Source organism: Dipodomys merriami, unplaced genomic scaffold (assembly GCF_024711535.1).
Source record: "Dipodomys merriami isolate MVZ:Mamm:240054 unplaced genomic scaffold, mDipMer1.0.p SCAF_3, whole genome shotgun sequence".
NCBI lineage: Eukaryota > Metazoa > Chordata > Mammalia > Rodentia > Heteromyidae > Dipodomys > Dipodomys merriami.
The window spans coordinates 92238838-92309550 of NW_027204492.1; the positions used below are offsets into that span (position 1 = coordinate 92238838).

General features: G+C 45.3%; 3 protein-coding genes across 6 annotated transcripts in view; 1 reads left to right on the plus strand and 2 right to left on the minus strand.

Annotated features, from left to right (window-relative positions):
* The first annotated feature begins 14115 nt into the window (after nucleotides 1-14115).
* On the plus strand, nucleotides 14116-18626 carry LOC138839906 (melanoma-associated antigen 8-like). Its single transcript, XM_070039385.1, has 2 exons — nucleotides 14116-14605; nucleotides 18517-18626. Exons 1-2 carry the CDS (start codon nucleotides 14116-14118, stop codon nucleotides 18624-18626), a joined length of 600 nt encoding a protein of 199 aa, XP_069895486.1.
* Nucleotides 18627-21540: 2914 nt separating this feature from the next.
* LOC138839652 (melanoma-associated antigen 10-like) lies at nucleotides 21541-51529 on the minus strand. Of its 3 annotated transcripts, XM_070039216.1 has the most exons (4): nucleotides 51451-51529; nucleotides 50046-50136; nucleotides 23521-23611; nucleotides 21541-22610 (listed from the first exon to the last, which is right to left on the minus strand). In XM_070039216.1, the coding sequence occupies exon 4, from the start codon at nucleotides 22545-22547 to the stop codon at nucleotides 21624-21626; it is 924 nt and encodes a 307-aa protein (XP_069895317.1). In that variant the 5' UTR covers nucleotides 22548-22610; nucleotides 23521-23611; nucleotides 50046-50136; nucleotides 51451-51529; the 3' UTR covers nucleotides 21541-21623. The 3 variants fall into 3 exon arrangements, with proteins under 3 accessions (XP_069895317.1, XP_069895319.1, XP_069895320.1); XM_070039218.1 differs by lacking the exons at nucleotides 50046-50136; nucleotides 51451-51529 and adding an exon at nucleotides 30866-30948; XM_070039219.1 differs by lacking the exons at nucleotides 50046-50136; nucleotides 51451-51529 and having other exon boundaries at nucleotides 23511-23531.
* A 16476-nt stretch (nucleotides 51530-68005) lies between these two features.
* The window catches only part of LOC138839653 (melanoma-associated antigen 10-like), a 3532-nt gene continuing 824 nt past the window's right edge, over nucleotides 68006-70713 (minus strand). The window contains exons 2-3 of one of the 2 annotated variants that reach the window (XM_070039220.1): nucleotides 69960-70050; nucleotides 68006-69066 (exon numbers count right to left, since the gene is read on the minus strand). In XM_070039220.1, coding sequence (XP_069895321.1) covers nucleotides 68089-69003 — 915 coding nt within the window. In that variant the 5' untranslated portion in view covers nucleotides 69004-69066; nucleotides 69960-70050 and the 3' untranslated portion in view covers nucleotides 68006-68088. The remainder of the gene's footprint in view (nucleotides 69067-69959; nucleotides 70051-70713) is intronic. The other variant, XM_070039221.1, reaches the window with a different exon arrangement.

A 70713-nucleotide genomic window follows, 5' to 3' on the forward strand; every position in this document is an offset into this window, starting at 1 on the left:
CTCCAAATTTTCCCCACATTTGATGACCTCACAAAAGCCACCGACATACTTTGGTTACAAGGAATCTTTGCTTATTTTATACCTCAACAAATTACCTTCTATCCTTTGGCTTTATATTTCCTCCTGTATCACTCTAGATGTTCTGTTCCCTCTTATTTGTCATTCCAACAATACTCTTCATTATCCTTCTCACCAATGGACTACTAGTGACTCCCCCTCCAGATTGGTCCTGGGGAGAATGGGTTTCTCTTACCTGTCTTAGGTGTCTTTACCTCCTAGCAAGCTTCCTTATCTCTGGGTCATCTGCACTTTCTTGCCCCTAAAGCTCCCCACCCTTTGGATTTTGTTCCTTAACTGCATTGTACCACCCTGGCCTTTTTAACACTTCTCCTACTTCTCCAGTCCTACACCTCATCCCTAACCTAGCACCAACAATCCATGGTCAGGTTGGCCACCTCGACCTGGGGAAGTGCTGAGCTTAATCACACCACATGTTCACCCCCACCCCTCCCATGGACCTTGCATTTTGCCTTTTCACCTCTTCTACTCTAATCCCTTCAGACTCATTCCACCCTCTCTACCTTGATGTAAGGCATGTAAATGGGGTGGACACTACTCCCAGCCCTCCTGCCTGTTGGCATATGGATGCGTCCCCCAAGATCAAAAGGATTATGGAAGCCTCTTGTGGGACTAACTCGGATATTGGGCCTGTGGGGATTTTGCATCCCGAGGAGCTTGGACAAGTGCTCCCACAGCAAAACAGGGGAGTCTCTTCACTGGTGGACCCTTGAGGGACACCTTGGGACTTAACCATATCATCCCATGAGACATAGGGAGAAAAGGACCTTGGAGTCAGCAGTTGGACAAATTGAACATACCCCCCTATTTCACTCGCCCCCTAAACCCTACAGGTAAAAATTGTTCTTCCACCAGTCTCACCTCAAGCAGAGTTTAAGCCTTGGAAACCTCAGCCCAAGCTCCCCAGCTCCAAACCATTCCAAGATCCTCCACACCCCAACCCCCACCTCTCTACTTCTACTTTTAGCGCTAGCAAACTTCAGTCACACATTATTAAACCAGACTAATCCAGACCTGGGAAAGGATTCTGGGATAAGCCTACACTCCAGTCAACTATCCTGTGTTGGAGTGGGCCTCTCCAAAGTCACCTTCACCAATACCACCACAAAAAATACCTGTACCTCAGGACTCCCAGTCCAAGTGGTGGTGAAGCCCACTTGGGAAACTACAGCCAAACTACAGTATTTTATCCCTCCTGGTCCTGGGTCCCAATGGCTCATACTTGATCTATCCTCATGGGGTTTATACATGTTACCCAGGGGGCACAGGGTGACATGGCCATTTTAACCCTTCATCTACATATTCTGTCAGGCCATGAAGTAAATTGTTATCTCACCCAACACTAAACTAAAGAGAGAAGTTCCTCTTCCTGTCCTTTTAGGTATAGCCCTGGCTGGTACCACAGCCCTGGTTAGTGCAGCCACAGACAACAACACACCCAACAGACCCAACAGTCACCAACGTCTGCCCAAATAAAAGAGGACCTCTCCTTAGTCAACAAAATCTTGATGCCCTATAAGAACAGCTAGACTCACTAGTGGAAATGGTCTTCGTAAACCAGTGAGGGCTAGGTTTAATAAGGGCCACAAAAGAAAGCATATGTGCATTCCTGGGGGAAGAATGCTGCTTTTATGCTAGCCAATCTGGCAGAATTTGTCAAAATAAGCAATTCTTCAAAAATATAAAGACCCAGAATGGAATATCCCATCCCTTGCCCTCCCCATGTAGGGATTTGTGGCCATCCTGGAGCCAGTAATGATTTTATTGGTGGTATGGGTGGGATACTGTATTGTTCAGAGTTTTTCTGACTTTCTCCAGGAGTATGTACAACACTCACTTCACATCCCAATGGATAGCTGAGTTCTTCCTGTCAGCAGTACATCAGCCCCTTAACAGAGGAGACACATGGCCCCTGGAAACCCACACCCTCAACAAAGGAAAGGTCTAACCAACATTTACCCTACATTTACCCAAACGATCACAAACAAGGCCATACTAAAGCTACCAACACAACTATGTTTATCATAGCATTATTCTCCATAGCTAAGATGGAACCAACCCAGATGCCCCTCAGTAGATGAATGGATCAAGAAAATGTGGTATATAAACACAATGGAATTCTATGCTTCCATCAGAAAGAATGACATTGCCCCATCTGTTAGGGAATGGAAAGACTTGGAAAAAATTATATTAAGTGAAATAAGCCAGGCCCAAAGAAACATAGATCCCATGGTTTTCCTTATTTGCAAACTAGTATATATCTGAGGCAAGCAGAAAAGGTCAAATAAGCTGATGTTAGGTGAAATGAACCCCAAGATAAGGATTCAAATGTTTTTTTCTTTCTTGCGATTGTTTCTAACCTATGTATAAGATGATTATTTTTTGTTGCTTTGTATGTTCCTCTCACATGTTAAACGCCTGCTTTCACTGTATTTAATGTTGGTATAATTTGTGGAGGGGAAAGGAAAAACCAAATCGTTTAAATAGAGATACAGATGGACCCATTGCAGCAATGAAATGTACAAATCATTTTGTTGAAAAACGAAGTTTACAACTTTTGCCAAGGGTGGGGTTTGGGGTTGGGGGTGGAGCAAAACAGCGATGGTAAGGGGAAATATAGGAGGAGGCAACAATGCTTGATAAGAAATGTACTCATTATCTTGCCCATGTAATTGTTACCCCTCTGTATGGTATTTTCACAATTTAAAAAATCAGCTAAATATAAAGAAAGAAAATGTGGTTGATATATACATACACACACTCACACACACACACACACATACACACACACACACACACACACACACACACACAATGGAATTATACACCTCCATCAGAAAGAATTACATCGTCACATTTGTTAGGAAATGGAAAGTCTTGGAAAAAATTATATTAAGTGGAGTAAGCCAGGCCCAAAGAAACATAAGTCTCATGGTTTTCCTTATTTGCAATAACTAGTACATGTCTAGGAGAAGTAGGAAAGGTCAAAAGGTATGTATATATGATCATATAAGATGATGCTAAGCAAAATGAACCACAAGATAGGGACACAAATATTTTTTCTTTCTTGCTATTGTTTCTAAGGTATCTATAATGTACTATGTGATGTTTTTGTTGTTTCGTTGTATGTTCCTCCATCACGGTATAACCTTGTTTATATTGTATTTGATTCCAGTGTCCTGTATATTGTATATACACTTCTCTAATTTGGGAGGTGAAGGGAAAAAACAAAATGCTTAAATAGGGATACAGGTTGACCCATTGGAACAATGAGATGTACAAGACATTATGTTGAAAACAAACTTTAAAACTTCGGCGGCGGGGAGGGGGTGGTGGTGGTAGTTGTGGAGTTGGGAGGGAAGGGATGGTAGGAGAAAAACAAAGGAGGAGCAACAATTCTTGATAGGAAATGTACTCATTACTTTGCTCATGTACCTATAAGCCCTCAGTACAGTATTTTAAAAATAAAAAACCTACAGAAATATGCCCTAATAGAAGACCAAAGCCTAAAATGAAACCCTCATGTCAGCAGGAAGTGACCAGAAAGGACAACCACTGACTTCTTTCCCAGGCCTCCTTTCCCAGCCAAATCTTTATATCTATCCAAGGACCAGATATTAAGGATTTGCTTCTCCTCTCTTTGCCCAACCTTTGTATTTATCTATAGATGAAATATGAAGGGTTGACCCCCACTCTGTTATCCCAGGGGTATATGGTTGCAGCTAGGCAAGGAGGTGCTTGACTGCAAGAGGGTCATTCCCATCTAGGGCTGGCCAAAAGTTCCCATCACCCCAGGCTGAGCATTTCATTGTGAGACCAGCCAATGACCCACCCTAGCCCTAAGTGACTACAGCCTGACTTTTGTTTCTTTGTTTCCTTGTTAAGACCAACTTACCTCCTCACACAACGTCCATTCCCATGGGAAGGTTAGAGTCCTTGCTGGTTGATGGAGTCTGGCCTGCTCCTTTCTCCTCCATTTTCCTAACAAACAAAGTAATAAGAAATCGCTTCAGTAATATCACATAAGAAGTATTTTTCTCCTTAATTCTTATACTTCCTCATGAACTGCAATGTTTGGGAAAAACGGAAAAAAATTAAAAAACAACCCTCTCTCCCTCCTTCCCTCCCACCCTCTCTTCCTCTCTCCCTCTCCTTCCCTCCTTCTCTCTCTCTTCTCTCTCTCCTCTCGCTCTCCCTCCCTCTCTCTCTTTCTTTCTCCCTCTCTCCTCTCTCCATCTCTCCTCTCTCTCTCTCTCTCTCTCTCTCTCTTTTTCTCTCTCTCTCTCTTTCTCTCTCTCTCTCTCTGCTTGCCCAATTAATTAGTGTGCTCTGGGGAATGAACAAAGATATTTAAGAAACTTAGATTAGGAAAATGACTCCTCTTGGCACAAAACTTGTTTAAGGTAGAAAATTTATCTTAGATATGGACACTGGTCTTGGTGAGAATGTGAGACAGAATTCATCCTTTGCTTTAAAGGATGCCCAAACGTTAATGATCCAGTTTAATGAGCAGACTAACCTCAAAATCTCTGACCAAATTAATAAGACAGTGTAACATCAATCATGACAAAATGGAGCCGGGTGTTAGTGACACCTGCTTTTAATCCTAACTACTCAGGAGGCTGAGATCTGAGGATTAGAGTTCCAAGACAGCCATGGGCAAGAACAGCTGTGAGATTCTTACCTCCAAGTAACAACCAGAGAACCAGAAATGGCACTGTAGCCCAAAGTAGGAGAGCACTAGCCTTATGTGCAAAAACTCAAGGACATTGCCTAGGCACTTAGATTAAGTCCTAGGACTGGCACAAATAAAATGCAAAATGGACCAGGTGTTTCATCAACAACAAAGATTTATCCTAAGGTGAATACACAACAAGTTCTCAAGAGCCCCCTAGTCGCCCAGCTGGTGATAGCATCGCCATTCCTATTGGCCTTTCACTGGCCTTAGCACACCTGGAGTTGACGCTGTTCCTCTGAATTCCTTTGTGGTTGGATTTCCAGGCACGTGAAGGGACTAAGGTGAGAGCTTAGGGTGGTAAGAGGAGCCATACTTACTTTTGCTACATGCACCCACCATAATCTAGCTGCACCCCTGTGGTGAGCCTTGCATATGTCAAGTCCAGTTAGGAAGATGCATCCTTATGCCTCAGGAAGGTCTTCCATCCACATGGCCACACTGAGTTTGGAAAATTTGCGCTGTTGTCCTTGGGCAGGTGCAGCTTATGGATCACTACCTCATTTTTCTGAGAATTTCAGTAAGGCCAGAAGAAAGGAAGATCTTGTCACTATGAAACGATCAGAGGAGCCCATTGTGACCCAAAAGAGGCCATTCACTCAAGAATAAAGGGGAGCTCACAGAGTCCAGCTCACTCTTCTTGTCAATTTTGGGGGCTTGGTGCTGTCCTGGAAAGCTACATAACAGCAGCAAGACAGCTATCTCACTGTCCCTTATGGATATTCCACAGATCAGCAGGTAATGCTCTTGTGCTGAAACAGGTGCTCAGATAACCCACCACACAAACTCCAGGTGAGGTCAGGAGCCAAGGTGGCACACACACTCATGTGTATTAAGGGCCCTCCAATCCTGGAATAGAGGACACCCCACATGGCCCATGCCCATATGTCCTCCATGTAGCCCCAGAGCCTCAGCCTTCCTTAGCCTCCTGCCTGAGGAGCTGACTCCCTTGCTACCTCAGGCTCTCAGGCAGCAGATCCACCAGGGAGACGGGAGCCTCTATGACTCTAGAGTACCAAACAGAAAGAGCCCATGTGAGAGCCTCCAAGGGGAAACTTCTCAGGTATAGGCACTTCCAGATTTCTTTTCTCCACAAGACCTCTAAATCCTCATCACAGAGCTTCTGCCCACCATACTACTTGTGATCCTCAAGGAAAGCTGTGATACGTCACAATCACACGAATCACAATCCTCCCAAGCTAGAATGGTGTGTTCATTCCCAAGGAAAGGCCATGAGTCTGGTAGGTAAGATGGTTTCATGACTGAGGAGAGGCTCCTACCATGGCCTCTTCCTCCTCCTCTCCTCCCATCCTAAACACCGTACAGTAGATGCCTGTTGCTGAGATGTCACATTATCCTGAGACGCTGCTTTTCCCTCAAATATTTCCACTCTACAGGCTCTACTTAGTAAGATTTCCAGAAGAAACCATTCCACTGATGAGGTTATCTGAGAGGCTCAACATGATGTTTGTGTGTGTGTGTGTTCTTAGGTCTTAGCACTTTCCTGTACCCATCTCCCTTCTTCCCTCCATTTAACTCCATAATATGCTCTTCAGCCTAACCTCTCTGGGCTGCCTCCTCTGAAGATTATTTGTTATTGTTTTGCTTTGTAAGTTGTTGAGTTTGAACTCTGGGCCTGGGGACTGTCCCTCAGCTCTTCAGCTCAAGGTGAGCGCTCTGCACTTGAGCCACAGGGCCATTTTCTCTTTTCTTGTGGTTAAGTGGAGATCAGAGTCTCACAGACATTCCTTCCTGGGCTGGATTTGAACTGCAATCCTCAGAATTCAGCCTCCTGAGGAGTTGAAATACAGGCATGAGCCACCCGCACCAGGCTTAGAGTTATCTTCTTGAGAGTCCACACTTTTTTTTGATTTCTTGATGATCTTCAAGAAGTCTTGCACTTGTTCCTTAATGAGATGATACTTGTACTATAATACAGAACGATGAAGGAAGATTTCTGTGGACACTTAGCTTTTGATATAGGATTTTTGTGTGCTTCCTTTAGAAACTGGGGAATGGATACATAAACAAATTAAAGAGCTTCTTTATATGCTCAGAAGTTGGAGTATCCACATTAGCAAGAAATGAGCATCAACTATCTATGAAAACTAAATGTATATACAACTTGGGATCTCCCAAGAGGTCAAAATGGATGCTTAGTGGTCATTCTAGCTTTTATCTGAAAGCTTAATGCACTTTCTTTCTCTCTCTCTCTTTTTTTTTTGTCAGTAATGTTGCTTGAACTCAGGATATGGGTGCTGCTGTCCCTGTGCCTTTTAACTCAAGGCTAGTGTTTTTCCACTTCGAATCATAGCACCACTTCTCGTTTTTTGGTGGTTAACTGGAGATAAAAGTCTCAGGGACTTCCCTGTAGGGCCTGAAATCAAATAGCAACCCTCAGATGTCAGTCTCCTGAGTAGCTAGGATCACAGACATGAGCCACGGGCACCTTGGCTTAATTCATCCTCTTTGTGTTGCTTCTTGCCTAGAATTTACTCCACAGGGAAACACTTGCTTTCATGTATTGCACCCGTACAGGTGTTCAGGTATCAATGGTCATGTGGTGCATAGTGGACTCAGAGGTGACTTTACTCCTGTATGGGATGAAATTAGAAAATGCTCAGCCTACCAAGAAGATGAGATAGTATTACAAATGGAGATGCAGAAAATGGATGGTGAGTGACAAAGGGAACTTTCTCTACTGGCCTTTCCATAATCCTTTTCAAAGGAAATGAGGTGGTTTGGGATTGAAACACATCTATCACAGAGTAGGTACCTGGGAATACATAGAATTTCAAGGCAAATCTTGTCTTCTCAGAAATCTCCAAAGAGCCAGGCATAGGTGTCTCTCATCTATATTTCTAGCCATTTAGGAGGCTGAGATCTGAGGATCATAGTTCCAAACAAGCCTAAGCAGATAACTCCAAGGCCCTTTACTCTCCCATTAACCATCAAAAAGCCAGAAAGTGGAGTTGTGGCTCTAGCCTTGAGAAAAATAAGCCAAGTGAGGGCACCAGGCATAAATTCCAGCCCCAGTACTGCATATTTTTAAACAGGAAAGAAATACTCCACACCAAGAAAGAAAAACTATTTTATCCAATAAGCTAGATTCACTAATTTGGCTGAGCACATACTTTGTAATCGTTTCTGGGAGAAAACATGAGTCCATTCACATGTCTGCTGGCCTTTCTGAGGTCAAAGGAACACAACTCTCCACTGTAGCACATGTGATGGTTCCACACATTTGAAAGCCAGCATGAATTTCCATGCTTCTTTACTCCTTTCAATGGCAAACATAGCTGCGCAATGTGAGCATGCTGGAACACCAAGATGGAAGCATCTTGTTGTGGAGATCACTCACACAACCAAATTTTACTTCAAGGGCCCCTGAAATAATCTTTAGTGCCTTAACCCTTTCAAATCCCAGGCATCATGCACATTTCCAGCTAGCCGTTATTTTCATACACAGCTTCTAAGCTTGCTAAGCTTATCTAAATGTTTTCACAGGGAAGATAATCATTCATTCACACTTGTTGTTAAAAATGTGAATATTTATTTGGCTTTTTCTGTAACTCAACTCTTGCTCTGGTATACAATATTTGAAGGTAATTATATGGGTTTCACATGGAGACGCACTGTGTAAGTATGTGTGTCAGTGCTCGCTTCAGCAGCACAGATACTAAGTATGTGCATCATTATCAAATTAAGATACATACTTGACCGTGTTCCTCTCTCTTTGCCATTAACACTTAATAGAAATAGATGTATGATGTTCCCATGACAGCCCATTCAACTTCTTCCCTGGACCCTGTGAGACGCCATCTTGTTCTGAGGTACCTAACAAAGATAGGCCTGGGCCTTATGAGAGCTTTGAGTAAACAGCTGAACCCTGACAGTTAGAGGGTCCCCAGATTAACCTATCTACCAACCCACTGTGACTCTTACACAATGGGGGATGTACTGAGGAAAGGCCTCCTTCTGTACTAAGCAACCCTGAGTGTAACAATCTTCTTCTGAAATCTGCAAGTCAGGCAAGTAGAGAGGTCAGAACTCTGTCAGTGGTGAAAGACAGACTCTGAGGGGGACAAACAAAGTGATGGACCTAGAGAGTCTGCAACTGTTCGATGTGTCTCTCTGCACTTAGCTCTGCAGCTAAGTCACTCTGACCCCTGAACCCCTTCTTGTCACTTAAGGACACTTGGATTCCAAGAGTGTGACAGAGATTCTTGGTGGGAGGTACCCTGGGCTCTGTGTGGGGCAGATGATTGCAGAGGATAAGTCAGAGGGTGCCTCCATACCATTGATTGTCCCCCAAAGAATTCATCTGCAGCACTCTCTCAGCCCTGCACCAAGGAAACTATGGCATTGAAAACACGGTCGTAACATCTGTGTGTCTGAGAACTGGAGAGGCCCCAGCTCTGGAAGTGCTCACGCCTTGGGCTCTTCTGCTGGTGGAGATAAATCCTCTCTCTGCCAGGCAGGCACCAGTGGCTCACACTGGAATCCTATCTACTCAGGAGGCTGAGTTTTGAGGATTGGGTTTTGAAACCAGCCCAGGAAAGAAAGTCTGTGACACACTCACCTCTGCACAACTACAAAAAGAACAAAGAAGGAAAAAGCCAGCAGTGAGCTATAACTTGAGTGGTAGACTGCTAGCCTTGAGCACAAAAGTCAAGAAGAGTGACCAGGCCCAGAATTTAACCCCAAGACCAAGGGATAAACTCCTCCCCCTAAATGCTGTTCCAGACAAACCCTGGTTGTATCCAAGCTGGTATCCCCAAGCCATGGTCAGTGAGGCATAATCACCTGAGTCCCCCCTCCCGCCCCCGCCACCACTGCCCTCTCTTCTACTTTATAGTTTTACTGCTGTGTGGGTTTCCAGCTCAAACCCTTCTACTTGCTAGGCAGATACTCTATCAATTCAGATACTCCAAAGTTTTTTCTGTTTTTCAACCATTTACTTACAAACTTTAATTCAGCAAAGGTCTCTGTGTGGAAAGAACAGGGAAGGCACCCCTCAGGGAGTGGACTGCGTCCCCAGAGACAAGGGAAGGAAGTGAGTGGCCCAGTTGGACAAGAGCAGGGACCAGCTCCGGACACTCACACGCATGGACGGGTCTTGCTAGTGGAGGGCAGGGCAGTCTGTACTGGGAAGGAGGGATGCCACCTCCAATGGTGGGGCTCAGGGCTCTGTCCCAGACCAGGACTGTCATGGGCTCAGTGGCCACAGCAGATGACTGCTCCAAGGGGGAATTCTATCTCTGTGCCTTGGCTTGGGTGGAAGGGGCAAGCCTGCGAGGAACAAGACTTTAGCTACAAACGTTTTCTTTAGCTGGTTTTCCAATAGGATTCAATTGTTATAGCCTGAAAAGCCGTAGACCACAACATTTTTCATTATACTTTCCACATATTCTTTTTTTTGGGGGGGGAGGGGTTTGGTCATTGGTCCTGAACTGTGGACCTGGGCATTGTCGCTCAGCTCTTCTGCTCAAGGCTAGCGCTCTACCACTTGAGTCACAAAGCAACTTCCGGCTTTTTTCTTTTTGCTTATATGGTGCTAAGGAATTGAACCCAGGGCTTCATGCATGCAAGGCAAGCGCTCTACCCCTGAACCACCTTCCCAGCCCCACTTTCCACATATTCTAGGTAATGAGGAACATTGTAGCAGGCACCATTTCATAATTTGTGAAAAGGTGTAGCTAAATTGTAAGTCAGGCTTGCCTCAAATGCTGATATTCTCAATCTCAGGCTCATGAGGAGGTGGAATATTAGACATCAGCCACTCACTGTAGCTAATCTACCACACCTTCTATAGGAGGGAAAATTTCAGGTCATAGGTATTAGTCTGAGGTTCTGTGTTTTGTTTGTCACATATGAAGCTGTATTTCAGGGCTTGAGCCCTGTCCCTGAGCTCTTTCCCTAAAAGCCAGCGCTCTACCACCAATTTGAGCCACAGTGCCACTTCTAGCTTTCTTGTGATTAATTGGACAGAAGGGTCTCAAGGACTTTCTTGCCCAGGCTGCCTTTGAACCGCAATCCTCAGATCTCAGTAGCTAGAAAAACAGGTGTGAGTGGCTGTTTGGCAGCTCAGTGTGCACTTCTTAGGAGGGATTCAGACTCTGAGAGGTTCAGGTGGGAAAGGTGTCTACCAGGTGAACAGAGGAAATCCCACTATGAAGTGTGAAGGAGTAACCTCAGTGTCAGCTGTTGCCCAACATTCCACCCCTCCCCCAGCCTCCTCTTCAGATTCCTGTGACCCTGGAGACAGTTTTGAACACTAACTTGCAGAAGAGAGGCTGTTTGTCTAAGGCACATCCAGGAGAGAGAAGTTGATCGGCAAAAGCCCTGATTCAGGTAGAAAATCATAAAATAAGTCAACAGCGTCGCTTCTTTCACACTCTCAGTCCTGAGCCCTGGGGAATATCAGGACAGTTGAGCACTCCTCCACCATGTATGCCTTCAACACTCACCGACCCAAGCAACCTTAAGTTCTCCCTCCAGATACTGTGAGAATAACAGCTTTAGTCTAGGGTCTTGGATATAAGAGGTCTTTGGATGGGGCTGGGAAGGTGGCTCAGTGGTAGAGCGCTTGCCTTGCATGCCAGAGTCCCCAGGTTCAATTCCTCAACGCCACGTAAGCAAAAAGAAAATAGCCAGAAGTGGCGCTGTGGCTCAAGTGGTAGAGCGCTAGCCTTGAGCTGAAGAGCTGAGAGACAGAGCCCAGGCCCAGAGTTCAGGCCCCATGACTGGACCCCAAAAAAAAAAAAAGAGAAAGAAAAAAAGAGGTCTTTGTATATCTGAGGGGAAGCAGAGAAGCTTCATATATTCACCCTAGTTCTCGGCCACAATCCTATGGGCCTCTGGTTAGGTGAGGAGTCTACCTTTGTTCACTCCCTGCTACCAAAATGGACACTGAGAAAACTTTTGTTTGAAGACATTGTTTCCACAATTTTTGGGGGGGGTCCAATCATTGGGCTTGTACTCTGGGCCTGGGCGCTGTCCCTCAGCTCTTCAGCTCAAGGCTAGCACTCTACCACTTGAGCCACAGTACCACTTCCGGCTTTTTTTTTGCTTATGTGGTGCTGAGGAATCGAACCCAGGGCCTCAGGCATGCAAGGCAAGTGCTCTACCACTGAGCCACCTTCCCAGCCCCTGAAGACATTGTTGCCCAAAGGGAAGGACTCTGCAGGGCCTATGTGAGTGGTTCACACAATCATGGTGGACATTCACTTCCACCATGGAGTGATAAAGGAAATGAGAACCTTGGCTGGTCAGGGTCAAGACTGTTAAGGAAAGGACCTTAGACTCCAGATTAAGGGAGACACAGAGCAAATGTGCCCCTGCGGTCAGTCCAGGGAAGCCCTGTGGTGTCTCACCAGTGTAGTGATATTATACTTGCGTTCTGGACCATACAATGATATGGGTTAGGTAGACACATAAATCCTAAATTTAACAGACTGCCAGTCCAGATGCTCACTGAGGTCTCAAAAGGAAGACTCATGAGTAACTGTGATTGGCCTAGAAAACATATGACCAACTCATACAGTGACTCTGTGAAGCCCCGGATCAGGTGATCAAACAACTGAGTCTTAACTTCTGTATCTAAGAGATGGGGTAAGACCTGTAGAGAGTCAAGGTGAGATGTAAGGCAGCACCAAGGATGGGTAACTTGCCCTTATTTTCAGACTGAGTCCTGATCTTCCTCCAACTCTCTAGGTGACTGGTATCATGAGTGGTGTGGGGCTTCTGCCTGGACTAAAGGGGAGGACTTACGTAGGAACCAAGGGAAATTGCAGGTCAGATCAGAGGTAGACTGCAACTACCATTCATCCTGAGGAGGCCCAGAACAACATGCTTAGATTCAGGATACCTCACGTTAACCTCTTAGGCTGGATTCCGGGAGAAGGTTCACGGGGCTGAAGAGTTTGTCCTCTAACCAGCAGAGCTCTGTGAGGAGACCAATAGCTCCTTTTAAGATGTAGGGAAACTACTTATATTGTAAGGCCAGGGTGTCTGCAGCAGCACTATGGGGAGGAAAGGGCATCAGGGCTCTCTCTCAGGTCTGCAAGATGCATCTGGACATCACCAGAGGGAAAAGGCCTCAACCATGTAAAATTGATTATGAATACCCTGAGAGATCCCACACAAAAGAAAAGCCCTGCATCCTGCCCCCTCTTTCAGGCTTGGGAAATCTCTTCTGGGTGTTCACATGAAGTGTTTATATGTTTCTGTCTCCCAGGAATCAGGACGCTGAGTCCTAACACTGAAGAAATTCAGTGAAAAGAACGTGGTCAGCAAGAGGGAGTGTTCAGAAGCTATGTGGAGTTAAGGTGAGGACAGGCATAAAGCCCAACTCATACACATGGACATCACTAACAGTCTTCCATTCCTTTACCAATGAGGAAAGCCCGAAAGCATAGGAGCATTCACCTCCCCTTACATCTTTGAGTTTTCTCACAGAAATAAGATTTTGGTTTGGGATTGTGGCCTTAGGTCCTGAGAGAGAAAGTTCCCAACCTGACATTTAACAAGGAGAACACTGAGGCAGTCCTCCAGCAATATGGCCACACTGCATGTGCTCACCTTTGAGTTGCCCTTGGGCCCATGTCATGTATTCTCATTGCCTGTTATTCAATCATAAGGACCTGGACACCACTTGAAAGAGTGTGCCTCACCCAGAAGCGAGTAGTGCACACATCTGCAGGGGAACTTTTTGCACTTAGAGTGAGGTCAGTAGAGGCTGTCTATTGAAGAACATTGAGGACCTTGCAGTCTAGCTCCCTCTCACTGCCCAGCCTGGAGGCCCCATGTTTTCCTTCATGCTGGAACCCAACGGAGAGAGAGGTCTGACTCACTGCCTGCTGAACATACTCTAGGAACCAGGAGGCCAAGGTCTTGGTTTGAAGAACTGCCCTCTTGTAATCTAGCAGACAATCTTCTGCCAGGTTCAGAATTTAAGATTGAGGTGCATATGATGAAATGGTACCATATGCTCCATCTATTCACCCCCCCCAACACAACTCCACACTGATCAGCACTACACACCCCACCAGTACCACAGAGACTCAGATTTACTCAGCTTCTTGTGCCTTCTAGAATTGTTCCCTCAGTGTAGGCTTCAGTCAATAGACACAAGAGGGGGACAAGAATCTATTTGGCCCTAAAGCTAGAAAGGGAAGACCAGGAGTAACACCTAAGGGAGCTGGCAAGAGGAACATTGCCAGTTGCAACTACTTCCTTCCTAGGAGTCATCATTGAGCTGCACTCCACACTCTGACTAGCTATCCCCAACGACAGCCAGGATGCCTTATACTCAGAGGACCCTTCCCTCTGAGCTTGAAAGAGGCCCTGAGGCCCAAAGCCAGGCCACAGGCCTGGTGGGTGAGCAATTCCCCCAAGACCAGCAGGAGATCTCGGCCACTTCTCTGTTGTTTGGAATTCTAGTGGAGGTGTCAGTTACTTTGCTCCTGAGTGAGGTCGTTGGGGAAGCTAATGAGGAAGATCAAGAACCCCACATTCAGGAAAGGGAAGATGTGCACCCTGACGATGATGAGATATTGCAGAATGCCCTGCAGAAAGAGGCCCTAGCATTGGTGCGATACCTGTTACGTCAGTACAATTCATGCCAGCCTGTTACTGATGTGGATATGCTGAGTCGCATCACGGGAGGTTACCGGCCTCACTTCCCTGTGATCTTAGACAAAGCTTGTATCTGTATGCAGCTACTGTTCGGTATTGACGTGAAGGAGGTGGACACTGTCTTCCACACCCACGTGCTTGTTATAGCCGCAGGTATCACCTATGATGGTGTTCTGCACGCCCAAGACGGGTCTGCTGATAATTGTCTTCTGGAAGGAAGAGGGTTTTTTTCCTTTGTTTCTTTTGTTTTTCTTTTCCTCTTGTTTGTTTATTAAACTTTGGGATTGTAAGCACCTGCACTGAAAGGGTAGGACAAAGCGTGAACAAGTGCAGCAGTGCAACTCATATTCACACTATGGTAAATGAGTTTTGCAACTTCTGGGTGGCTGTGATTCATGCCTATAATCCTAGCTACTCAGGAGGCTGAGATATGAGGATCACAATTCAAAGTCAGCCTGCACAGGAAATTGAATGAGACACTTATCTTCAATAAACTACTTAAAAGCCAGAATTGGAGCTGTGGCTCAAGTGATAGAGTGCTAGTTTTGAGCACAAAACTCAGAGATAGTGCCCTGGCCCTGAGTTCAAGTCTCCATCACACACAAGCAATGGGTTCTTGTTCTCTGGAACTAAATACAATAAATCCTGAAACTGAAAATCCAATTATAGGGAAGTTTCTTTAAAAGTGAAAGAAAATCCAGGTGCTGGGGACTCATGCCTGTTATCCTAGCTACTCATGAGGTTGAGATCTGAGGTTTGAGGTTTAAAGCCATCTCAGGTAGCAAAGTCCATGAGACTCTTATCTCCACTAAAACCAGAACTGGGGACTGGGAAGGTGGCTCAGCAGTAAAATGCTTGCCTCACATGCACGACACCCTGGTTTGATTCCTCAGCACCACATAAACAGAAAAATCTGGAAGTGGCACTGTGGTTCAAATGGTAGAGCTGAAGAGCTCAGGGAAAGTGCCCAGGCCTAGAGTTCAAGCCCCATGACTGGACCCCCCCCCCAAAAAAAAGACCTCAGGAACAATGCCCAGGCCCTGAGTTTAATCCCCAGGACTGGTACAAAAGAAAAACCATTTCAGCAGGAGCCAGAGGCACTATAGGAACAAGAACCATGATGATAGGGCATGTTATCAGCCACTAGCTATTTCTACCTATTATTTTTCTGTTGTGCTGGCCCTGGAACTTGAACTCTTCAGCTCAAGACTAGTGCTCTACCACTCGAGCCACAACGCCACTTCCAGTTTTCTGATGCTTGATTGGAGATAAGAGTCTCACAGACTTTCCTGCCTGGGCTGGCTTTGAACTGCCAAACTCAGATCTCAGCCTCTAGAGTAGCCAGGATTACAGGTGTGAGCCACCAGCACCCAGCTGTCTGAGACTTTTTCTGGAGGTTAGCATTCTACCATTTGAGCCACAGATCTACTTTGGCATTTTAGTGGCTAATTGGAGAGCAGAGTCTCCTGGACTTTCCTATCTCAGCTGGCATAATCCTCTGATCTCTGCCTTCTGAGTGGCTGGAATTACAGTCATGAGCAAGTGGCACCGAGCTAAGATTGTATTCTGGAATGCCCTTAGGTACTCACTCTCCTTGCATAGGGAAGAGTAACAAACTGAATTCATCAGGATTTAAATATTCAGTTAATAGGACATGGAGAACTCCCATTGGAGTGTGCATTCTGGGATAAATAGATAGAAAGACAGACAGTCAGATAGATAGATTGATAGATACAAAGATACATAGACAGAAGTATAGATAGACAGACAGACAGACAGACAGACAGACAGACAGACGGTTGAGAGATAGCTGCACCCCTCTGCCCTTTCTTTGATGTAAGAGCAATTGTAGACTCATAAGCAGGATCCTGTAGAGTACCAGGTCAGAGCCAATCAACTCAAACCACATCTGATAGGGCAAGAACTTGGTGAAGACCCAAGTGAACACCGGTAGGAGAAGGAAGCAGCTGGCACTTAAAAACCCTATGAGAGGGCTGGGAAGGTGGCTCAGTGGTAGAGCACTTGCCTTGCATGCTTGAGGCCCTGGGTTCGATTCCTCAGCACCACATAAGCAAAAAGAAAAAAGCCGGAAGTGGCGCTGTGGCTCAAGTGGTAGAGTGCTAGCCTTGAGCTGAAGAGCTGAGGGACAGCACCCAGGCCCAGAGTTCAGGCCCCATGACCGGACCCAAAAAAAAAAAAAAAAAAAACCTATGAGAAGGCAGGGGCAGTACCTAAAGAAACCTCAAAGCAAGTCCTGCCTAGCCTAGTAGCTGAATCCCAATGCTGGGTGAAGAAAAGAAGGTATAGCCTCCATCAGAAAGAATGACATTGCCCCATTTGTTAGGAAGTGGAAAGACTTGGAAAAAATTATATTAAGTGAAGTAAGCCAAGTCCAAAGAAACATAGGTCCCATGGTTTCCCTTATTTGCAATATCTAGTATATGTATGAGTCAAGCAGAAAAGGTCAGATAATGTGATGTTAGGAAAATGAACCCTTAGATATGTATTTAAATGGTTTTTTTTCTTTCATGCATTTGTTTCTAACACATTTATAAGATTATTTCTTTGTTGCTTTGTATGTCCCTCCCCCACAGTATAACCCCTGCTTTCACTGTATTTCATGTGGGTATAATTTATAGAGGGGAAGGGGAAAAACAAATCATTTAAATAGAGATACAGGTGGACCCATTGCAACAATGATATGTACAAGTCTTTATGTCAAAAATGAACTTTACAACTTTGGTGCGGGGTGGGGGGGCGGCGGGGAGGATTGGGAGGGCGGGGGGAGGATGGGAAGGGTTGGGAAGGGGAAACAAAGGAGGAGGCTACAATGCTTGATAAGAAATGTACTCATTATCTTGCCCATGTAATTGTAACCCCTCTGTACAGAATTTTCACGATAAAAAAGAAAAGAAAAGAAAAGAAGGCATAGTCCAAGTAGTAGAAAAGCATTTGCATAGCAAAGCCACCAGGAAAGTCCTCAACCCAGACAGAAGTGAGGAAGATCAAGGGAGCTGGGCACGGGTGTCTCCTGCCTGTTATCCTAGCTACTCTATTAAGTAAGGAGACTGGCTCATTGATTCCCCTAGATACTGGCCCTTGATTTCTCCTCATTGTTTCCCTAGGTGGTTTACTTTTATTTATTACTTCTATTAAGTTTATGTGTCCTCATTTGGTTTTCTTTGCTTATGTATAACATTTTATTAGGTTTAATTCCTCACAAAATCCTTCTGGGATTTTTGCCAATACACACGTTGTGCTAGCTGCATTAGGGGCTCCTGGTCTTTGAGACAAGAGTCTAGCAGCAGTCCTCTGGCTTTCCAATAAAGACTCCAAATTTGGCCTCTTAAGTGGTTACTTCTCTGTTTCTCATGACTGAGTTCCCTTACAACGTTTGAGAGCTTGTCTGGGAGAGACCCTTGTGCCAAGAGGGACACTTGGGTTTCTTGGAGCCACACTGGCAAATGGCCTCAGAAGTGCCAGCTGCCAGAGGACTGGAGTCTGCATAGGACAGCCGCCACTTGAGATTTCTCTCAAGGCCCAAGGGCTCTTCTACCACTCTGACAGCCGGGATCGTGGACAATAGACATGCCACTAAATCATTTTGAAGTTTAGAGTTGCTCAGGAGACCTCCAGAGTAATTGTCTGTTTCTCTCTTTTCTGTTTGTATCTATTTCTGGTATCTGGGGATTGATCCATCTGGAAAATGGAAAGGTAAGGGGCACATATGTACTCAGACCCTCTTCCTGTCCCCCTATTCTGACAAGAGTAAGAGGTACTGGTTCGGCTTGCCATAGTGGACGTCTGTGGACCAAAGCCACTCTGAGAATGTTATTGCCATGGTGATCTATGGACCAAGGGCACCTGGTGTCTGTTTGTCATGGTAGGAGGTTTTGGGGCCAGGCTGACACTTGTCTGGTATTCTGGTAGCACCATCATACTGTGGAGAGTCTTGGCTCTCAGCTTAACTCTCGCTTAACTGTGGCTCACATAGCTACCTTTGGCTTTTGTGTTTAAGTGTTGTGGATCCTTGTTTTCTGTGTCTTTGTTCTTGATCTGGATAGCTCTGGGGGAACAAATGCTCCAGTTCCTGGTGGGTCCAGTTCCTGGCCTTCTACGTCCTCTGCATGTGATGGGGGTCAAGCAGGGCATGGGGGGTCACAGGCCTGGTTAGGTCCTCTAGCATCTGGCCAAAGTTACCAGCCTCAGGCTGCATCTCCTTGATGGGAGGAAAAGTACTATAGTCAACAATTGATTAGAAGACAGTCAGTCTACCTGGTAGACTAAGATAATAGCTTCAGGTAACATCCTCCCTTCTTCCACCTGAAGGTTTAACAGGTCAATTATTGTGCTACTGTGCTTTGCTAAAAAACAAGCCTTGGAGAGATGAGGCCTAGCTAATGTGCTTTATTAGAAAAGTTTGTATAAGTACCTGGATCTTGGTCTGTAAGACTAAGAGATTTTGTGTATTTGTTTGCATTTGTTTTGGATCTGGGACACTCAGTTCTGCCTCATATCACCCAGCCACCTCAGATGATCTTGCACCAGTCTTCTGTTGAGGCACGGCTCTTTCTACCAAAGCCACATGCAGAAATCAGGATTGAGCTACACTAACAAGTTCAAAACTTGTAGGAAGAATCAAGCTAGACTGATCCAAGGGAACCTTGGAGGTCACAGTCTTTGTCTGAGGTCCTTGAAGGGGAATGATTGATCTCTCTGTGGGGTGAAGGTAAGAGAAGGTTCTGGTGTGTAAGGAGAAGAGCCCTGGAATACAGGGGGAATGGTCCTTAGTTATTTGTGTATGTGTGTGTGGGGGGGGGGGGTCCGGTCGTGGAGCCTGAACTCTGGGCCTAGGTGCTGTCCCTCAGCTCTTCAGCTCAAGGATAGCGCTCTACCACTTGAGCCACAGCGCCATTTCTGGCTTTTTTCTTTTTACTTATTTGTTGCTAAGGAATCAAACCCAGGGCCTCGTGTATGCAAGGCAAGCGCTCTACTACTGAGCCACCTTCCCAGCCCCAGGTTCTTAGTTATTTCAGCTGCGCTCAAGTGTTCACTTGTCTACCAGGGATCATCTAGTGAATGGAACACCCTTATGCTCTAACCATTTCTTCCTTCAGCTTCAAAGAACCTGAGGACTGGAGTTGATCCAGTGTCCTTAAATATGGGAATCTGACATCATTGTAGTGACCCACATGGAAGCAGAGGATAAGAAGACACAGATCATCTCCTGTGGACAAACGTCATGTGATCTATCTGAATCTCTGTTTTCACCTAGGTATGTGATCAGGTGAGAACCTCCATAACTCCCTCAGCCACTGCTGCTGGTGAAGGTGATGTGGGATTCATAAAACTCACAAAGCAGCTGCCTGGGTCTTCTTCTCAGTGTCTCTCAAGGCTCACAGCAAGGGAGGGCCTAGCCCTGTACAGGTCATCTCAGTCCCTTCCTATGCCCTCAACTTGAGCAGCAGCAGGGTGTGTCTGCGGCCTTCCTCTGTTAACTTCAAGACGTGAGTTATGCTTGTGAGTGCTGGAATGTAGTGAAGGGCAGAGGCAGTCATTTCTAATGGTATTGGATCCCAGTGCTTTCCACGAGGGGATGTTGTTCATGTCACTCTTCTGTAGGACATATCAGAGGACATGCAGCTCAGGAGAACAGGAAAGCAAAATGAACTGTCAAAGAATTCAGGAAATTTTCCCCCATTAGAAGTCACTTTTTTCTAATTTTTTTGTTTTTTTAATTTTAGTTTTTTATTTTATTGGTAGGTTGTGGGGCTTAAACTCTGGGCTTGAGTGCTGTCCCTGAGCTCTGCAGCTCAAGACTAGTGCTCTGCCACTTGAGCCACAGTGCCATTTCCTAGAAGTCACTTTTCAACATGTAATTGTGAAGAAAGTCCTAGAATGACAGATGATAGTCTGTCAAAACCCAGATCATTTTCTCTCTGCCAGCTGCTTTTCCATTTAAGTCACTTTTCTAAGTTTCTAAATGTCTTTTAACTTGGGCTTAATTAGGCTATTTTCATATATTCGTGTGTGGATGGTCTCTATAATACTCAAATTTTACCCTATCATAGAGCCATCCCTTGCCATGAGATGTCCTCCCTAAGAGAGTCCCTGGTTTACATTTGAATTGTTCTCTTTTGTGTTTCATTGGTGAGGAAGAAGGCTCTTTATATGGGAGAAAAGATGCGATATTGTTCATTCTTAATTTCGCTTCTTTCACACAAGTTCCACCGCTTTTTCTGCAATTGATAGCTCTTTGTATTTTTGTGTGTGCCAGTCCTGGGCTTGAACTCAGGGCCTGGACACTGTACCTGACCTTTTATACTTGCAGCTCTACTTTCAGCTTTTTGGTGGTTCATTGGAGACATGAACCTTCAAGAGCTCACTGCTGAGGTTGGCTTCAAACTTCCACCTCAGTTCACAGGCTCCTGAGTAGGATTACCGGCATGAGCCATTGAAGGCCCACAAAACTTTTCTTTCTGTGAAATTTTATATTGTTCTTCCCAAGGTGATGTGCCGAGGAGTTGCAGGTATATGTATAAGGCAGATAGAGTACGTTTTTTCCTAGAAAATGTCACCTTCTCATGCTCTCTCCCAGTCTATCCCTCCCAAACCCATCCAGAAGTTGTATAACTCATTCAATATAGTGTGGATATGAGTTACACTGTTGCACTTGTTCATACTTTGTCCCACCCTTTCGGTGCAGGTGCTTACCATCCCAAAGTTTAATAAACGAACAAAAGGAAAAGAAAAACAAAGAAATAAATAAAAAAAACCTCTTCCTTCCATTTCCTTAGTTCATTTCACTTCATATTTTCTTCATAAGGTTGTGGCCTAAACCCCTATACCAACTTGTGTTTTAATTAAAGATATTACCAAGAGTAGATGCTAAAATAATGGTTAGCAGAAGAAAGCAGTCTTTGCATAGTGGGCCTTATCCTTAAGATGTACTTTCCCATACAAATAGACATATCCCCAACCAAAATCAAGACAATGTATATGTTTTTTTGTGTTGTGTCACAGAGAAAATGCTTGAGGCAAGTATTCACAGGGAGCCTCTCAATATTGTAATTTATTTCACTTGACATTTCAACCACTCCCAAGTAAATCGCTGGTTCACTGGGATGTTAAGGTGGAACCAGTTTCCTAACTGAGTTCAAATGAGGAAGAGTCACTCTTTTATTAAAGAAGTGCTATCGCTGATATTTGCTCCCTCTTCTTCCTGTAAAGCTTCCTCATACAGTGTAGGTATAGAGCTTGGGTCAATCCCGCTGTACTTGGCCCAGTGTTCCAGGACTTTCCTTTGTGTGGTTTCTGCATAAGCCCTTGGGCCCCACCGGAACTCATAGGCAATGGGGTCGCTACCGGGCACCTGGTGATACTCCAGGTATTGCTCATATACAAAATCTTCCATAAGCAGCTTCCTAGGTATTCCAAAAATAACGTGTTCGCTATCAGGATACACTTCCATCTTTTCCAGCACTTGCCAGATGACTTCCTCAGTGGCACAGCCCCCTTCCGTGAAGATGATGCACAGAACAATTATCAGCAGACCCGTCTTGGGCATGCCCTGCACATGGCTCAGAACACCATCGTAGGTGATACCTGCAGCTATAACAAGCACGTGGGTGTGGAAGACAGTGTCCACCTCCTTCACGTCAATACCGAACAGTAGCTGCATACAGATACAAGCTTTGTCTAAGATCACAGGGAAGTGAGGCCGGTAAACTCCCGTGATGCGACTCAGCATATCCACATCAGTAACAGGCTGGCATGAATTGTACTGACGTAACATGTATCGCACCAATGCTAGGGCCTCTTTCTGCATGGCATTCTGCAATATCTCATCATCGTCAGGGTGCACATCTTCCCTTTCCTGATTGTGGGGTTCTTGATCTTCCTCATTATTTTCCCCAACTATATCACTCAGGAGCAAAGTTACTGACACCTCCACTAGAATTCCAAACAACAGTGAAGTGGTCGAGATCTCCTGCTGGTCTTGGGGGAATTGCTCACCCACCCGGCCTGTGGCCTGGCTTTGGGCCACAGGGCCTCTTTGTAGCTCAGAGGGAAGGGTCCTCTGAGTATAAGGCATCCTGGCTGTCGTTGGGGATAGCTAGTCAGAGGGTGGAGTGCAGCTCAATGATGACTCCTAGGCCTGTGGGAGAGAAAGCAGGGAAGCAGTTTCAGCTGGCAATGTTCCTCTTGCCAGCTCCCTTAGCAATTACTCCTGGTCTTCCCCTTCTTGCTCTAGGGCCAAATAGTTTCCTGTCCCCCTCTTGTATCGATTGACTGAAGCCTAACAGTGAGGGAACAATTCTAGAACGCACAAGATCCTGAGTGAATCTGAGTTTCTGGGGTGCTGGTGGGGTGTGTAGTACTGAGCGATGTGGAGTTGTGGAGCATATGGTACCATTTCATCATATGCACCTCAATCTAAAATTCTGAACCTGGCAGAGGGTTGTCTGCTGGTTTACATGAGGGTAACTCTGCAAACCAAGACCTTGGCCTCCTAGTCCCTGGAGTATGTGCAGCAGGAAGTGAGTCAGACCTCTCTCTCCGTTGGGCTCCAGCATTCAAGGAAAACATGGGGCCTGCAGGCAGGACATTGAGAGGGAGGTAGACTGCATGGTTCTTAATGTTCTGCAATAGACAGCCTCTACTGAACTCACTCTAGGTGCCCAAGTTCTCCTGCAGATGTGTGCACTACTCTTTGCTGGCTTGAGGAACACTCTCTCAAGTGGTGTCCAGGTCCTTATATTTGAACAACAGGCAATGAGAATACATGACATGGGCCCAAGGGCAACTGCAAAGGTGAGCACATGCAGTGTGGCCATATTGCTGGAGGACTGCCTCAGTGTTCTCCTTGTTAAATGTCAGGTTGGGAACTTTCTCTCTCAGGACCTAAGGCCACAATCCCAGAGCAAAAATCTTATTTCTCTGAGAAAACCCAAAGATGTAAGGGGAGATGAATGCTCCTATGCTTTCTGGCTTTCCTCACAGGTAAAGGAGTGGAAGACTGTTAGTGATGTCCATGTGTATGAGTTGGGCTTTATACCTGTCCTCACCTTAACTCCACATAGCTTCTGAACACTCCCTCTTGCTGATCAGGTTCTTTTCACTGAATTTCTTCAATGTAAGGACCCAGCCTCTTGATTCCTGGGAGACAGAAACATATAAACACTTCATGTGAACACCCAGAAGACATTTCCCAAGTCTGAAAAAGTGGGCAGGATGCAGGGCTTTTCTTTTTTGTGGGATCTCTCATGGTATTCATAATCAATTTTACATGGTTGAGGCCTTTTCCCTCTGGTGATGTCCAGATGCATCTTGCAGACCTGAGAGAGAGCCCTGATGCCCTTTCCTCCCCATAATGCTGCGTGGTGCCACCTTGGCCTTACAATATAAGAAGTTTCCCTATATCTTAAAAGGAGCTACTGGTCTCCTCACAGAGCTCTGCTGGGCTGAGGATAACTCTTCAGCCCAAGTTAAACTTCTCTTGGAAATGAACCTAAGAGGCTAAAGTGATTTGCCCTGAACCTAGACATACTGTTCTAGGCCTCTTTAGGGTGATCTGACCTGCAATTTCCCTTTGTTCCTACCTAATTCCTCCCCTTTAGTCCAGGCAGAAGTCCCACACCACTCATGATACCAGTCACCTCCTAGACAGTTGGAGGAAATCAGGACTCAGACTGGAAATAAGGTATAGTTACCCATCCTTGGTGCTGCCTTACACCTTACCTTGACTCTCTACAGGTCTTACCCCATCCCTTAGATACAGAAGTAAAGACTCAGTGGCGCTGTAGCTCAAGTGGTAGAGCGCTCGCCTTGAGTTGAAGAGCTGAGGGACAACGCCCAGGCCCAGAGTTCAAGCCCCATGACCAACAACAACAACAAAAAAAAAAAACAGAAGTAAAGACTCAGTTGTTTGATCACCTGATCTGGGGCTTCCACAGAGTCACTGCATGGGTTGGTCATATGTTTTTTAGGCCAATCACATTTGCTCATGAGTCTTCCTTTTGAGGCTTCAGTGAGCATCTGGACTGGCAGTGTGTTAAATTTAGGATATATGTGTCTACCTAATCCCTAACATTGTATGGTCTAGAAAGGCAAGTATAATATCACTACACTGATGAGAGAGCACAGGGGCACACTTGCTCTGTGTCTCCCTTAATCTGAAGTCTAAGGTCCTTTCCATAAGTCTTGGCACTGACCAGCCAAGGTTCTCATTTCCTTTATCACTCCATGGTGGATGTCAATGTCCTGGACCAATATATACCATGAGTGTTTGAGGCACACACATAGGCCCTGGAGAGTTCTGCCCTCTGCACACCAATGTCTTCAAGCAAAGGTTTTCTCAGTGTCCATTGTGGTAGCAGGGAGTGTAAAAAGGTAGACTCCTCACCTAACCAGAGGCCAATAGGAATGTGGCTGAGAACAAGAGTGAATATAGATTTTTGGCGGACCTGCCAAATAGTATGAGGCTGTCTCTGCTTCCCTCACATATCCAAAGACCTCTTATATCTAGGACCCTAGACTAAAGCTATTCTCACAGTACCTGGAGGGAGAACTTAAGGTTACTTGGGTCGGTGAGTGTTAAAGGCATACATGGTGGAGGAGTGCTCAACTGTCCTGATATTCCCCAGGGCTCAGGACTGAGAGTATGAAAGAATCGATGCTGTTGACTTACTTTATGATTTTCTACCTGAATAAGCGCTTTTGCGGATCAACTTCTCTCTCCTGGATTCGGCTTAGACAAACTACCTCTCCTTGGCAAGTTAGTGTTCAAAACTGTCTCCATGGCCACAAGAATCTGAAGGGGAGGCTGCGGGAGGGGTGGAATGTTGGGTAACAGCTGACATTAAGGTTACTGCTTCCCACTTAATAGTAGGATTTACTCTGCTTACCTTGTAGACAGCTCTCCAACCTGAACCTCTCAGAGTCTGAATCCCTCCTAAGAAGTGCTCACTAAGCTGCCCAACAGCCACTCACACCTGTTTTTCTAGCTACTGAGATCTTAGGATTGTGGTTCAAAGGCAGCCTGGGCAGGAAAGTCCTCGAGACTCTTATGTCCAATTAATCACAAAAAAGCAGGAAGTGGGAAGTGGCGCTGTAGCTCAAGTGACAGACAAAAAAAAAAAAAAGCTGGAAGTGGCACTGTGACTCAAATTGGTGGTAGAGTGCTGGCTTTTAGGGAAAGAGCTCAGGGACAGGGCCCAAGCCCTGAATTAGAGCCGCACATATGACAAAGAAAAAACAGAACCTCAGACTAATACCTATGACCTGAAATTTTCCCTCCTATAGAAGGTGTGGTAGATTAGCTACAGTGAGTGGCTGATGTCTAATATTCCACCTCCTCATGAGCCTGAGATTGAGAATATCAGCATTTGAGGCAAGCCTGACTTACAATTTAGGTACACCTTTTCACAAATTATGAAATGGTGCCTGCTACAATGTTCCTCATTACCTAGAATATGTGGAAAGTGGGGCTGGGAAGGTGGTTCAGGGGTAGAGCGCTTGCCTTGCATGCATGAAGCCCTGGGTTCAATTCCTCAGCACCATATAAGCAAAAAGAAAAAAGCCGGAAGTTGCTTTGTGACTCAAGTGGTAGAGCGCTAGCCTTGAGCAGAAGAGCTGAGCGACAATGCACAGGCCCACAGTTCAGGACCAATGACCAAACCCCTCCCCCCGCCAAAAAAAGAATATGTGGAAAGTATAATGAAAAATATTGTGGTCCACGGCTTTTAAGGCTATAACAATTGAATACTGTTGGAAAACCAGCTAAAGAAAACGTTTGTAGCTAAAGTCTTGTTCCTCGCAGGCTTGCCCCTTCCACCCAAGCCAAGGCACAGAGATAGAATTCCCCCTTGGAGCAGTCATCTGCTGTGGCCACTGAGCCCATGACAGTCCTGGTCTGGGACAGAGCCCTGAGCCCCACCATTGGAGGTGGCATCCCTCCTTCCCAGTACAGACTGCCCTGCCCTCCACTAGCAAGACCCGTCCATGCGTGTGAGTGTCCGGAGCTGGTCCCTGCTCTTGTCCAACTGGGCCACTCACTTCCTTCCCTTGTCTCTGGGGACGCAGTCCACTCCCTGGGGGGTGCCTTCCCTGTTCTTTCCACACAGAGACCTTTGCTGAATTAAAGTTTGTAAGTAAATGGTTGAAAAACAGAAAAAACTTTGGAGTATCTGAATTGATAGAGTATCTGCCTAGCAAGTAGAAGGGTTTGAGCTGGAAACCCACACAGCAGTAAAACTATAAAGTAGAAGAGAGGGCAGTGGTGGCGGGGGCGGGAGGGGGGACTCAGGTGATTATGCCTCACTGACCATGGCTTGGGGATACCAGCTTGGATACAACCAGGGTTTGTCTGGAACAGCATTTAAGGGGAGGAGTTTATCCCCTTGGTCTTGGGGTTAAATTCTGGGCCTGGTCACTCTTCTTGACTTTTGTGCTCAAGGCTAGCAGTCTACCACTCAAGTTATAGCTCACTGCTGGCTTTTTCCTTCTTTGTTCTTTTTGTAGTTGTGCAGAGGTGAGTGTGTCACAGACTTTCTTTCCTGGGCTGGTTTCAAAACCCAATCCTCAAAACTCAGCCTCCTGAGTAGATAGGATTCCAGTGTGAGCCACTGGTGCCTGCCTGGCAGAGAGAGGATTTATCTCCACCAGCAGAAGAGCCCAAGGCGTGAGCACTTCCAGAGCTGGGGCCTCTCCAGTTCTCAGACACACAGATGTTACGACCGTGTTTTCAATGCCATAGTTTCCTTGGTGCAGGGCTGAGAGAGTGCTGCAGATGAATTCTTTGGGGGACAATCAATGGTATGGAGGCACCCTCTGACTTATCCTCTGCAATCATCTGCCCCACACAGAGCCCAGGGTACCTCCCACCAAGAATCTCTGTCACACTCTTGGAATCCAAGTGTTCCTTAAGTGACAAGAAGGGGTTCAGGGGTCAGAGTGACTTAGCTGCAGAGCTAAGTGCAGAGAGACACATCGAACAGTTGCAGACTCTCTAGGTCCATCACTTTGTTTGTCCCCCTCAGAGTCTGTCTTTCACCACTGACAGAGTTCTAACCTCTCTACTTGCCTGACTTGCAGATTTCAGAAGAAGATTGTTACACTCAGGGTTGCTTAGTACAGAAGGAGGCCTTTCCTCAGTACACCTCCCCCTCATTGTGCAGGATTCACAGTGGGTTGGTAGATAGATTATCTGGGGACCCTCTAACTGTCAGGGTTCTGCTGTTCACTCAAAGCTCTCATAATGCCCAGGCCTATCCCTTTCAGGTACCTCAGAACAAGATTGTGTCTCTCAGAGTCCAGGGAAGAAGTTGAATGGGCTGTCATGGGAACATCATACATCTATTTCTATTAAGTGTTAATGGCAAAGAGAGAGGAACACAGTCAAGTATGTATCTTAATTTGATAATGATGCACATACTTAGTATCTGTGCTGCTGAAGCGAGCACTGACACACATACTTACACAGTGCGTCTCCATGTGAAACCCATATAATTACCTTCAAATATTGTATACCAGATTCATGCTTATAGTGCCCTCAGAGCAAGAGTTGAGTTACAGAAAAAGCCAAATAAATATTCACATTTTTAACAACAAGTGTGAATGAATGATTATCTTCCCTGTGAAAACATTTAGATAAGCTTAGCAAGCTTAGAAGCTGTGTATGAAAATAACGGCTAGCTGGAAATGTGCATGATGCCTGGGATTTGAAAGGGTTAAGGCACTAAAGATTATTTCAGGGGCCCATGAAGTGAAATTTGGTTGTGTGAGTGATCTCCACAACAAGATGCTTCCATCTTGGTGTTCCAGCATGCTCACATTGCGCAGCTATGTTTGCCATTGAAAGGAGTAAAGAAGCATGGAAATTCATGCTGGCTTTCAAATGTGTGGAACCATCACATGTGCTACAGTGGAGAGTCGTGTTCCTTTGACCTCAGAAAGGCCAGCAGACATGTGAATGGACTCATGTTTTCTCCCAGAAACGATTACAAAGTATGTGCTCAGCCAAATTAGTGAATCTAGCTTATTGGATAAAATAGTTTTTCTTTCTTGGTGTGGAGTATTTCTTTCCTGTTTAAAAATATGCAGTACTGGGGCTGGAATTTATGCCTGGTGCCCTCACTTGGCTTATTTTTCTCAAGGCTAGAGCCACAACTCCACTTTCTGGCTTTTTGATGGTTAATGGGAGAGTAAAGGGCCTTGGAGTTATCTGCTTAGGCTTGTTTGGAACTATGATCCTCAGATCTCAGCCTCCTAAATGGCTAGAAATACAGATGAGAGACACCTATGCCTGGCTCTTTGGAGATTTCTGAGAAGACAAGATTTGCCTTGAAATTCTATGTATTCCCAGGTACCTACTCTGTGATAGATGTGTTTCAATCCCAAACCACCTCATTTCCTTTGAAAAGGATTATGGAAAGGCCAGTAGAGCAAGTTCCCTTTGTCACTCACCATCCATTTTCTGCATCTCCATTTGTAATACTATCTCATCTTCTTGGTAGGCTGAGCATTTTCTAATTTCATCCCATACAGGAGTAAAGTCACCTCTGAGTCCACTATGCACCACATGACCATTGATACCTGAACACCTGTACGGGTGCAATACATGAAAGCAAGTGTTTCCCTGTGGAGTAAATTCTAGGCAAGAAGCAACACAAAGAGGATGAATTAAGCCAGGGTGCCCGTGGCTTATGTCTGTGATCCCAGCTACTCAGGAGACTGACATCTGAGGGTTGCTATTTGATTTCAGGCCCTACAGGGAAGTCCCTGAGACTCTTATCTCCAGTTAACCACCAGAAAACCAAAAGTGGTGCTGTGGTTCAAAGTGATAAAACACTAGCCTTGAGTTAAAAGGCTCAGGGACATCACCCAGATCCTGAGTTCAAGCCCCATTACGGATCGAAAAAAAGAGAAAGACAGTGCATTAAGCTTTCAGATAAAAGCTAGAATGACCACTGAGCATCCATTTGTGACCTCTTGGGAGATTTAGTTTCCATAGATAGTTGATGCTCATTTCTCGCTAATGTGGATACTCCAACTTCTGAGCATATAAAGAAGCTCCTCCATTTGTTTATGTGTCTATTCCCCAGTTTCTAAAGGAAGCACACAAACATCCTACCTGAAAAGCCAAGTGTCCACAGAAATCTTCCTTTATCGTTCTTGATTATAGTACAAGTATCATCTCATTAAGGAACAAGTGCAAGACTTCTTGAAGATCATCAAGAAATCAAAAAAAGTGTGGACTCTCAAGAAAATAACTCTAAGCCAGGTGCTGGTGGCTCATGCCTATATTTCAACTCCTCAGGAGGCTGAGATCTGAGGATTGCGGTTCAAATCTAGCCCAGGCAGGAATGTCTGTGAGACTCTGATCTCCACTTAACCACGAGAAAAGAGAAAGTGGCCCTGTGGCTCAAGTGCAGAGCGATCACCTTGAGCTGAAGAGCTGAGGGAGAGTGCCCAGGCCCAGAGTTCAAACTCAACAACTTACAAAGCAAAAAAATAACAAATAATCTTCAGTGGAGGCAGCCCAGAGGGGTTAGGCTGAAGAGCATATTATGGAGTTAAATGGAGGGAAGAAGGGAGATGGGTACAGGAAAGTGCTAAGACCTAAGAACACACACACACACACACACACACACACACACACACACACACACACACACACATCATGTTGAGCCTCTCAGATAACCTCATCAGTGGAATGGTTTCTTCTGGAACTCTTATTAAATAGAGCGTGTAGAGTGGAAATATTCCAGCTTTAGGGAAAAGCAGAGTCTCAGGTTAATGCAATATCTCAGCAACAGACATCGGCTGTAAGGTGTTTAGGATGGGAGGAGAGGAGGACGAAGAGGCCATGGTAGTAGCCTCTCCTCAGTCATGAAGCCATCTCACCCACCAGACTCACGGTCTTTCCTTGGGAATGAACACATCATTCTAGCTTGGGAGGATTGTGATTGGTGTGACTGTGACGTATCACAGCTTTCCTTGAGGATCACAAGTAGTATGGTGGGCAGAAGCTCTGTGATGAGGGTTTAGAGGTCTTGTGGAGAAAAGAAATCTGGAAGTGCCTATACTTGAGAAGTTTCCCCTTGGAGGTTCTCACATGGGCTCTTTCTGTTTAGTACTCTAGAGTCATAGAGGCTCCCGTCTCCCTGGTGGATCTGCTGCCTGAGAGCCTGAGGTAGCAAGGGAGTCAGCTCCTCAGGCAGGAGGCTAAGGAAGGCTGAGGCTCTGGGGCTACATGGAGGACATATGGGCATGGGCCATGTGGGGTGTCCTCTATTCCAGGATTGGAGGGCCCTTAATACACATGAGTGTGTGTGTCACCTTGGCTCCTGACCTCACCTGGAGTTTATGTGGTGGGTTATCTGAGCACCTGTTTCAGCACAAGAGCATTACCTGCTGATCTGTGGTATATCCATAAAGGGCAGTGAGATAGCTGTCTTGCTGCTGTTATGTAGCTTTCCAGGACAGCACTGAGCTCCCAAAGTTGACAAGAAGAGTGCGCTAGACTCTGTGAGCTCCTCATTATTCTTGAGTGAATGGCCTCTTTTGGGTCACAATGGGCTCCTCTGATCGTTTCATAGTGACAAGATGTTCCTCTCTTCTGGCCTTACTGAAATTCTCAGAAAAATGAGGTAGTGATCCATAAGCTGCACCTGCCCAAGGACAACAGCGCGAATTGGCCAAACTCAGTGTGGCCATGTGGATGGAAGACCTTCCTGAGGCATAAGGATGCATCTTCCTAACTGGACTTGACATATGCAAGGCTCACCACAGGGGTGCAGCTAGATTATGGTGGGTGCATGTAGCAAAAGTAAGTATGGCTCCTCTTACCACCCTAAGCTCTCACCTTAGTCCCTTCACGTGCCTGGAAATCCAACCACAAAGGAATTCAGAGCAGCAGAGTGAACTCCAGATGTGCTAAGGCCAGTGGAAGGCCAATAGGAATGGCGATGCTATCACCAGCTGGGCGACTAGGGGGCTCTTGGGAACTTGTTGTGTATTCACCTTAGGATAAATGTTTGTTGTTGATGAAACACCTGGTCCATTTTGCATTGTATTTGTGCCAGTCCTAGGACTTAATCTAAGTGCCTAGGCAATGTCCTTGAGTTTTTGCACATAAGGCTAGTGCTCTCCTACTTTGGGCTACAGTGCCATTTCTGGTTCTCTGGTTGTTACTTGGAGGTAAGAATCTCACAGCTGTTCTTGCCCATGGCTGTCTTGGAACTCTAATCCTCAGATCTCAGCCTCCTGAGTAGTTAGGATTAAAAGCAGGTGTCACTAACACCCGGCTCCATTTTGTCATGCTTGATGTTACACTGTTTTATTAATTTGGTCAGAGATTTTGAGGTTAGTCTGCTCATTAAACTGGATCATTAACGTTTGGGCATCCTTTAAAGCAAAGGATGAATTCTGTCTCACACTCTCACCAAGACCAGTATCCATATCTAAGATAAATTTTCTACCTTAAACAAGTTTTGTGCCAAGAGGGGTCATTTTCCTAATCTAAGTTCCTTAAAAATATCTTTGTTCATTCGCCAGAGCACACTAATTATTTGGGCAAGCAGAGAGAGAGAGAGAGAGAGAGAGAGAGAGACAGAGAGACAGAGAGACAGAGAGACAGAGAGACAGAGAGAGAGACAGAGACAGAGACAGAGACAGAGACAGAGACAGAGACAGAGAGACAGGGAGACAGAGAGACAGAGAGACAGAGAGAGACAGAGAGAGAGAGACAGAGAGAGAGACAGAGAAATACAGAGAGAGAGAGACAGAGAGAGAGAGAGAGGAGAGATGGAGAAAGAGGGAGAGCGAGAGGAGGGAGAAAGGAAAGAGAGAAGGAGGGAAGGAGAGGGAGAGAGGGAGAGAGGAAGAGAGGGTGGGAGAGAAGAAGGGAAGGAAAGAGAGTTGGTTTTTAATTTTTTCCCCTATTTACCAAACATTGCAGTTCATGAGGAAGTATAAGAATTAAGGAGAAAAAATACTTCTTATGTGATATTACTGAAGTGATTCCTTATTACTTTGTTTGTTAGGAAAATGGAGGAGAAAGGAGCAGGCCAGACTCCATCAACCAGCAAGGACTCTAACCTTCCCATGGGAATGGAGGTTGTGCGAGGAGGTCAGTTGGTCTTAACAAGGAAACAAAGAAACAAAAGTCAGGCTGTAGTCACTTAGGGCTAGGGTGGGTCATTGGCTGGTCTCACAATGAAATGCTCAGCCTGGGGTGATGGGAACTTTTGGCCAGCCCTAGATGGGAATGACCCTCTTGCAGTCAAGCACCTCCTTGCCTAGCTGCAACCATATACCCCTGGGATAACAGAGTGGGGGTCAACCCTTCATATTTCATCTATAGATACATACAAAGGTTGGGCAAAGAGAGGAGAAGCAAATCCTTAATATCTGGTCCTTGGATAGATATAAAGATTTGGCTGGGAAAGGAGGCCTGGGAAAGAAGTCAGTGGTTGTCCTTTCTGGTCACTTCCTGCTGACATGAGGGTTTCATTTTAGGCTTTGGTCTTCTATTAGGGCATATTTCTGTAGGTTTTTTTTATTTTTATAATACTGTACTGAGGGCTTATAGGTACATGAGTGAGGTAATGAGTACATTTCCTGTCAAGAATTGTTGCTCCTCCTTTTTCTCCTACCATCCCTTCCTTCCCAACTCCACAACTACCACCACCACCTCCTCCCCACCACCAAAGTTTTAAAGTTTGTTTTCAACATAGTTTCTTGTACATCTCATTGTTCCAATGGGTCAACCTGTATCCCTATTTAAGCATTTTGTTTTTTCCCTTCACCTCCCAAATTAGAGAAGTGTATATACGATATACAGGACACTGGAATCAAATACTATATAAACAAGGTTATACCGTGATGGAGGAACATACAACGAAACAACAAAAACATCACATAGTACATTATAGATACCTTAGAAACAATAGCAAGAAAGAAAAAATATTTGTGTCCCTATCTTGCGGTTCATTTTGCTTAGCATCATCTTATATGATCATGTATACATACCTTTTGACCTTTCCTACTTCTCCTAGACATATACTAGTTATTGTAAATAAGGGAAACCATGGGACCTATATTTCTTTGGGCCTGGCTTACTTCACTTAATATAACTTTTTCCAAGTTTTTCCATTTCCTAACAAATGGGACAATGTCATTCTTTCTGATGGAGGTGTAGAATTCCAGTGTGTGTGTGTGTGTGTGTGTGTGTGTGTGTGTGTGTGTGTGTATATCAACCACATTTTCTTTCTCTTTTTTTTAGCTGTTTTTTTAAATTGTGAAAATACCATATATTGGGGTTACAATTACATGGGCAAGGTAATGAGTACATTTCTTATCAAGCATTGTTGCCTCCTCCTTTGTTTCCCCTTCCCATCCCTGTTCTGCCCCACCCCCAAACCCCAACCTCCCACCCCTGGAAAAAGTTGTAAACTTCGTTGTTTGACATAATGACTCATACATCTCATTGTTGCCATGGTTCCACTTATATCCCCATTTAAACGATTTGGTTTTTCCCTTCTCATCCATAAATTATACCAACATCAAATACAGTGAAAACAGGGGTTATACGGTGTGGGAGGAACATACAAAGCAACAAAAAAAATCATCTTATACATACGTTAGAAACAATCACAAGAAAGAAAAAACGTTTGAATCCTTATCTTGGGGTTCATTTCACCTAACATCAGCTTATTTGATCTTTTCTGCTTGTCTCAGACATATACTAGTTATTGCAAATAAGGAAAACCATGGGATCTATGTTTCTTTGGGCCTGGCTTACTTTACTTAATATAATTTTTTCCAAGTCTTTCCATTTCCTCACAAATGGGACAATGCCATTCTTTCTGATGGAAGCATAGAATTCCATTGTGTATATATACCACATTTTCTTGAGCCATTCATCTACTGAGGGGCATCTGGGTTGGTTCCATATCTTAGCTATGGTAACTGATGCTGCAATAAACATAGTTGTGTTGGTAGCTTTAGTATGGTCTTGTTTGTGATCATTTGGGTAAATGCCCAAAAGTGGAATTGCTGGGTCATAGGGAAGCTCTATGTGGAGTCTTTTGAGGAACCTCCATACTACTTTCCAAAGTGATCAACCACATTTTCTTGATCCATTCATCTACTGAGGGGCATCTGGGTTGGTTCCATATCTTAGCTATGGAGAATAATGCTATGATAAACATAGTTGTGCTGGTAGCTTTAGTATGGCCTTGTTTGTGATCGTTTGGGTAAATGTAGGGTAAATGTTGGTTAGACCTTTCCTTTGTTGAGGGGGTGGGTTTCCAGGGGCCATGTGTCTCCTCTGTTAAGGGGCTGATGTACTGCTGACAGGAAGAACTCAGCTATCCATTGGGATGTGAAGTGAGTGTTGTACATACTCCTGGAGAAAGTCAGAAAAACTCTGAACAATACAGTGTCCCACCCATACCACCAATAAAATCATTACTGGCTCCAGGATGGCCACAAATCCCTACATGGGGAGGGCAAGGGATGGGATATTCCATTCTGGGTCCTTATATTTTTGAAGAATTGCTTATTTTGACAAATTCTGCCAGATTGGCTAGCATAAAAGCAGCATTCTTCCCCCAGGAATGCACATATGCTTTCTTTTGTGGCCCTTATTAAACCTAGCCCTCACTGGTTTACGAAGACCATTTCCACTAGTGAGTCTAGCTGTTCTTATAGGGCATCAAGATTTTGTTGACTAAGGAGAGGTCCTCTTTTATTTGGGCAGACGTTGGTGACTGTTGGGTCTGTTGGGTGTGTTGTTGTCTGTGGCTGTACTAACCAGGGCTGTGGTACCAGCCAGGGCTATACCTAAAAGGACAGGAAGAGGAACTTCTCTCTTTAGTTTAGTGTTGGGTGAGATAACAATTTACTTCATGGCCTGACAGAATATGTAGATGAAGGGTTAAAATGGCCATGTCACCCTGTGCCCCCTGGGTAACATGTATAAACCCCATGAGGATAGATCAAGTATGAGCCATTGGGACCCAGGACCAGGAGGGATAAAATACTGTAGTTTGGCTGTAGTTTCCCAAGTGGGCTTCACCACCACTTGGACTGGGAGTCCTGAGGTACAGGTATTTTTTGTGGTGGTATTGGTGAAGGTGACTTTGGAGAGGCCCACTCCAACACAGGATAGTTGACTGGAGTGTAGGCTTATCCCAGAATCCTTTCCCAGGTCTGGATTAGTCTGGTTTAATAATGTGTGACTGAAGTTTGCTAGCGCTAAAAGTAGAAGTAGAGAGGTGGGGGTTGGGGTGTGGAGGATCTTGGAATGGTTTGGAGCTGGGGAGCTTGGGCTGAGGTTTCCAAGGCTTAAACTCTGCTTGAGGTGAGACTGGTGGAAGAACAATTTTTACCTGTAGGGTTTAGGGGGCGAGTGAAATAGGGGGGTATGTTCAATTTGTCCAACTGCTGACTCCAAGGTCCTTTTCTGCCTATGTCTCATGGGATGATATGGTTAAGTCCCAAGGTGTCCCTCAAGGGTCCACCAGTGAAGAGACTCCCCTGTTTTGCTGTGGGAGCACTTGTCCAAGCTCCTCGGGATGCAAAATCCCCACAGGCCCAATATCCGAGTTAGTCCCACAAGAGGCTTCCATAATCCTTTTGATCTTGGGGGACGCATCCATATGCCAACAGGCAGGAGGGCTGGGAGTAGTGTCCACCCCATTTACATGCCTTACATCAAGGTAGAGAGGGTGGAATGAGTCTGAAGGGATTAGAGTAGAAGAGGTGAAAAGGCAAAATGCAAGGTCCATGGGAGGGGTGGGGGTGAACATGTGGTGTGATTAAGCTCAGCACTTCCCCAGGTCGAGGTGGCCAACCTGACCATGGATTGTTGGTGCTAGGTTAGGGATGAGGTGTAGGACTGGAGAAGTAGGAGAAGTGTTAAAAAGGCCAGGGTGGTACAATGCAGTTAAGGAACAAAATCCAAAGGGTGGGGAGCTTTAGGGGCAAGAAAGTGCAGGATGACCCAGAGATAAGGAAGCTTGCTAGGAGGTAAAGACACCTAAGACAGGTAAGAGAAACCCATTCTCCCCAGGACCAATCTGGAGGGGGAGTCACTAGTAGTCCATTGGTGAGAAGGATAATGAAGAGTATTGTTGGAATGACAAATAAGAGGGAACAGAACATCTAGAGTGATACAGGAGGAAATATAAAGCCAAAGGATAGAAGGTAATTTGTTGAGGTATAAAATAAGCAAAGATTCCTTGTAACCAAAGTATGTCGGTGGCTTTTGTGAGGTCATCAAATGTGGGGAAAATTTGGAGTGCCAGGCAAGTGTCATCCAGCAGGTTGATGAGAAAGGTCCTGAAGTGAAGAAGAGTCAGGGTCATGGGGAGGATCTCTATGTGTATAGGATAACTTGGGTCCTCCAGGTCTCCTTGAATGATGGCATATCCTTTCTAGAGGAGATGGCCAGGAAGCTTATGGAAGAGAAGGACTTGGTGAGCAGTGCGGAACAAGCAGGGGTTGGGGGTCTGGAGTGGAGGTGGAAGAAGGCTTGTGTGGAGGGGGCCCGGATCCCTTGCTGTTTCGTTTTAAGTCAGATGACTTAAAATGAATGTCACAAATGTCAATATTGAAAGTGCCAAACTCTTGCTCCATTTTTGTGCTGAGGTCAGATGTGGATACATAAGCAAATTCATTTTGGGGGACTGTAAATCAGCCTGAAAGTTTGCTAGGACTATGGAGTAAGCTGTCCTGCCACTGCACGTGTCCTAAGGCTTTGGGGAAGGCAAACAGATGGATCCCAATAATTAGGAGACAGCATCCCCAAAGTCTCAATTACACTGTCAGGGGTCAGGCAATGTGGGAGTCTTCTGAAATCTCCAAGACCCCACAGAGGAAAGGGGGCACTTCTGGAGTCCCTAGGTCTGTGTTGGGGCACATCTACCACAAACCCTCGCTGATTATCTTGTCCTTAAGGCTTCTGCATGATAGATGAAGTTGGTCAAATAGGAAAGGCCCCTGCCTGGAAATCAAGAATCCAGGGACTGGGGATGTAGAGGGAGATTAGAAGGAGAGAAGGCCAACTCTGGGGTTTCCACAGGAGGCCAATAAGACCTCAAACCATGTGGGGTGGCCATCCATGGGACATGTACCCCTTAAATACCAAAGGCCATAGAACTCAAGAAATTCCAGGTTGTGGCTGGAGCCTGTTTATCCCAGAATAGTAAGGACAGAGACTCTGTGCTCCTGGTAGAGAAAGGAGTCAGAAAACAGAAGGAGGGTAAGCATGGCTCCATGAGAGGGACCAGGGGGCAGGTGACCCCTCAGCAGAAGGAACCCAGTTACTCCTGGCACTTTTCCTCTGCCTGGTTCTGACACCACATGTTAGGTAAATGGAGGAGAAAGGAACAAGCTGGATTTATCTCAACAGGCAGGCTAGGACTTTCATTGAGATACAGCAGCAAGGGGCAAGCAACCTTCCCATGGAAGAGAGGCTGTGCGAGGATGTGGAATTGGGGTCAAGCTTATATAGCTTATACAGGTCTTAACAAGGAAATAAAGAAACGAAAATCAGGCTGTATTCAGTTACTGGCTGCGGGGGGGGGGTCCATTTGATTAGGCTCCCAATGGAATGTTCAGCCTGGAGTGACAGGCATTTTCAGCCAGACCAAGGTCAAAATGACCTGCCTCTGCTCAAACACATCCTGACATACCTGGTGTCTTGCCTCACATGCATATGCACCAGGTATGATAAGGGGATGGGGCAGTCCTTCCTATTCCATCTTTAGATACAAAAATACAACAAGAGATTCGGCCAAGCAGCTGAGTGCCAGTGGCTTGTGTCTGGAATCCTAACAACTCAGGAGGATGAGATTTGAGGATCCCAGTTCAAAGCCAGCCTGGGCAGGAATGTTCATAAGACTCTTATCTCCAATTAACCACCAGAAAACTGGAAATGCCTCTGGGGCTCAAGTGGTAGAGTCCTAGCCTTGAGCTAAAGAGCTCAGAGACTATGCCTAGGACCAGAGTTCAAGCCTCACAACCAACAGAGAGCGAGAGACAGACAGACAGACAGACACAGAGACACACAGAGAGACACAGAGACACAGAGAGATAGAGAGACAGAAACAGACAGACAGAGAAAGAGAGAGACAGAGAGAAAGAGAGAGAGACCCAGGCTGGGTGGGGGTGTGGAAGGAGAGAGAGGTGTAAATAGCCTTCAGTGTTTGTCTCTAAATTCCTGGCTGCTATTTCCCATGCTTCATTTTCTCTAATGTTGCTATTTCCTTTGTTTCATTTTCTCTAATTCACCCTAACATTTGGCCAATAACCTGAATAGGAGGTTTCCAGTGAAGAGCTGACAACAGAGGTGTTTTGGGGTTTTCGTGGGCTTTTCTTCTGGGGCAATATTTCCTCTGTTCATCCTCTGCTTATACTTGGAACTCATAATGACCCCAGGTCACTCTCTTCCAAGGAATTCAGATATGCACAGTCATTCTAGTGTCTTGAGGGGATTAAGGGGTGATGAAAGGAGGGGGTGCTGCTCTGGTCTGACTATCTCCAGCATGCAGGAATAACAACGATGGGGGTAACTGGATTATGTCAGTACTCTCCACCTGGGGAATGCATTTCTGCTCAATTCTTATTTTTTGGTGCTGTTCCTGTGGCTTGAACTTGGGGCCTGAGCATTGTCCCTGTGCTTCCTGTGCTATTTTTCCTCAAGGCTGGGGCTCTACCCCTTGGGCCACAGCTCCACTTCTGGCTCTTTTACTGGTTAATAGGAGCTAAGAGTCCCAGGGACTTTCCTGCTTAGGCTGGCTTTGAACAGGCAACCTAAGAGCTCAGTCTCAGGAGTAGCTAGGATCATAGGCATGAGCCACCAGCATGGGGCTATTTTGTTCATTTTTTAAAAACTTTTGGGCCCCAGCCTAGCTAGCAGCCTCTTAATATTTCCAAAGAAAAGGAAGGGGCAGGGAGGGCCTTTGTCTCCCTATTCTTGTAATTTAATATCTAAATAGTGAAGACAGGGCAACCTGCTGCTCTTTGCTTCTTTTTCTGTGTGGGTCCTAGGCCTTGAATTGTGGGCCTGGAACCTGTCCTGAGCTTTCCCATTCAAGGCTAGCTCTCAACCACTTGAGCCACAGCTGCACTTCTGAGTTTTAGAGATTCATTGGAGGTAAGAGTCTCAAAGACTTTCCTGCCTTGGCTGGCTTCAAACTGCGATCCTCAGATGTCAGCCTCCAGATTAGTTAGGTTTACAAGCATGAGCCACCATGCCTAGCTTGCTGTTCTTTATTCAGTTTATTTCCTGATTTTAATTTCCTTGTCTCTGTGTCTATTCATTCTGCTTCAGACCTCTTGGTAGAATGGTAAATATGTTCTGTCTCTTACTTCTCTCTAGCTTTTCATTCCTAACAGCAATTGGAGATACTCGAATCAAGTAAGCTGGGCTTTTGTTTTGGTCACTTGTAGAGCTTGAACCCAGGGCCTAAGTGCTGTCCTTGTGCTCTTTCGCTCAAGGCTATTGCTCTACCACTTTGAGCCTACAGCTCCATGTCCAGTTTTCTCTTGGTAAATTGGACATAAGAGCTTCATGGACTTTCCTGCCTGGGATGGCTTTGAACCGCAAACCTCAGATCTCAGCCTCCTGCCTAGCTAAGGTTACAGGGTGACCAACCAGTACATGGCTCCATGACATTTTTATCTCCAGTTAACCAACCAAAAAGCCCAAATTGGAGCTGTGGCTCAAGCAGTAAAATGCTATCCTCGTGAACAGTGCCCAGGCCTTGAGTTTAAATTCCAGGACTGGCCCTAAAAATGAAGAAGCATTTGAGTAAGAGCCAGAGGCACTATGGGAACAAGAACCATCATGATAGGACACATTATTGGCCATGTGTTGTGTCTGTTCCTTATCATTTTGTTGTGCTGGCCCTGGGACTTGAAAGCAGGCCCAGGCACCGACCCTGAGCTCTTTTGCTCCAGGCTAGAGCTCTATCACTTGAGCTACAACTTCACCAGGAGTGGCATTTCAGGAGGAGCCATGCCACAGAAATATCCCAAGCAAAGGGATGGGACTAGTGAGATACAGCAGTGAATACAGTAGTAGAGGAAGATCCCTACAGATGAATACAAGCAAGGACATGATAGAGATCTGGGCTGAACTGTATTGGCTGAATTGTTTTGGAATATGAACATAGTAGTTTTTGGTAGGTGTAAGTGTAAGAGTGTGCATGTGCCAATCCTGGGGCTTGACTGAGTTTTTTTTTTCTCTCTCTCAAGGCTACCATTCTACCATTTGAGCTACAGAGACATTTCTTGCTTTTTTAGTAGTCAGTTGTGGATAAGTTATACTTTCCTGCCTGGGATTGACTTCAAACTATGATTCTCAGATCTCAGCCTCCTGAGTAGATAAGATTACAGGCATCAGTCACTGCATCAGCCACTGGCACCCGGCTTCAGATTGTATTCTTGAATGCCTCTAGGTACTTCGTTGTCCTTGCAAGGGTAAGAGTAACAATCTGAATTCACCACTGTTTAAATCGTCAGTTTTAATAGGCCACAAGGTATCCTATTGGAGTCTGCATTCTGGGATAGAAGCCTGGTAGATAGATGATAGATAGATAGATAGATAGATAGATAGATAGATAGATAGATAGATAGATAGATAGATAGATAGATGATAGATAGATAGATAGATAGATAGATAGATAGATAGATAGATAGATAGATAGATAGGAGATAGCCTCACCCCTAGATCCTTTTGTTTGATGTAAGGGCAATAGTAGAGACACACAAGCTCAGTCCTGTAGAGTACCAGGTCAGAGTCAATCAACCCCAATAGCACCTGATAGGACAATAACATGGTGGAGGCCGGAGTGAACTACCAGAATTAGGAAGCACTTAGTAATCCTATGGGAAGGCAGGCACAGCATCTGGATGAAACCTCAAAGTAAGCCCCGCCTAGCCTAGCAGCTGGATCCCAATGTGAGGTAAGGAGAAGAAGCCATAGTCCAAGTAGTAGAAAACACTTGCAGAGCAGTCACCAGGCAAGTCCTCAACCCAGACCAAAGTGGGGAATATGCTTCAAAATAAGTGACAGCTTTCTAGTCACTGCTCCAGAATAAAGAAAGGAGCTGGGCACAGGTGTCTCCTGCTTGTAATCCTAGCTACTTGGGAGGCTGAGATCTGAGGATCTTGGTTCCAAGCTAGCCTGTGCAGAAAAGTCTATGAGACTCTTATCTCCAATTAACTACCAAAGAGCCAAGGCAGTGCTGTGGTTCAAGTGGTAGGACACCAGTCTTGAGCAAAAGTGTAAGGGACTATGTCCAGGCCCTGAGTTCAAGCCCCAGATCTGTCTGGGAGTTGAACTCCCTCTTCCCCCTCCCCTGTTCCCTGTCTTCCTCTCTCTGTCTGTCTTTCTCTGTCACATACATACAGGCACACACATGTGAGGGTAACTATGACAAAGCACAGTTTTTTGCCTACCTATATTCGTCCTATGTTCAGAAAAATTCAGGCAAGGTGAGAAGGTTAGGTAAGTGTTCAAGAATAGGTGACAGGAAAGACTAGAAAGTGGTAAGGAAGTTTATTATTTGGGCAGGAATAAACTACCCCACTTTCAGTACTTCCAATAATAGACTGAAAGCGGGTGATTTCTAGGATAAGAATGACCCAAGTAATTCAGGTTTTAGTTTGTTTTGTTTTGTTTTTGCCCTTCCTGGGTCTTGAACTCAGGAACTGGGCAGTGTCCCTGAACTTCTTTTGCTCAGGACTAGCACTCTACAGCTTGAGACACAGTTCTACTTTTTGGTGGTTGATGGGAGTTAAGATTCTCACACTTTCCTGCTCAGGCTGGATAAAAAAAAAAATCATCACATCTCAACCTTGTTAGAAACTAGTATTATATGTGTGAGCACTGTCCTTAGCTTGTTAGTCTGTTTTTAAATTATGTCAGATATAAAATTATACATGAAGAAAACATGTGAGAAGAGGTATTAGTAGAATTTGAGTATAAGATTAGTGTTCATAGTGAAAGCTAAACTTTTCCATAATTTCTTGGATTACATTGATCCATTTTAAAGTGCTCTATTCCTTTAGTGATAAGAAAGTTCATAAAGTATGTTGGAGTTGGGCCCCGGTGTCTCATGCCTGTAATCCTAGCTACTCAGGAGGCTGAGATCTGAGGATCACGGTTCAAAGCCAGCCTGAGCAAGAAAGTCTGTGAGCCTCTTATCTTCAATAAACCACCAGAAAAAAACAGAAGTGGAGCTGTGCCTCAAGCGGTAGAGTACTCGCCTTTAGCTGAAGAGCTGAGGGATAGCATCCAAGCCCAGAGTTCAAGCCCCATGATCCCCATGACCTAAATAAATAGATAGACAGATAGACACACAGACAGACACACAGACACACAGACAGACACACAGACAGACACACAGACAGACAGACAGACAGACAGGTAGGTAGATAGATAGATAGATAGATAGATAGATAGATAGATAGATAGATAGATAGATAGATAGATAGATAGATAGATAGATAGATAGATAGAATCTTGGAGTGGGGCCAGGAGCTGTTGGTTTACTCCTGTAATCCTAGCTACTGAGGATGAGGAAAACTGAGAATCATAGTTCAAAGTCGGCCAGGGCAAGAGACTCTCATCTCCAATTAACCAGCAGAAAACAGGAAGTAGAGCTCTGGCTCAAGTGTACCGCACTTGTCTTAGGCAAAAAGAGACCAGAAACAGTGCCTAGGCCCAATGACCTAAAACAAAAAAACTGAGGTATTTAAGGTAATTAAGTTAATTATGGTAAAAAAAATGATCTAAATGCTAATGATCCCACTAAGAAGAGAAATGATTGTTGAGGTTTTAGTGTTAAGCATTTGCTTAGCATGTGTGGAGCTCTGGGTAGATTCACAATATTTTTTCACAATTTATAGTTGGAGTGTCCCACTATAGAATAAATGAATAAATTGTGCTATAATCACACATACATTGGAGTTGTGTATCACATGAATATGAACATACGCCATGGTATTCATACAACAGAATACTCACCATCCAGCAATGAGAATAAATATGAATAGTCTCATGGATATCACACTGTAAACACACACAGTCAAGCACCGTGGCATACTCCTGGAGCCCTAACTCCTCAGAAGGTGGAGATACAAGGGTCAGTGTTAAAAGCCAGCCCAGGCAGGACCAGCTGTGTAACTCTTACCTCCAATTCACTATCACAAAGACAGAAAGGGAGCCTAGACTCCAGTGGAAGAGCCCTAGCGTTGAACAGCAACAGCAACGACAGCATCAATAAAGTTCAAGGACAGCACTCAGGCCCTGAGTTCAAACCTAGTACTTCACACACACACACACACACACACACACACACACACACACACACACACACACACACACACACACACAATGTAGGTATTAGAATTGTGTACCCAGGTGATCAGGCTGGGAAGGGGATCCTGGGGGACTTCCTGGAGAAGGGCCAGGCAGATGTGCTTTCTTGGGGGAAATTCCCATCAAATTTCCATGGAGCTATAGCTTAGGCTCTGTGAACTTTAATGTAGGCAGGTTACCTTTTCATCAAAGGTTCAAAATGAAATGTAGCTAGGAAAAGATAAAAAATAGTTAGAAGGCGTCCATGGCACAGGCTGCCAGGTGTCTGCACTGTCGTGTCTCTGGCCAGGCTGGGCTGGCAGGCCTGGGCATGCGTGTGCACTGAGCCCCACATAGAACTGAAGCCCATCACACTGGCCTCTCATGCAAGCCTCAGGGCCATGCAGTCAGCATTGTGGCTCAAGTGGTAGAGTGCTAACCCTGAGCACAAAAGCTCAAGGATAGCACCCAGGCCCTGAGTTTAAGCCCCAGGATTCACAGAAAAGGGGGTGGGGGAGACTTGAATGAGGCCACTGTGCTGGGATGTGGAGGAGTCCTCTGTCTCTCATTCCTCTCTTCTCTGAGTCCTGCCCTAGGCACAACCCTGCCCCTCTCAGGACTGAATCTCCTCCCCCAGATTTCAGAGTTAAGTAAGGAATGGGACTCCATGTGAAAAGCAGAGGAAATGCTGAACTCCATTTGTACTGGGTGCTGGACCCCTCAGTGTTGCCCCATATTTCACCTGACTCCCTCTAGACCTGGGCCCCATCCCTCTGCTGAGGCAGTGCTCTTTCCACCACACCCCTCCCTCTCACACTATGAGGCATTAGTCAGAAGCAGCTGCCTAGTCACCTGCATGAGTCTCTAAAAGACTCCTGAGCTTCCTCAGCTTCATCTCAGTCTCCCTCAGTACTCACCTGAATTCCAAGGTGCCTGACACCTCTGCTACATTCAAAAGCAGTTTCCTCTACCCAAACCTGAAGCCCTGTCAGACCCAGAGCCTAAGCCAGGCATCACACCTCTGGTCACATGACATGGGGCTTCCCTGGAAATACACTAGGACAGGCTTCTGTGGTCTGTGGAGTATAGTTGTTTGCTTTGCTTGTTTTTCCTACAGGTTGTGGGGCTGGAACTCAGATCCTGGGTACTGTCCTTCAGCAGTTTTGCTTAAGGCTAGAGCTCTACCACTTGATGCACAGCTCTACTTCTGGCATTTTGGTAGTTAACTGGAGAAAACTCTCAAAGACTTTTCTGCCCAGCCTGGCTTCCAAATTCCATACTGAGTAATCAGCGAGGATTGCAGGTGTGACCCACCAGTGCCCAGTGTATTCTTTCCCTTGAAATCAAAGGTTTCTTTTCCTAAAGATCCAGGCTGTGGCTCCTGCAATAAAAATCCTGTCTTCTGTCAGGCGCCTGTGGCTCATGCCTGTAATCCTAGATCCTCAGGAGGCTGAGATCTGAGGGTCATGACTCAAAGGCAGCCCAGGCAGGAATGTCCACAAGACCTTTATCTCCAAGAAACCACCTGAAAACCAGAAGTGACACTATGGCTCCAGGGGTAGAGCACTCACTTTGAGCTAAAGAGCTGAGGGACAACACCAAGGTCCAGAGTTCAAGCCCGACCAAAAAAAAAATCCTGTTTTCTTTTTGATCTAAGGACACATATAAGGGAATGCATACCAGGCCACTCTGATATGGCTTGCTAAGGTAAACACCACAGGAAAAATCAGATTTTGGAGATTCCATCTTCTTTAATATCCTGTCATTGATTTTAAATAGAGTCTGTTTCCATCCCACTGCAAGAATCAGTCTTCTCCCTCAAAGCAAGTCTCCTACTCCCAGAATCCACTGATGCTGAAGGAAGAGGTTGGGGTATGGAGGTGTTCACCTGACAAAATATTCCTGTGACAGGTCTGATAATTGGGAGGGAGCTGCATGCTTGGAGAACCTCTTCATGAGGAAGACTTCACTCTCTCCAACTCCATGGTCTCACCTCTAGCACTGGCAGACTTGTATTCTCTATTGTGCAGAACACAGATCTCACTGCATGGGCTCTGTGAGGCCAAAGAAAGCTCTCTCTCTCTCTCTCTCTCTCTCTCTCTCTCTCTTCTCTCTCTCTCTCTCTCTCTCTCTCTCTCTCTCTCTCTCTCTCTCTCTCTCTTCTCTCTCTCTCTCTCTCTCTCTTCTCTCTCTCTCTCTCTCTCTGTCTCTCTCTCTCTCTCTCTCTCTCTCTCTGTGGGAGGGGGTGTGTGCGCACACGTGTGCTTGTCTGTCTGTCTGTCTGTCTGTCTGTCTGTCTGTCTGTCTGTCTGTCTGTCTCTCTCTCTCTCTCTCTCTCTCTCTCTCTCTCTCTGCAAATACAGTGCTGAAAACAAGGTTGCAGTTGGACTGTTTGTGTCACCTCTTTGGGAACTGGAAAAAAAAAAGATGATGTTCATGTGGACACTCAAGCAGGTTTTTTTTCAAAGGCCCTTTTTTCCAACATTCTCAAGTTTCTCTACATTCTCAACTATACATAGTTACACTTCAAGAGGCCTGGATGCTTTCCCTCTGTTGATCTGATGATTCATCTAAGAAGCAAAAGCCATCAACTCTGTGACACTTACCCAACCCGAACAACTAAGTCAGCGATGCTCTTTCAGCACAAATACTGCCTGGAACAACCCTGGATTGATAGGAGTAGCATATTTCCTGGATCATGCATTGTGGATACTCTTTTCTTTACATCTCAAACTTGGTACTGGAAACATTCATGCATTGGCTGGCACTCTACCAACTGAGCCATACCTCTGATCCCAAAGGGGGTTTCTTTCTGTCAAGTTTCTTTATTCTGTAGAGCATTGGGAATACCTTTGATCCTCACAAAGGATTCTACTGAAGAGGAGCCACACTGATTTGATCACGACCCCATACTCTGACAAAAATTCTAATTGCAGAAGTGGATGTGTCTTGAATTAGGCTATTTTGTCCTTTAGTTTCCATGGCTGATGGGAGCATGGAAATGCCCTCTAATAATCTGAAAGTGTAATATCCTTGTCTATTTCTTTCTGAGTGTTTGCCTTGACTCTAGACATGAGTATATCTTATCAGGACCTGCACAATTCTCCCTTGGTTTGTAGAATGGCATGAAGAATGAGAGTCATGCTGAAAGTAATGACAAGGTTGGGCCTTATCCGTACTCAGTTCTGGGAGCCTCAATCTTGCTCACCTGGACTCTTTATGGGACGTTGGCCTGATCTTCTGTTGAGGAAGGGCTCTTTCTACCAAACCCACCTGCATAAGTCAGAAATCAGCTGCCTGGTCACCCGACATTAACTCTCTGACGGCTTACAGCAAGAATGGGGTTGGACTGTCCCAGGGGATCTTTGGGGTCACATCCGTGGTCTGAGGTTCTTGAAGTGGAATGACTGATCTCTCTGTGGGGTATACTTGGGAAGATTCTAGAGTATGAGCAGAGGAGCTGTGGAATGCAGATAGATGGTTCTCAATTATTTCAGCTGCACTCTGGTGCTCAGTTTTACACCAGGGATCATCGAGGGAATGCAGCACCTTCCTGCTCTAAACAGGTCTTCTTTTGACCTTAAGACAACCTGAGAACAAGAGGCTTGGTCTAGGGTCTTTGAAGAGAAAAAGCCATGTGGAAGCCAGTTATAAAAATGGATAGTGCCAGGCACCTGGGCCTCATGCCTGTTATCCCAGCTACTCAGAAGACTGAGATCTGAGGAACACAATTCAAAGCCAGCCCAGGCAGGAAAGTGTGCGGGACTCTTATCTCCAATTAACCACCAGCAAAACCAGAACTGGCACTGTGGCTCAAATGTTAGAGCACTCACTTTGAGCTGAAGAGCTCAGGAACAGCACCCAGCCCCAGAGTTCATACCCCACCCCTGATCAAAATACAAAAGACAGATTGTCCCCTATGGACAGACTTCATGCAATCTATTTGAACCTCTGTTTTCACCTAGGTATGTGATCAGATGGCAACCTCCCTAACTTCCTCAGCCACTACTCCTGGAGAAGGTGATGTGGGATTCATGTTTGCTTGAGTTCCTTGGATAAGCAAGTTCCAGTTGCAGGATATTCATGAGTCTAAAAGTAGGAATGAGGTTGAACGCCATCAGTACTGGTCCTTGAGCTTAGTGCCTCTTTACTTCCTATATGATAGGCACCTATCTCCTTAGCTGAGGCCAGGCTCACTCTACTAAATTACTAATCTTTCTTAGAATTTGATGTAAAAGTCACAAAGCAGCTGCCTGGTCTTTTTTCTCAATGCCTCTCAAGGCTCACAGCAAGGGAGGGCCTAGCCCTGTACAGGTCATCTCAGTCCCTTCCTATACCCTCAACTTGAGCAGCAGCACCGTGTGTCTGCTGCCTTCGTCTGCTAACTTCAAGACGTGAGTTATGCTTGTGAGTGCTGGAATGTAGTGAAGGGCAGAGACAGTCATTTCTAATGGTATTGGATCCTAGTCCTTTCCACGAGGGGATATTGTTCATGTCACTCTTCTGCAGGACGTATCAGAGGACATGCAGGGCTGTGAATGTGGCTAAGTGGTAGTGCCTAGCATACATGAAGCCCTGGTTTGATTCCTGGATACCATATAAACAGAAAAAATTGGGAAGTGGTGCTGTTTCTCAAGTGGTAGAGTGAAAGCCTTGAGCAAAAGAAGTTCAGGGACAATGCCCAGGCCCTGAATTCAAGCTCTAGGACTGCCAAAAAGAAAAAAGAAAGAAAGAAAGAAATGATATGCATCTCAGGAGACATGCAACCAAACTGAATTGTCAAAAAACTCAGGAAAAGTTCCTCATTAGAAGTCACTTGGCAAAAGCTGGTTGTGAAGAATGTCCTAGAAGGACAGATTCTAGAATTTGAATCAAAGTTCAGCTCCTTGTGTCTCTGCCACCTGCTTCCCCATTGATATCATTGTTTTTAGTTTTAACATTTCTTTTAAACTGGGCTTAATTTTTCTATTGCCATATATTCATATATGTACTGTCCTTCTATAATACTCAAAAATAATTCACTCTATCATTGAGCCATACATTGCCATCAGATGACCTCCCACAAGAGAGTCCCCATTTTGCATTTAGTTTCTTTTCCTGTTGTATTTTATTAGTGACGGATAAGATTCTGTATATAGGAGAAAAGATTCAACATTGGCCTTTCTCAATTTGGTTTCTTTTACACAAGTTCCATCTATTTCTCTGCAAATAATATAACAATAATTTTATGTGTGCTGATCCTGGGCTTGAATTCAGGCCCTGAGCTTTTGTACTTGTAGCTCTACTTTCAGCTCAATGATGACTCCTAGGCCTGTGGGAGAGAAAGTAAGAAGTAGTTGCAGCTGGCAATGTTCCTCTTGCCAGCTCCTGGTCTGCCCTTTCTTGCTTCAGGGCCACATAGGTTCCTGACCCCGGTTGCCTGAAGCATAACAGTAAGGGAACAATTCAACAAGGCACAAGAGGCTGAGTGAATCTGAGTCTCTGTGGTGCTGGTGAGGTGTGTAGTGCTGAGCGATGTGGAGTTGTGTTGGGGGGTGAATAGATGGAGCATATGTTCCCATTTCATCATATGGACCTCCATCTTAAGTTCTGAACCTGGCAGAGAAGTGTCTGCTGGATTACAAGAGGATAGTTCTTCAGATCAAGACCTTGGCCTCCTGGTCCCTGGAGTATATTCAGCAGGCAGTGAGTCAGACCTCTCTCTCCGTTGGGCTACAGTATTCAAGGAAAACATGATGCCTCCAGACTGGACAGTGAGAGGGAGCTAGACTGCAAGGTCCTCGGTGTTCTGCAATAGACAGCCTCCACTGAACTCACTCTAGGTGCCCAAAGTTCCCCTGTAGATATGTGCACTACTCTCTGCTGGCCTGAGGCACACTCTCTCAAGTGGTGTCCAGGTCCTTATATTTGAACAAAAGGCAATGAGAATACATCACATGGGCCCAAGGGCAACTGCAAAGGTGAGCACATGCAGTGTGGCCATATTGCTGGAGGACTGCCTCAGTGTTCTCCTTGTTAAATGTCAGGTTGGGAATTTCTCTCTCAGGACCTAAGGCCACAATCCCAGAGCAAAAATCTTATTTCTCTGAGAAAACCCAAAGATGTAAGAGGAAAAGAATGCTCCTATGCTTTCTGGCTTTCCTCACAGATAAAGGAGTGGAAGACTGTTAGTGATGTCCATGTGTATAAGTTGGGCTTTATACCTGTCCTCACCTTAACTCCACACAGCTTCTGAACACTCCCTCTTGCTGATCAGGTGCTTTTCACTGAATTTCTTCAGTGTAAGGACCCAGCCTCTTGATTCCTGGGAGACAGAAACATATAAACACTTCATGTGAACACCCAGAAGAGATTTCCCAAGTCTGAAAGAGGGGGCAGGATGCAGGGCTTTTCTTTTGTGTGGGATCCCTCAGAGTATTTATTGTCAATTTCACATGGTTGAGGCCTTTTCCCTCTGGTGATCTCCAGATGCATCTTGCAGACCAAGACTACATTTTCTTGCCATCCTAAGAAAGCACTGATGACCTTTCTTCTCCACAGTGCTGCAGCAGCCACCCTGGGCTTACAATATAAGTAGTAGTTTCCCTGCATCTTGAAAAGGAGTTATTGGTCTTCTCTAAGGGCTCTGTTGGGCAGAGGACATAGTCTTCAGACCAAGTTCCACTCCTCCCAGAAATGATCCTAAGAGGCTAAAGTGAGGTGCCCTGAACCTAAGCATGCTGTTCTAGGCCTCCCCAGAATGATGAGGGAGTGGAGGTCTACCTCTAATGTGACCTGCAATATCCCTCTGTTCATACCTTCAATCCAGGTACAAGTTCCACACCTCTCATGATCTGGGGCTTTCATAACTGTCAGGACATCAGAGGGTCATATGTTTTCTAGGCCAATCTCAGTTCCTCATGAGTCTCCATCTTGAGACTTCAGTGAGCATCTGGATGGTCATTCTGTTAAATTCAGTATTTATCTGTGTACCTAATACCTAACTCTGTACTATCTGGAAAGATCAGTATGACAAGACTACCCTGATGAGAAAGCACAGGGCCTCCCTGGACAGACAGCAGGGGCAGACATCCTGTGTCTCCCCTAACCTGGAGTCCAAGGTCCTTTCCTTAAGTCTTGGCCCTGACCAGCCAAGGCTCTCATTTCCTTTATCACTGCATGGTAGAACTGAATGTCCCAGACCCATGTCCACCAGGAGTGTGTTATCCTCTCACATAGGCCCTAGAGAGTCCTGCCCTCTCCATACCAGTGACTTCAAAGGTTTTCTTAGTATCCAATGTGGTAGGAGAGAGTAAAAAGGTAGACTCCTCACCTTCCCAGAGGCCCAGTGGAGCTTGGCTGAGAACAAGGGTGAATATAGGTTTTTTTAGGGGAACTGCCAAATAGTTTGAAGCTTTCTCTGCTTCCCCCAAGACATCCAAAGACCTCTTATATCCAAGACCCTAGACTAAAGCTGTTATTCTCACAGTATCTGGAGGGAGAACTTAAGGTTACTTGGGTCGGTGAGTGTTAAAGGCATACATGGTGGATGAGTGCTCAACTGTCCTGATATTCCCCAGGGCTCAGGACTGAGAGTGTGAAAGAAGCGACGCTGTTGACTTATTTTATGATTTTCTACCTGAATCAGGGCTTTTGCCGATCAACTTCTCTGTCCTGGATGCGGCTTAGACAAACAGCCTCTCCTCAGCAAGTTAGTGTTCAAAACTGTCTCCATGGTTACAGGAATCTGAAGGGGAGGCTGGGGGAGGGGTGGAATGTTGGACAACAGCTGACACTGAGGTTACTCCTTTGCACTTGTTATTAGGATTTCCTCTGTTCACCTTGTAGACTGCTTTCCCACCTGAAATTCTCAGTCTGAATCCCTCCTAAGAAATGCAACAACCAGTCACATCTGGTTTCCTAGCTACTGAGTTTTCAAGATTGTGACTCAAAGCCAGCCTGGGTACAAAAGTTCTTCAGATTGGTTTTTTTGTTTGCTTTTTGGTTTTTTGTTTAGTTGGTTGGGTTTTTTATGTCATTGTGATACTTGAACTCTGGGCCTGGGCACTATCCCTGAAATCTTCAGCTCAAGGCAACTACACTACCATTTGAGGCACAGCGCCCATTTCTGGTTTTCTGGTGGTTTATTGGAGATAAGAGTCTCACAGACTTACCTGCCAGGGCTGGCTTTGAACCATGATCATCAAATCTCAGCCTCCATAGTAGCTAAGATTACAGATGTGAGTCAAAAGCACTCAGATCTGTTGAGACCCTTAAACACAATTAATCACAGAAAAAACTGGCAGTGGCACTCTGGCTAAAGTGGTAGATTACTAGTCTTGAGCAAAAGAGCTGTGGGACAGGGCCTAAGCCCTGAATTCTAGTTCCACAACTGACAAAGAAAGAAAAAGAACTTCAGACTAAAGCCAATTCAGACCTGCCAATTCCTCTCCTATAGAAGGCTGGGTACCTTAGCTGGAGTCAGCGGCTCATGTCTAAAATCATACCTCCTCATCAGCCTAAGATTGGGAGGATCAGAATTTGAGGTATGCCTGGGCTAAAGTTTTGGGAGACCATTTCTCAAACTATGAAATGGACATTGTGATGATGTGCCTCATCACCAAGAATATGTGGAAAGTTTAATGAAGAACTTTGAGATTCAGGATCTGTTTGAAAACTAGCTAAAGGAAAAAGTTTGGGGTATCTGAATTGATAGAGTGCCTACTTAGCAAGTATAAGAGCTTGAGCTCCAAACCCACCAAGGACTAAACATAAAGTAGAAGAGGTTAGTGGAGGAGGGGCCCTCAGCTGATTAGTGCCTCAATGAGCATGGCTTGGGGATACCAGCTTGGATTCAACCAGATTTTGTCTGAAACAACCTCTAGGGAGAGGAGGGTTTCTTGCTTGGTTCTAGGGTTGAAGTCTGGGTCTTGTCACTCTTGTTAGCTTTTGTGCTCAAGGCTAGTAGTCTACTACTTGAGTCACAGCCCATTCCTGGCATTTTTCTTTTTTGTAGTTTTTCAGAGGTGAATGTATCACAGGCTTTTTTTCTTGGGCTGGTTTCAAACCCCAATCCTCAAAACTCAGCCTCCTGAGTAGATAGGATTCCAGTTGTGAGCCACTGGTACCTGCCTGGCAGAGAGAGGATTTCTTATCTCCATCATCAGATGTGCCCAAGGCGTGAGCACTTCTAGAGCTGGGGCCTCTCCAGTTCTCAGACCTACAGATGTTAGGACAATGCTTTCAGTGACATGATTTCCTTGGTGCATGGCTGAGACCATAGTGCAGATGGATTATTTGGGGGACACTCACTGGCATTGGGGTTTCTTCTTACTCATCCTCTGTATCCTCAGTCCCACAGAGAACCCGAGGTCCCTCGCTTCAAGAATCTCTGTCGCACTCTGAGAATCACAGAGTTTTGGATTGACAAGGGGAGGTTCACAGGGTTCAGTGTCACTCTCTGAACAAAATATGGCTCTTTGTTGCACATCTAAGTACACAGGTACAAATTGAATATTTGGGGACTCTCTATCTAGGTCCATCACTTCCTTTGTCCCCCTCAGTTTCTGTCTTTCACCACTGACAGAGTTCTGACCTCTCTACTGGCCTGAACTGCAGATTTCAGAAGAAGATTGTTACACTCAGGGTTCCCTAGTACAGAAGGAGGAACTTTCCTGAGGACACCCGCCCTCCCAACCCCCATGCCATTGTGCAGAACATACAATGGGTTTTTAGATAGATTAGCTGTGGATTCTCCAACTGTTCACTCAAAGCTCTCATAAGGCCCAGGCCTATCCCTTTCAAGTACCTCAGAACAAGATTGTGTCTCTCAGGGTCCAGGGAAGAAGTCACATGTGCTGTCATGGGACCATCCTACATGTATTTCTATTGAGTTAATGGCAAAGAGACAGGAACATGGTTAAATATGTATCTTAAGTTGATAATGATGCATGCACTTATACAGGACATCTCCATGTGAAAAAATATAATTAGCTTTAAAATATTATATACCAGATTCATATTTATAGTGTCCTCAAGAGCAGGAGTTCACTTACAGAAAAACTAGAAATATAGACACATTTTTAGGCATTTGTGAAACAAGAGTAAATGAAGTACTTTCTTCTCTGTAAATACATTTAAATAAGCTCAGCAAAATTAGAAGATTTTTGTTTTTTTATTTTTGGGTTTTTTTTTTTTGTCTGTCTTAGGGCTTGAACTCTAGACTGGGTGCCGTCCCTGAGCAATTCAGCTCAAGGTGTGGCTTTACTGCTTGAGCCACAGCACCACTTCCAGTTTTCTGGGTGCTTTATTGAAGACAAATGTTTTATGGTCTTTCCTGCTTGGCGTGGCTTTGAACAATGATCCTCAGATTTCAGCATCCTGAGTAGCTAACATACAGGCATGAGCCACCAGTGTTGGCTCAAAGAATAGAATTTGAAAGGATTAAGGCACTAAAGATTATTTCAGGGGTCCATGAATTAAAATTTGGTTGTGTGAGTAATCTCCACAACGCACTAAAGATTATTTCAGGGGTCCATGAATTAAAATTTGGTTGTGTGAGTAATCTCCACGAGATGCTTCCATTTTGGTGTTCCAGCATGCTAACTTGGGCAGCTATGATTGTCATTGAAAGGAATAAGGAAGCATGGAAATTCATTCTGGTTTTCAAATGTATGGAAACATCACAATTGCTACAGTGGAGCTCGGAAAATGTGTAAGGAGTCTTATGCTTTCTGAAGAACCTGAGGTCTTCATCAGAATTAGCTACTGTAGCTGATCGGATAAATCATTTTTTCCTTCTTTGTAGGGGTGGGATTTCATTCCTTCTTTTAATGTGCAGTACTTAGACTGGAATTCATGCCTGATGCCTTCAGTTGGCTAATTTTGCTCAAGGCTGGAGCCACAACTCCGTTTTCTGGCTTTTTGATGGTTAATGGGAAATTAAAGGCCTTGAATTTATCTGCTAGGTTACTTTGAAATATGATCCTCAGATCTTAGCCTCCTAAATGGCTAGAATTATAGATGAGAGACACCCATGCCTGGCTCTTCGGAGATTTCTGAGAAAACAAGATTTGCCTAATAATTCTATGTGTTCCCTGGTACCTACTCTTTGATAGCGATGTTTCAATCCTAAAGTAACCCTTCTCATTCGAAAATGATTATAAAAAACTCAGCAGAGAAAGTTCTCTTTGGGCCGGGCGCTGGTGGCTCACGCCTGTAATCCTAGCTACTCAGGAGGCTGAGATCTGAGGATCACGGTTCAAAGCCAGCCCGGGCAGGAGAGACCGTGAGACTCCTATCTCCAATAAAACCACCAGAAACCGGAAGTGGCGCTGTAGCTCAAGTGGTAGAGCGCTCGCCTTGAGCTGAAGAGCTAAGGGACAACGCCCAGGCCCAGAGTTCAAGCCCCACGACCGACAAAAAAAAAAAAAAAGAAAGTTCTCTTTGGTCACTCACCCGTCATTTTCTGCATCTCCATTTACAATACTGTCTCATCCTCTTGGGAGGATGAGCATCTTTTCCTTCATTTGAAACAGGAGGGAATCACCTGTGAGCCTGTGGACATGATCACTGCCATCTGAACACCTGTACAGGTGCAATACACGAAAGCAAGTGTGTCCGTGATCCTAGCTACTCAGGAGACTGAGATCTGAGGGTTGTTATTTGATACCAGGCCCTACAGGGAAGTCCCTGAGAATGTTATCTCCAATTAGCCACCAGAGAATCAGAAGTGGTGCTGTGGTTCAAAGTGGTAGAGCACTAGCCTTGAGTGAAAAGGCTCAGGGACAGCAGCACCCAGGTCCTGAGTTCAAGCCCCATTACTGACAAAAGAAAAAAAAAGAAGGAAGGAAGGAAGTGAATTAAGCTTTCAGATAAAAGCTAGAATGACCACTAAGCATCCATATGTGACACCTAGGAAGATCCCAAGTTGTCTATACATTTACTTTCAAAACTTAGTTGATGTTGAATCCCCACTTAGGAGAATACTCCAACTTTTAACCACATTTAAAAGCCCCTGCATTTGTTTATATGTCCAGTCTCCAGTTTCCAGTAAGAAGCACACAAAAATTCAACATCAAAAGCCAAGTGTCCTCAGAAATCCTTCTTCCTTCTTCCTTCCAAGTATCATCTCATTAAGGAACAAGTCCAAGACTTTGTGAAAATCATCAGGAAATTTAAAAAGGGTGAACTCTCAAGAATGTGTATCTAAACTTACAGTGTAGTTTGAACTTTGCTGTCTCAGAGACTCTGCCAGTATGAATGACTGTGGCCAGTAGAGTAGAAAAATGATAAATTGTGAGCAATGTGTGGATTTCTGCATGTAATCTTCATGCTTTTTTGTTACAGGAGGACAGGGAGTTTGTTAGTGTCTCCAGAGAAGGTACAAAGAGGGGTTAGGTTCAAGAGCATATACTGGAGTTGAATTGAAGGGAAGAAGGGAGGTGGATACAGGAGAAGGGTGGTAACACAGGAAAGTGCTCAGACTTAAGAGCGCACACAGGCATCATACCGAACTGAGCCTCTCAGATAACCTCTTCAGTAGAATAGTTTCTTCTGGAAATCTTACTATGTAGAGCCTGGAGAGTGGAAAGCATACAGCTGCTAGGGAAGGAGGTGTGTGAGGATTCAGGATAATGTGACATCTCAGCAACAGGCATCGGCTGTAAGGTGTTTAGGATGTGAGGAGAGGAGGAGGAAGAGGCCATGGTAGGAGCCTCTCTTCAGTCATGAAACCATCTCACCCACCAGACTCATGGTCTTTCCTTGGGAATGAACACAGCATTCTAGCTTGGGAGGATTGTGATTCGTGTGACTGTGAGGTATCACAACTTTCCTTGAGGATCACAAGTAGTATGGTGGGCAGAAGCTCTGAGATGAGGATTTATAGGCCTTGTGGAGAGAAGCAGCATGGAAGTGCCTATACCTGTGAAGTTTCCCCTTGGAGGCTCTCACATGGGCTCTTTCTGTTTGGTACTCTAGAGTCATAGAGGCTCCCGTCTCCCTGGTGGATCTGCTGCCTGAGAGCCTGAGGTAGCAAGGGAGTCAGCTCCTCAGGCAGGAGGCTAAGGAAGGCTGAGGCTCTGGGGCTACATGGAGGACATATGGGCATGGGCCATGTGGGGTGTCCTCTATTCCAGGATTGGAGGGCTCTAATACACATGAGTGTGTGTGCGACCTTGGCTCCTGACCTCACCTGGAGTTTGTGTGGTGGGTTATCTGAGGACCTGTTTCAGCACAAGAGCATTACCTGCTGATCTGTGGAATATACATTAGGGGCAGTGCTGTCTTGCTGCTGTTATGTAGCTTTCCAGGACAGCACTGAGCCCCCAAAATTGACAAGAAGAGTGAGCTGAACTCTGTGAGCTCCCGATTATTCTTGAGTGGCCTCTTTTGGGGTCACAGTGGGCTCCTGTGCTCATTTCATAATGACAAGATCGCTCCTTTCTTCTGACCTTACTGAAATTCTCAGAAAAATGAGGTAGTTATGTATCCTCCCATAAGCTGCACCTGCCCAAGGACAACAGCGCAAATTGGTCAAATCCAGTGTGGGACATGCGGGTAGAAGAACTTCCTGAGGCATAAGGATGCATCTTCCTAACTGGACATGACATGTGCAAGGCTCACCACAGAAGTACAGCTAGATTATTGTGGGTGCATCCGGTAAAAGTAACTGCAGCTCCTCTCACCACCCCAAGCTGTCATCTTAGTCCCTTCAAATGCCTGGGAATCCAACCGCAAGGAACACAGAGCAACAGCGTGAATGCCAGGTGTGCTGAGGCCAGTGGAGGGCCAATAGGAGTGGTGAGGCTGTCACCAGGTCAATGACTAGGATGCTCTGGGCAGGAAGATTCCAGATGGCAGGAGGCATCTGTCTGACCCTTGGATAATGAGTTCTTGATTTTATCATAATAAAGAAGTTGAGAACATACCAGGATAAATATTGAGCAATTTATAAGTAAAATAATGTGAAGAAAAGAGAAAGAATAGTTCACAACCCAGAAACTGGTACAGCACAGTGATAACAGATGTAATGTGTGCTGTAACATCGTAGGTATTTAGGGTGAATAAGTAGGTTGATGTTTGGGTCATATTCAGCTTAGGATAAGTATTTCCTTTTGATCAAGCATTTGGTACATTTTGGGATTTATTTGGGTTCCAGTCCTAGGACTTGAACTGAGGAATCTGACACTGTCCTTGAGATTTGGCTTCAAGGCTAGTGCTCTCTACTATTTTGAGTCACAGTGATATTTTTCGTTTTCTTGTTGTTAATTGGAAAAAAGAGTCTCACAGCCCATTGCTGCCTGGGCTTTCTTTGAACTATGGTCCTCAGTTCTCAGCCTCTTGAGCAGGTGGGATTACAGGCATGAACCACTGATGCCTGGCTTCATTTTGTCTTATTAATTTGGCCAGAGATTTTTAAGTTGGTCTGCTCATTAAACTGGGTCATCAATCTTTGGGCATCCTTTCAAGTAAAGGATGAATTTTGTTCCATACAACACTAAGGAAAGTGTCCATTTCCAAGATAAACTTTCTCCTTTAAACATGTTTTGTGCCAAGAGGAGTCATTTTCCCATGATATATTTTTAGGGGGGGTGAAGGAGTTGGGGGTTAAGGGAGAGAGAAGAAAGGAGTTGGTTTTTAATTTTTTTATCCTTTTTACAAAACCATTGAAGTTTATTAGGAAATATAAGGATTATAGCAAAGATAATGTTCATGGGCTTTTACTGAAGCTATTCATTAATACAGTGTTTGTCTCTAAATTCCTTGCTGCTATTTCCCAACCTTCATTTTCTCTAATTCACCCTAACTTAAGGCCAATAACCTGAATAGCAGGCTACCAGTGAACAGCTGACAACAGGGGTGCTTGGGGATTTTTGTGGGCCTTTCTTCTGGGGGCAATATTTCCTCTGTCCATCCTCTGCTGACACCTGGAGCTCACAGGGACCCCAGCCCACTCTCCTCCAAGGACCTTGGATTAGGGCTGTCATTCCCAGTGTCTTCAGGGCATAAAGAGGTGATAGGTGATGAAAGGATGGGTTAGTTTGAGTGATTAATTGGAGATAAGAGTCCCCCGGGGACTTTTCTGCCCCAGCTGGCTTTGAAGCACAATCCTCATATCTCAGCCTCCTGAGTAGCTAGCATTTCAGGTGTGCGCCACCAGTGCCTGGCTAGCAGCCTCTTAATACCTGGAAGGAACAGGCATGGGAGGGAGCGCCTTCTCAAGAGTGAAGACAGCACAACCTGCTGTCTTTTCTTCTTTTTCTCTAGTGGTCCTTGGCCTTGAATTGTGGCCTTGGGTCCTGTCCTGAGCTTTCTCCTTCAAGGCTAGCTCTCTCCCACTTGAGACACAGCTGCACTTCTGAATTTTGGTGATTAATTGGAGATAAGAGTCTCACATACTTTCTTATCCTGGCTGGCTTCAACCTGTGATCCTCAAATGTAAGCCTCCTGAGTACCTAGGATTATAGGCATGAGCCACCAGGTCCAGCTTGGTGCTCCTTTATTCAGGTTACTTCCTGGTTTCAATTTCCTTGTCTCTGTATCCATCTCTTCTGCTTCAGAACATTCGGTCGATATTTAGATCTGTTTGTCCTCTCTAGTCTCTCAGCCCTAGCAACACTTCTAGGTACTGGGGTCAAGTTAACCAGGCTTTTGTTGTTGTTGTTGTTGGATCTGGGGTTTGAACTCAGGGCCTGAGTGCTATGCCTGAGGTCTTTAGCTCAAGGTTACTGCTCTACCACTTTGAGCCTGCAACTCTACTTCCAGTCTTCTGGCAGTTAATTGGAGATAAGATTCTCACAGACTTTCCTTCCTGGGCTGGCGTCAAACTGCAACCCTTACATCTCAGTCCCATAAGTACTTAGCATTACAGTTATGAGCCATCAATACTGGGCTGAGGCTTTCATTCTCTGAAAGAGAACACTGAAAATTCTTTTTTTTTGGCGGGGGGTCTGTTATGAGGCTCGAAATCTGGGCCTGGTTGCTGTCCCTCAACCCTTCAGCTCAAGGCTAGCACTCTACCACTTGAGCCACAGCACCACTTCCGGTTTTCTGGTGGTTTATTGGAGATAGGAATACCACAGACTTTCCTGCCCAAGCTGGCTTTGAACTGCCATCCTCGGATTTCAGCCTCCTGAGTAGCAAGTATTCCGGGCAGGAGCCTTCAGCGCCCAGCTTTAAAATTCTTTACTGAAGAGAGATATTGTGTGGAACATGTAGGAAGATAACAATGAAATCCGTCCTTCCTTGTATAACTAATGGAAGCTTAAAACAAAGGCTGGAGGCATAGCTCAAGTGGTAGAGCTCTACCCAATGAGCAAAAGCAAGCGTCAGCAAGTTTTTGTCCCCATCTTGGATCAAAATCAAGCAAACAAATTCTAGCCTCACTGAGCACCTGTGGCTCATACCTGTAATCCTAGCTACTCAGGAGGCTGAGATCTTAGGATCATGGTTCAAAGCCAGCCTGTGCAGAAAAGTTCATGTAACTCATCTCCAATTACCCACCAGAAAACTGGAAGTGGCACTTTGACTCAAAGTGGTAGAGCACTAGACAAGCCAACAAGCTCAGAGAGAGTGCTCAGACCTTTCATTCAAGCCCCACGACTGACTACCAAAAACCTTATGTCCAGGCGCTTGTGGCTCACACCTGTAATCCTAGCTACTCCAGAGGCTGAGATCTGAGGATCCCTATTCAAAGCCAGCTCAGGCAGGAAAGTCTGTGAGATTCTTATCTCCATTACAGCACCAGAAAACTGGAAGTGGCGCTGTGGCTCAAGTGGTAAAGAACTGGCCTTGAGCTGAAGAGCTCAGGGACAGTGCCCAGGCCCAGAGTTCAAGCCCTACAACCAACCAAAACAAAGTTCTGGCCTGATCCTGATGGTTCCTGCCTGTGATCCAGCTCCTAAAGAGACTGAGATATGAAGGTTGTGGTTGAAGGCCAAGACTGCCCAGACAGGAAAGTCTGTGAGACTTTTTTTTTTTTTTTTGCCAGTGCAGGGGCTTGAACTCAGAGCCTGGACACTGTCCCTGAGCTTCTTTTGCTCAAGGCTAGCACTCTACCACTTGAACCACAGTGCCACTTCTGGCTTTTATGCTCCAATCACATACCAACTGTGAGGCTCCTATCTCCCGTTTAGCACCAGAACTGCCTCCAAACAATCAAAAATGGTGAAGGCTGTCTAAAAAGCACAAGGCTCTGGGTTTAAACCCACATGCTAGTATGGGATGTTAGGGGAAGTTTCAGTGGAAAGTCACCCTAGTCTGATTCACAGGGAAAATGGCAGGCAAGTAAGAGGTCCTTTGTAGACTTTGCTTTGGTGGTGATCTCAGGTTCTCAGTCAACAGAGTTTTCTAGAATCCTCTGAACCATCGGGGTTGGGCCAGGAGTGTGATTAGGAATGTCATACAGAAGTAGAGAAGTTGCCAGCTACTGAAATGGAGCTGAGGTCAGAGCTCGAGAAGGTGGGGACAACATTCAGTCCAGGCCTCATAGGCCTTCTTGGCCTGATGTCAATGCCCTGGCTTCAGCAGTCTAAGCTTTTTTTTTCAGTTGTGGGGCTAGAACTCTGGGCCTGAGCACTGTCCCTGAGCCTCTTATTGCTCTACCATTGAGCCACAGTGCCACTTGTAGGTTTTTTCCGAGTAGTTTATTGCAGATAAACTGGAGATAAAACTGTCTAATAGACTGTGCTGCCTGGGCTGGTTTTGAACTGTGATCCTCAGATATCAGCCTCCTGATTAGCTAGGATTACAGATATGAGCCATTGGCATGAAGCTCAGTCTAAGCTTTAATATTTGGATGTGAGTGGAGTGGCTCACTCCTGTAATCCCATCCTGGGGAGGCTGAGCATCACCTGAGCTAAGGAAGTTGAGACCAGCATTAAAGCTGGTGGCTGTGACTCACACCTATAATCCTAGCTACTCAGGAGGCTGAGATATGAGGATCACAGTTCAAAGCCAGCCTGCACAGGAAAGTTGATGAGACACTTATCTTCAATAAACTACTTAAAAGCCAGAATTGGAGCTGTGGCTCAAGTGATAGAGTGCTAGTTTTGAGCACAAAACTCAGAGACAGTGCCCAGGCCCTGAATTCAAGACTCCATCACACACAAGCAATGGGTTCTTGTTCTCTGAAACTAAATATAGTAAATCCTGAAACTGAAAATCCAATTATAGGGAAGTTTCTTTAAAAGTGAAAGAAAATCCAGGTGCTGGGGACTCATGCTTGTTATCCTAGCTACTCATAAGGCTGAGATCTGAGGTTTGAGGTTTAAAGCCATCTCAGGTAGCAAAGTCCATGAGACTCTTATCTCCACTAAAACCAGAATTGGGGGCTTGGAAGGTCACTCAGCAGTAGAGTGCTTGCCTCACATGCACAACACCCTGGTTTGATTCCTCAGCACCATATAAACAGAAAAGGCTGAAAGTGGCACTGTGGCTCAAGTGGTAGAGCTAAAGAGCTCAGGGAAAGTGCCCAGGCCCTGAGTTTTTCTGGAAAATGAACATAGTAGTCTTTTGGGGTGGATGTGCGGGTGTGTTTGCAGATACATGGGCTTGAACTGAGGGCCTGGGCAATGTCTGAGTTTTGTTTTGTTTTGTTTTCTTTCATTCTGTTTTTGTCATTGTAGGGTTTGAACTCAGGCTGGGTGTTGTCCCTGAGCTCTTCAGTTCAAGACTGGTTCTCTAGCACTTGAGCCACAGGGTCATTTCCAGGTTTTTGGTGGTTGATTGGAGTGAAGAGTCTCACAGAGTTTCCTGCCTGGGCTGGCTTTGAACTGTGATCCTCAGATCTCAGCCTCTGGTTAGCTAGGATAACAGGTGTGAACCACCAGCACCCGGTTGTCTGAGATTTTTTCTCGAGGCTAGCATTCTACATTTGAGCCATAGATCTACTGCTTTTCAGTGGTTAATTCAAGATCAGAGTCTCATGGACTTTCCTATACCAGCTGGCTTTGAACCTTGAGCCTCAGATTTCTGCCTTCTGAGTGGCTAGAATTACAGTCATGAGCCAGTGGCACCCAGCTAAGATTGTATTCTGGAATGCCTCTAGATACTCACTCTCCTTGCATGGGAAAGAGTAACAAACTGAATTCATCAGGATTTAAATATTCAATCTTAGAAGGCCACAGAGTACTCCTACTGGATTCTGCTTTCTGGGATAGATAGATAGATAGATAGATAGATAGATAGATAGATAGATAGATAGATAGATAGATAGATAGACAGACAGACAGACAGACAGACAGACAGACAGACAGACAGACAGACAAATGGTTGAGAGATAGACTCACCCCTAGGCCCCATTCTCTCATGTAAGGGCAATTGTAAAGACTCATAAGCTCAATCCTGTAGAGTACCAGGTCAGTGTAAATCAATTCAAACCACATCTGATATGGCAAGAGCTTGTTGAAGACCCAAGTGAACACCTGGTTGGAGAGGAAGCACCTGGCACTTAAAAACCTTAAAAGAAGCCAGGCCCCAGTGTCTCACACCTGTAATCCTTGCTGCTCAGTGGGGCTGAGATCTGAGGATCGAGGTTCAGAGCCAACCCAGGCAGGAAAGTCCATGAGACTCTTATCTCCAATAAACCACCAGAAAACCGGAAGTGGCGCTGTGGCTCAGGTGGTAGAGCTCTAGCCTTGAGCTGAAGAGCTGAGGGATAGCATCCAGGCCCAAAGTTCAAGGCCCATGACTGACAAAAAACCAACCAACAAACAAAAACTTATAAGAAGACAGGGGTAGTACCTAAAGAAACCTCAAAGCAAGTCCTGCCTTCCCTGCCTACCCTAGTAGCTGGATCACAATGTTGAGTGAGGAAAAAAAAGGCATAGTCTAAGAAGTAGAAAAGTATTTGCATAGCAAAGCCACCAGGAAAGTCCTCAATCCAGACAGAGTTGAGGAAGATCATTCAGCTCCAAGTCACTGCTCCTGAATAAGGGAGGGAGCTGGGCACGGGTGTCTCCTGCCTGTTATTCTAGCTACTTAACGAAGTAAGGAGACTGGGTCAATGATTCCCCTAGATACTGACCCTTGATTTCTCCTGATTGCTTCCTTAGATGGTATACTTTTATTAGTTACTTCTATTAGGTTTATGTGTCCTCTTTGGTTTTCTTTGCTTATCTGTTATACTGTTAGGTTTAATTCCTTACACCTTATGTGATTTTTACCTATATAAGCTTCATGCTAGCTGTATTAAGGGCTCCTGGTCTTTGAGACAAGAGTCTAGCAGCAGTCCTCTGGCTTTCCAATAAAGACTCCAAATTTGGCCTCTTAAGTGGTTACTTCTCTGTTTCTCATGACTGAGTTCCCTTACAACGTTTGAGAGCTTGTCTGGGAGAGACCCTTGTGCCAAGAGGGACACTTAGGTTTTTTGGAGCCACACTGGCAAATGGCCTCAGAAATGCCAGCTGCCAGAGGACTGGAGTCTGCATAGGACAGCCGCCACTTGAGATTTCTCTCAAGGCCCAAGGGCTCTTCTACCACTCTGACAGCCGGGATCGTGGACAATAGACATGCCACTAAATCATTTTGGAGTTTAGAGTTGCTCAGGAGACCTCCAGAGTAATTGTCTGTTTCTCTCTTTTCTGTTTGTATCTATTTCTGGTATCTGGGGATTGATCCATCTGGAAAATGGAAAGGTAAGGGGGCACATATGTACTCAGACCCTCTTCCTGTCCCCCTATTCTGACAAGAGTAAGAGGTACTGGTTCAGCTTGCCATAGTGGACGTCTGTGGACCGAAGCCACCCTGAGAATGTTATTGCCATGGTGATCTATGGACCAAGGGCACCTGGTGTCTGTTTGTCGTGGTGGAAGGCTTTGGGGCCAGGCTGACACGAGTCTGGTATTCTGGTAGCACCATCATACTGTAGAGAATATTGGCTCTCAGCTTAACTAGAAGGTGGGAGTGGCCCACACAGCCACCTTTGGCTTTGGTGTTTAGGTCTTGTGGATCCTTGTTTTCTATGTCTTGGTTATTCATCTGGATAGCTCTGGGGGAACAAATGCTCCAGTTCCTGGTGGGTCCAGTTCCTGGCCTTCTATGTCCTCTGCATGTGATGGGGGTCAAGCAGGGCATGGGGGGTCACAGGCCTGGTTAGGTCCTCTAGCATCTGGCCAAAGTTACCAGCCTCAGGCTGCATCTCCTTGATGGGAGGAAAAGTACTATAGTCAACAATTGATTAGAAGACAGTCAGTCTACCTGGTAGACTAAGATAATAGCTTCAGGTAACCTCCTCCCGTCCTCCATTTGAAAGTTTAAAAGGTCAATTATTATGCTACTGTGCCTTGCTAAAAAGCAAGCCTTGGAGAGATGAGGCCTAGCTAATGTGCTTTATTAGAAAAGTTTGTATAAGCACTTAGATCTTGGTCTGTAAGACTAAGAGATTTTGTGCATTTGTGCATGTGTTTTGAATCTGGGACACTCAGTTCTCCCTCATATCACCCAGCCACCTTAGAAGATCTTGCACCAGTCTTCTGTTGAGGCACGGCTCTTTCTACCAAAGCCACATGCAGAAGTCCGATTCACCTGCCTGGTCACCCTACACTGACACTTTCAAGGATTGTAGCAAGTGAGCTATACGGGTCCAAGGGAACCTTGGAGGTCACAGTCTTTGTCTGAGGTCCTTGAAGGGGAATGATTGCTCTCTCTGTGAAGTGAAGGTAAGAGAAAGTTCTGGTGTGTAAGCAAAAGAGCCCTGGAATACAGGAGGATGGACCTTAGTTATTTCAGCTGCACTCAAGTGTTCACTTGTCTACCAGGGATCATCTAGTCAATGGAACACCCTTATTCTCTAACCATGTCTTCCTTCAGCCTCAAAGAACCTGAGGACTGGAGTTGATCCAGTGTCTTTAAATATGGGAATCTGACATCATTGTAGTGACCCACATGGAAGCAGAGGATAAGAAGACACAGATCATCTCCTGTGGACAAACATCATGTGATCTATCTGAAACTCTGTTTTCACCAAGGTATGTGATCAGGTGAGAACCTCCATAACTCCCTCAGCCACTGCTGCTGGTGAAGGTGATGTGGGGTTCATAAAAGTCACAAAGCAGCTGCCTGGTCTTCTTTCTCAATGCCTCTCAAGGCTCACAGCAAGGGAGGGCCTAGCCCTGTACAGGTCATCTCAGTCCCTTCCTATGCCCTCAACTTGAGCAGCAGCAGGGTGTGTCTGCTGCCTTCCTCTGCTAACTTCAAGAAGTGAGTTATGCTTGTGAGTGCTGGAGCTGCAGTGAAGGGCAGAGGCAGTCATTTCTAATGGTCTTTGATCCCAGTGCTTTCCACATGGGGATGTTGTTCATGTCACTCTTCTGTAGGACATAACAGAGGACCTGGAGCTCAGGAGAACAGGAAAGCAAAATGAACTGTCATAGAATTCAGGAAATTTTCCCCCATTAGAAGTCACTTTTCAACATGTGATTGTGAAGAAAGTCCTAGAATGACAGATCCTAGAATTTGAGTGAAAGCCCAGATCATTTTCTCTCTGCCAGCTGCTTCTCCATTTAAGTCACTGTTCTAAGTTTTTAAATGTCTTTTAACTTGGGTTTAATTAGGCTATTTTCATATATTCGTGTGTAGATGGTATCTATAATACTCAAATTCCATCCCTTGCCATGAGATGTCCTCCCTAAGAGAGTCCCTGGTTTACATTTGAATTGTTCTCTTTTGTGTTTTATTGGTGAGGAAGAAGGCTCTTTATATTGGAGAAAAGATGCGATATTGTTCATTCTTAATTTCACACAAGTTCCACCTCTTTTTCTGCAAATGATAGCTCTTTGCATTTTTGTGTGTGCCAGTCCTGGGCTTGAACTCAGGGCCTGGACACTGTACCTGACCTTTTATACTTGCAGCTCTACTTTCAGCTTTTTGGTGGTTCATTGGAGACATGAACCTTCAAGAGCTCACTGCTGAGGTTGGCTTCAAACTTCCACCTCAGTTCACAGGCTCCTGAGTAGGATTACCGGCATGAGCCATTGAAGGCCCACAAAACTTTTCTTTCTGTGCTATTTTATATTGTTCTTCTAAAGGTGATGTGCCGAGGAGTTGCAGGTATATGTATAAGGCAGATAGAGTACATTTCGTTTTTTAGAAAATGTCACCCCTTCTCATGCTTTCTTCCAGTCTATCCCTCCCAAACCAACCCCGAAGGTTTTTTTAAAAAATTTTTATTATTATTCTTTTTTATTTTGAAAATACCAAACAGAGGGGTTACAATTACATAAGCAAGGTTATGAGTACATTTTTCATCAAGCATTTTGCCTCCTCCTTTGTTTCTCCTTACCAACCCTGCCCTCCCATCTCTCCCCCCCACCCAGAAGTTTTATTGATCATTCAACATAGTGTCTAGTATGAGTTGCACTGTTGCACTTGTTCATTATTTGTCCTACCCTTTTAGTGCACTACTTTATCATCCCAAAGTTTCATAAACAAACAAAAGGAAAAGAAAAACAACAGAAACAAACAAAAAAAAACCCTCTTCCTCCATTTTGTTACTTCATTCCACTCTGTATTTTCTTCATAAAGTTGTGGCCTAAAACCCTAGCAAATTGTGTATTAATTAAAGATATTACCATGAACCCCAAGGTAAGGATTCAAATGATTTTTCTTTCTTGCAATTGTTTCTAACATATTTATAAGATGATTTCTTTGTTGCTTTGTATGTCCCTCCCCCACAGTATAACCCGTGTTTTCACTGTATTTGATGTTGGTATAATTTGGGGAGGGGAAGAGAAAAAAACAAATTGTTTAAATAGGGATACAAGTGGACCCATTGCAACAATGAGATGTACAAGATGTTATGTCGAAAAACGAACTTTACAACTTTGGCAGGAGGGGGGGAGGCGAGGAAGGGATGGGAAGGGAAAACAAAGGAGGAGGCAACAATGTTTGATAAGAAATATGCTCATTGCCTTGTCCATGTAATTGTAACCCCTCTGTATGGTATTTTCACAATTAAAAAAAAACAAGAAAAGAAAATATATTACCAAGAGCAGATGTTAAAATAATGATTTGCAGGAGAAACCAGTCATTCAGTTGTGGGACTTATTGTTAAGATGTAGTTTCCCATACAAATACACACATACCCAATGCAAATCAAGACAATGTATGTGTTTGTGTGTGTCACAGAGAAAATGTTTGAGGCAAGGATTCACAGTGAGTTTCTCTATATTGTAATTTATTTCCCTTGACATTTCAACCACTCCCAAGTAAATCGCTGGTTCACTGGGATGTTAAGATGGAACCAGTTTCCTAACTGAGTTCAAATGAGGAAGAGTCACTCTTTTATTAAAGAAGTGCTATCGTTGGTATTTGCTCCCTCTTCTTCCTGTAAAGCTTCCTCATACAGTGTAGGGATGGAGCTTGGGTCAATCCCGCTGTACTTGGCCCAGTGTTCCAGGACTTTCCTTTGTGTGGTTTCTGCATAAGCCCTTGGGCCCCACCGGAACTCATAGGCAATGGGGTCGCTACCAGGCACCTGGTGATACTCCAGGTATTGCTCATATACAAAATCTTCCATAAGCAGCTTCCTAGGTATTCCAAAAATAACGTGTTCACTATCAGGATAGACTTCCATCTTATCCAGCACTTGCCAGATGGCTTCCTCAGTGGCACAGCCCCCTTCCGTGAAGATGATGCAGAGAACAATTATCAGCAGACCCGTCTTGGGCATGCCCTGCACATGGCTCAGAACACCATCGTAGGTGATACCTGCAGCTATAACAAGCACGTGGGTGTGGAAGACAGTGTCCACCTCCTTCACGTCAATACCGAACAGTAGCTGCATACAGATACAAGCTTTGTCTAAGATCACAGGGAAGTGAGGCCGGTAACCTCCCGTGATGCGACTCAGCATATCCACATCAGTAACAGGCTGGCATGAATTGTACTGACGTAACAGGTATCGCACCAATGCTAGGGCCTCTTTCTGCAGGGCATTCTGCAATATCTCATCATCGTCAGGGTGCACATCTTCCCTTTCCTGAATGTGGGGTTCTTGATCTTCCTCATTAGCTTCCCCAATGACCTCATTCAGGAGGAAAGTAACTGACACTTCAGCCAGAAATCGGAACAACAGAGTAGTGGGAGTGGTGTCCCTGGCCTCCTCCTCACCTACCAGGCCTGTGGCCTGGCTTTGGGCCACAGGGCCTCTTTGTAGCTCAGAGGGAAGGGTCCTCTGAGTATAAGGCATCCTGGCTGTCGTTGGGGATAGCTAGTCAGAGGGTGGAGTGCAGCTCAATGATGACTCCTAGGCCTGTGGGAGAGAAAGCAGGGAAGCAGTTTCAGCTGGCAATGTTCCTCTTGCCAGCTCCCTTAGCAATTACTCCTCATCTTTCCTTTTTTGTTTTAGGGCCACATAGGTTCCTGCCCCCCTTTTGTGTCTGTGCCTAAAGCCTAACAGTGAGGGAACAATTCAACAACGTACAAGATGCTGAGTGAATCTGAGTCTCTGTGGTCCTGGTGGGGTGTGTAGTGCTGAGCGATGTGGAGTTGTGTTGGGGGTGAATAGATGGAGCATATGGTACCATTTCATCATATGCACCTCAAACTTGTGGATTACAACAGGGCAGTTCTGCAGACCAAGACCTTGGCCTCCTGGTCCCTGGAGTATGTTCAGCAGGCAGTGAGTCAGACCTGTCTCTCCTTTGGACTCCAGCATGCAAGGACATCATGGGGCCTCCAGGCTGGACAGTGAGAGGGAGCTAAACTGTCAGGTCCTCAATGTTCTGCAATAGACAGCCTCTACTGACCTCACTCTAGGTGCCCAAAGTTCTCTTGCAGATGTGTGAACTACTCTCTGCTGGCCTGAGGCACACTCTCTCAAGTGGTGTCCAGGTCCTTTTAATGGAACAAAAGGCAATGAGAATACATCACATGGGCCCAAGGGCAACTCAAAGGTGAGCACATGCAGTGTGGCCATATTGCTGGAGGACTGCCTCAGTGTTCTCCTTGTTAAATGTCAGGTTGGGAACTTTCTCTCTCAGGACCTAAGGCCACAATCCCAGAGCAAAAAGCTTCTGTGAGAAAACTCAAAGATGTAAGGGGAGGTGAATGCTCCTATGCTTTCTGGCTTTCCTCACAGGTAAAGGAGTGGAAGACTGTTAGTGATGTCCATGTGTATGAGTTGGGCTTTATGCCTGTCCTCACCTTAACTCCACACAGCTTCTGAACACTCCCTCTTGCTGATTAGGTGCTTTTCACTGAATTTCTTCAGTGTAAGGACACAGCGTCCTGATTCCTGGGAGACAGAAGTTTATAAACACTTCATGTGAACACCCAGAAGAGATTCCCAAGTCTGAAAGAGGGGGCAGGGTGCAGGGCTTTTCTCTTGTGTGAGGTCTCTCGGGGTATTTATAGTCAATTTCACATAATTGGGGCTTTTCCCCTCTGGTGATGTCCAGATGCATCATGCAGACCTTGATGTCCTTTCTTCCCCAAAGTGCTGCTGCAGCCTCCCTGGCCTTACCATCTAAGTAGTTTCCCTACATCTTAAAAGGAGCTATTGGTCTCCTCTAAGAGCTCTGCTGGGCAGAGGACAAAGTCTTCAGCCCAAGTTAAACTTCTCCCAGAAATGAGCTTAAGAGGCTAAATGAGTTGCCCTGAATGTAGACATGCTGTTCTAGGCCTCCTCAGTATGATCTGACCTGCAATTTCCCTTGGTTCCTACCTAAGTCCTCCCCTTTAGTCCAGGCAGAAGCCCCACACCACTCATGATACCAGTCACCTCCTAGAGAGTTGGAGGAAGATCAGGACTCAGTCTGAAAATAAGGCCAAGTTACCCATCCTTGGTGCTCCCTTACACCTCACCTTGACTCTCTACAGGTCTTACCCCATCCCTTAGATACAGAAGTAAAGACTCAGTTGTTTGGTCACCTGATCTGGGGTTTCCACAGGGTCACTG

What these genes read in the sequence shown, in the direction of transcription:
- LOC138839906 (XM_070039385.1), top strand. Translation starts at nt 14,116, where the DNA reads ATGCCTTATACTCAGAGGACCCTTCCCTCTGAGCTTGAAAGAGGCCCT. An exon ending in CGTGCTTGTTATAGCCGCAG is followed by an intron (nt 14,606 to 18,516) that starts GTATCACCTATG and finishes TGATCTGGATAG; the next exon opens with CTCTGGGGGAACAAATGCTC.
- LOC138839652 (XM_070039216.1), bottom strand. Translation starts at nt 22,547, where the DNA reads ATGCCTTATACTCAGAGGACCCTTCCCTCTGAGCTACAAAGAGGCCCT.